At 42.1% G+C, this 72,089-nt stretch overlaps 1 protein-coding gene across 4 annotated transcripts; it reads right to left on the bottom strand.

Annotated features, from left to right (window-relative positions):
• Nucleotides 1–13,852: 13,852 nt before the first annotated feature.
• Ehf (ETS homologous factor) lies at nt 13,853–55,494 on the bottom strand. 4 transcript variants are annotated; one of them, XM_048359807.1, is made up of 9 exons: nt 55,346–55,494; nt 32,228–32,327; nt 27,645–27,890; nt 24,937–24,999; nt 21,999–22,067; nt 21,818–21,886; nt 16,961–17,023; nt 15,113–15,308; nt 13,853–15,022 (listed from the first exon to the last, which is right to left on the bottom strand). In XM_048359807.1, the coding sequence occupies exons 2-9, from the start codon at nt 32,322–32,324 to the stop codon at nt 14,923–14,925; spliced, it is 903 nt and encodes a 300-aa protein (XP_048215764.1). In that variant the 5' UTR covers nt 32,325–32,327; nt 55,346–55,494; the 3' UTR covers nt 13,853–14,922. The 4 variants fall into 4 exon arrangements, with proteins under 4 accessions (XP_048215764.1, XP_048215767.1, XP_048215765.1 ...); XM_048359810.1 differs by having other exon boundaries at nt 16,961–17,020; XM_048359808.1 differs by lacking the exon at nt 55,346–55,494 and adding an exon at nt 55,191–55,239.
• Between the last annotated feature and the right edge of the window lie 16,595 nt (nt 55,495–72,089).

Here is a 72,089-nt window from a genome sequence, read left to right as displayed (position 1 = left end):
CCTTCTGCTATCTCTTCTTGTTGTCATTGGTTTTTGTTTATTTTGTTTTTGAGAGAGAAATTCCTTAGGTAGCCCAGGGTGGACCTCAGTTTATGATCCCCTCCCTCAGTCTCCTGAGAAAGGGGATTACAGGATTACAGGCACATCCTACCATACCCAGCACCATTGTTTCCTAGGAGCAGTTATTGTTTTCCTAATTTTTAAATATATTTTATGACTAGCTTTAAGTAGTTGTACAAGCCATTCAACAAAGCAGTTTATTAGTACGTCTTGTTCAATGTCACCTTTTGGGTTTTCTCAGCCATCCCTCCCAACACATCACTTTTATCACTTCCTTTCGTTGGATATACATTGAGGTTTTGTGGGGGAAGTTTTTGTTTGTTTGTTTGTTTTACTGCATTCCCCTTGCTTTCTTCACTTTTGCTTTTCTTCTATGCCTCTTTTAAAGATTTTTTCTTTTTCTGTTTATTTTATAATGAAGACCAACACATGATTTTCCTCCAATTCTTTCTAGTGTGTTTATAAGATTTTTATTTTTTATTGTCAAATAAAAAAGATAGGTTACAGTTACATATGTAAAGCAGTGAGTACATTTCTTATCAAACTTGTTACCTCCTCCTTCATTTTTCTCCCACCTTCTTCCCTCCTCTGTTTCCTCCCCACCCTCCCCCGAGTTGTACAGTGGCTTACAGCATATAGTTTTGTAAGTATTGCTGTTGCGTTGGTTTACCTTTTACTCTTTCTCCATTTTGGTGTTCCCTTTCCCTAGCTCCCTTAAAGGTACATACAATACCCAGTGTACCAAAGTCATTTACTGTGACATCAGGGGTAAAACCATGGAAAAGAAAGACAAAAGAAAAAAGCATAATTTCATATGGTACATGGGAAATAATAACAAAGATAAACCATTTATTTCCAAATCTTGTAGTTCATTTTGCTTAGCATCATCTTATGTGATCGTATGTACATTGCTATAGAGCTATTATGCTCCTCTGCTAGGACTATCCTAGACAAGTACTAATTGTTTCCAATGAATGAAACCATAGAGTTTATGTTTCTTTGGGTCTGGTTCACTTCACTTACTATGATTTTTTCCAAGTCTTTCCATTTCCTCATCAATGGCGCCAACTCATTCCTTCTAATAGATAGAATTGTTTATAGGAATTCCCAATAGCTATACCCTTATGAACACATAAGATGATGCTAAGTGAAATGAACTCCATTATTAAACCTGTGAGATTTCACCATTTTGGAAAATTTTTACTTGTTTTATATTCAAGTATTACTCTTAACTTTCTTCTCATTCTTAGCCACTAATTAGAGTTTGTAGATCTATTTGTTGTATTCATAGGCCCATTATATCTTTTAACAATTCTTTTAAATCTTCAAATCCGTTGCTTTATAGGAATGGTTTCTATGTAGTCTAACTTTTAAATAAATTCTTCCATATCTTCTGTTTGTGAAATCCATCTACTGAGTTTTTACTTTCTGTTATTGAATTTTTACTTAATTTTTTAACCTGATGGTTGGTTTTAGAATCTAACTTCCTGATCAAATTTTCTCTTGTCATCTCCTTCTTTCATTTCCATGCCTTTTTCCCCCAATATGCTATTTCTTACCATTGTCAAGTCTTTCTATGAACCTTGCATAGATATTTTTCTATTTCCAATTTGTCTTTAGGCTTTAGTCATTTGTTCCTCGTAACTTTTGACTAAATATTGTGTGAAAACGTGTCCATACTCTGAATAATGTTATTTTCTCCCTGAATGATTCTTCCTTTCTTGTGCCAAGCAGATAGGTCAGCAAAAGAAAAAAGACTACAGTATCACCTTTCACCAAAAAAGGACTTTGAAGATTTGAAATCAATTTTCAGTCATGGAAAGTGCAGTTCTGGCTTATCTGTGCTTCCTGTAATTCCCAATAAGAACTCAAGTGTTCATTGAAATTTTTCTACAAGTGTTTCCTAGATATTAACTCTTGCCCTTCCAAATGTTTCATCCTGTTTTTCTGAGTCTACATTTGCTAGTCTCCTGATCGAAATAGCTTAAGCATTTGGATGTGGTATTAGGCTCTGTTACCCAATCCACTCTTCTCATTGCTAATCTGACTTTTCACATTTTTTAAATCTCTTGACCACAAAAAGCTACTAGAATCTCTATGGGCTTCTCTGCCTCTTAGTATCTGCCCTTTCCTGGTCCTTTTGCTCCAAATCTGAAGCTGAAAAATACAAGGTGATCAGGCACCATTTCAAATATCAGATTCTCTTTTCTCTTGAGACTCTTCCCTATTACCTGAACAGCTCTCAATACCTTTGAACTTTGCTAGTTCTGGAAGGAGACACAGTATCATAATTTGGAAGTTGGATTCTACCATGTTATTCAAAATCTGAAGTGTTTTGATTTCATGAAACTCAAAGGTTTATTTTAGTTGTAATTAAGAATGAGAAATGTAGCTGGAATTTGACATAAATAATGGAAAAATTTAAAGACTGTATAGCCCAGAAATAGCATTATCAGAACTATCTACTGTGTGGGGTTATGTTGTTGAGGTAGAAAATAGAGGGCAGATACAATTTTCTATGTTTCCTTGCTTTGGAAATGACCCTGCTTTTTACATTTTTATACCATGTTCTAGAAAAATCAGAAAAGGGTTTTCACCTTTCTACAGAAGAGGGGCAAAATGAAACAAAAACAAAAAAATGAAAAAATGAAATGTACTTACTCAAAAATTATAATTACTTCCATGTTGAGATTTATTTTCAGAAGCTTAAAGGAATCTTTTCAAAGCTGTCATACCTTATATTAAAGAAGTATTTATTACTTCTTTAGTATTTATTACTCTCTAGCATTTATTATCCAGTGAGCCTTCTTAGCTATTATTCAAGTTAAGTTCAATCAAATTGAATTTTAAAAATTTAAATATTTAAAATGTTACTATTTTATTTAAATATCTAAAGTTGTAAATATCATGTAAGATCAGAAATGTTTATAAAATTATTTCTGTCTATATATACCTATATATTGTTTTTATTTGTGTGTGTGTGTGTGTGTGTGTGTGTGTGTGTGCATGCGTGCACAAGCTTGCACATGCTCGCCAGCCCTGGGGCTTGAACTCAGGGCCAGGGTGCTATCTCTGAGCTGTTTTGCTCAAGGCTAGTGCTCTATCACTTGAGCCACAGCTCCACTTCTAACTTTTTGGTGGCTAATCACAGATGAGCATCTCATGAGCTTATCTTGCCCAGGCTGGCTTTGAACTATAATCTTCAGATCTCAGCCTCCTGAGTACCTAGAATTACAGGTATCCATCAAATATGTACACTGGTTATTTTGAGTGGTGAGACTGAGATTTTTTTAAACTTTCTTTATATTTTTGTATTTTATTTATTTATTTATTTATTTTGCCAGTCCTAGGGCTTGAACTCAGGGCCTGAGCACTGTCCCTGGCTTCTTTTTGCTTAAGGCTCTAGCCCTCTACCACTTGAGCCATAGCCCCACTTCTAGCTTTTTCTGTATATGTGATGCTGAGGAATCGAACTCAGGGCTTCATGTGTACTAGGAAAGCACTCTACCATTAGGCCACCTTCCTAGTCCTTTCTGTATTTCTCGATTCTTACATTAAAAATAGAAATACGTCCTTTTATGTTTCAGTCCTGGGGATTAAACTAGCTAGACAAGTACTGTCACTACTTGGGCCATGCCCCCGGTCTTTTTTTAATTTTGTTTTTGACATGAATGTCTTGCTAACTTCGTCCCAGAGGGCCTTGAACTGCAATCTTTCTGCTCTCTGACTCCCAAGTGTCTAGGGTTACAGGTGTGCACCACCATACTTGCTTATTTCCTCTCTTTCATTGGCTATTTAAACCTCCACTGCAAGAGATGCCCTTCCTTTGTCTGACATCCTAAGCCCTGATTCTGAATCTCCACACACACACTGGAGGCCCAGGGCCACTTGGAGGCTGGCCATGCATTCCATTCTGGTCTCATTACCAACATTACCATTTGAGTATGAAAAGGAATTCTGCTAATTGGAAAACAATACATCAGACAGTCTGAATGTCAATCTACTCAGTCCAAGAGAAAGGTGGTCATGGTCACAATACCTATCATAGGGTTAACGAAATCATCCAGGTAAAGCATGATTCTCTGCCTGACTGTAAATATAACATAAACATCAGCCATCATAGCACCTAGAAGCCACAGTCCTGAGACCAGCTGAGTGAAACTCTCGGACCTCAAAGAGCAGCTTCCCATGGAACTGAATCCTCAGAATCCAGGCTTGGTGGCTTTTGCTTCCCTTCCCCTCCTACTAGAATGTTACAATCCCACTAGAGAAGTCAGTATTCTCTTCAGCACCACAATCCTTCCCTTGGAGATGGAAGAAGCCACATCTAAATGGGTTGGCTGAATCATGAACATTTAAATGGAGGTGGGATTTCAGTCGAACGTATTTTCATACCTTCTTGGCCCTTCCTATTTGGGATTACCTCAGAGATGATCCAGTCCAACCTGTCAATTTGCTGCTGAAGAAATGAAGACAAGAGCATTTGAGAAACTTTCAAAGGGCCCATGGCCAGTTAGTGTGGAGATGTGACTGCAATCCAAGACTGATGTCTGGTCTACCTGTAGCTAGCTGCTTGTTGCCAATCACACCGCAATGTCATATCTGTCATTTGGTTATTCCCCTGCTTGGTGTACACTCTACTTTTGAACTTCCTGATTTGGATGCTCAGATACAATAAGGTTGAGTCACTTGCCCAAGCTTATATGTGAAGGCATGCTAGTTGAAACGGGACCATCCCAATTCAAGAGCCTGGACATTTGACTTGACTAGCCTATTTTCTATTCCTGATGATTGAAAGCTTTCTGCTTTCTAAAAGAGCAAAGCTGGAAGTCAAGTGTGCTCTGACACCGACCTAACAGGTGAACTTTGACCAGACAGACACTTGACCCCTAGTCAAGTGACCACAACTTTAGTCTGTTGATGCATTGCGCAGGTACCCCATGCAATGCCTGGCACCTTGGCTGTTATCAGTAACTAGCTGAAGTTATTGAATAAGTAAAATCATATATTTCACATCTTGCCTTCCTAAATAAGAAGACTCGATGGAGAGTCCCACATGGGCCCTGAATTATGTCCTGTGTGACCCCATTCAAGTGAAACATGTCCTCAGGTCAAACCTGAGAGATGGCCTCTGTTTTTCCAGCTTTGCAGGGATCTCATGCTCTCTCTCTCTCTCTCTCTCTCTCTCTCTCTCTCTCTCTCTCTCTCTCTCTCTCTCTCTCTCTCTCTCTCCTCTCCCTCTCTCTCCCTCTGTTTGCCATTAGAAATGTTCATTAGTGCTGAATGACATGGCTAAACAGTAAAGAACATTTGATGTGTTAATAACTCTTAGGTAAATACCATTTGTTATTGTCACCACCTAGGTGGCACCATTCCTGGGCTCAGGCTGTTTCTCACTTGCTGTGTCTGTCTGCAACCTGGAATGGCAGGTTTGGAAGGAGAAGGAATCCGAGAAGGACTGGTGAGAGAAAAGGCAAAGGGATGGAAAAGGAATCTGAAAGAGACACAGAGGGCAAGAGAGAGAAGTGCAGAGACACACTACATACATGCAGGTACATGCATGCAATGAGCAGAGGAGAGGAGTATAAAAGAGCAGATGATTCCTGGGATTTTTGTTTTATTTCTTTTTATTTTTACCAGATTTTGTACTCTTGTCCTTTCTTCCTCAGAAGTCCTGGGACGTTTATATCCATCATTTCTTAGTGGTTCTGACTTCGTTCCCCTGGCTGTATATACTGTGTAGCTGCTCTTTGGCCAGTATCTAAAATGTATAACCCACTATGCCTCACAGGGAAGAGGATGCAGGCTGGATTAGGGGACTCAATGTGAGAAGGTTTCATAACATCAACATGAAAGAAGAGCTTCTCTCTTAATGTCTTCATGTTGGTGATGGATTAGTCCCGTGATGATGGGGTATAGAGGGCCATGGACATGGTCAAGTGGATTCATATTTGACAGGAAGGATTTATGACCAGAGGCTGGCTTCCCTCCTAGCTAATAGCCCAGTTAGACCTCAAATCTGACTCTTACAATATGAGTTTGTGCCAAATGGTTAGTTGTTCAAAGCATTTTTCTGGCTATGGTTTTAAAACAAAACACCGACTTTCCTTTGAATCTTACTTTCTGACTGAGAATGGCCAAGTATGACTTTAATCAAGGATAAAGGACTTGACATCATGTAGGCTAGATAGCATTGCATTTACAAGTTACATGCTCAAATGCCTCTGTGTGGGTCATCCTATGTTCAGAAATAAGTCTCTTACTTTGTTCAGGGAAAAATTACTTTTACACAGCTTTCAGAGACAATCGAGCATCATGACTTCCACTTCTGTAGTCATCAAAGCAGAGATTCAAATCTCTCAGCCTTTCTATCCAACAGCAGGGGGAACTTAGGCAAGATCTTTATCGCTCTGAGCCTCATTTCCTCGTCATTTAAATGAAGGCAGTGTATAATGGCTCACACCTGTAATATTAGCTATGTAGAAGAGTAGAAGGAAGCATAGGTGGGAGGTGGGCAAAAAGCACCCTATCTGAAAAATAATCAAAACAAAAAGTGGTGGGGGTATTGTTCAAATGCTAGAGTTCTTACCTACAAGCATGAGCCCCTGAGTTCAAACCTGAATGCCACTAAAATGAATAATAATAAATTTTTAAAATAGAATTAACAGTAGAACTTGTATTGTTACCATTACAGGGATAGTTACTATAAAATATAAAAGCAAAATGCTTAGCATGTTCCTTTATTATGAACCCTCCATGGCCTATATAATAATCAGATGTCAGAATTTGTTCAGTTGACTCTCAGACCATTTATCTCAAGATAGTGAGTACATGACTCCATTTAATGAAGAAGAAAGTAAAAAACAGAGAGGTTAAGGGACATATCACTATCTCCAGCCATTAGAGTCAAGGCCAGAAGGTTATTTGCTAATAAAAAAAATTGTTCAAAAATATTGACAGGGTCCTGTGCCTGTCTGGAAAGCTCATTGTAGCTCTGGAAATATGAAAGCCAACTCCCTGTTCTTTGAGAATTTATATCCTCGCAGCAAAAACAAATAGTACACAGAGTAAAATAGTAAACTAAAAATATAATACCAGATGCTGTGTGTTCTGAGAACATGGAAAGTGTATAATCCTATAAGAAAAGACTTCTGAGGAGGAGTGAGTGGGAAGTCAAAGCTGGAGTCTTGAGGAATATGGGTTTAAGAAGATGGATGGAAAGAAAGTTCACTTAGGTGGAGGGAAGAGCTGGAACAAAGTCCCTGAGGCAGGAATGACTTTGACCAGCACCTTCAATGGGGCATTGTCAGTGCCTTGATGGGAACAGAGGCCAGCTTGTGAGCACTAATGGAGAATCCACTTATGAGGAAGTGGAAAGCCTAAGGACAAGTAAGCTATAGGAAGGAGGGCCCTTAAGGAGAAGGAAAACAATGGCCTCCTTGCCACTTGAGACACAGCAGACAGAGAAGCCATTCTCATTTCCCTTCCTTGGTCAACCATCTCCCCTCATTGCCAACAACCTAAAAGCCACAGTTGAAGGAGATCCATATTAATAACTTTAGGGAGTTGGTGAGGTTTTGAGATAAGAATAATCAAATCCTCCCACGCCGAGTGCAAACTTGTCTGTACTCAAAGATTCTGTCATCGTTCCAGCTCAGGCAAGGACATTTGCTTCAGATCTTTATTATTTATGTTGTTATTGCTGTTCTCTACAATTCACAGTCACCTTTCATTTCTAATGTTCATTTGATCTTGTTTCTCTGTTGGTTAGTCTTGCTCACAACCTCATCCACCTTTACCCTTCCATCCCAGGTCAGAATGAGAGCAATGTAGTCCAAGGGAATTGCTCTAGGGATAGAAATGTTGAACATCTTCACTGTCCAACGTAGATACCAGATACATGAGCTCCCCAACATCTGAGAAGTGGGAAGTCTGGTGAAGAAACTAAATAGTTTATTGACACCATTTTCCCTCAATTTAAATTTAATAGCCACATGTGGCTAGAATAGATAGTTCCAGGGACTTAAAATGCAGGAGGGTTTATTGTTTCTAAACAGTCCCTTTGCAAATGCAGTGTGATTACTGAGATATTAATCAAATGCTTCCATGCAAATAAACAATGACCCACACGGTTAGTGAGGACATTTCTTCTCAAGGAGAAATAAAGATGAAATATACTTAATGTTGGCCAAGTTTGAGATGCAAGTATATTATGGCAAGAGGTGACTTAGAAGTTATTTTTTCTGGGCCCTATACATTAACTAAGAAGTACCCCAACTTAGTATCTGTGCTTTATGATCTGAGCTATTCTCTGTTGCGATCACTGTATAACCACCTTGGGCTCTAGGAAAGTCCAGATTTGCTGATAAGTATCTTGTGTGTAAGACCAACTGCCCCTCAAACAGGAAAGGCCTTCTTCTTATCATCTTAAAGAAACTCAAAAACCCAGGAGTCACTGCTAAGCAGACTGTGCTAATGGTCACCAGGTCATGCCTGTGACTTGAAACTGCTTTAACTATGCATATCTTTCTCATGCTCTATCCACAATTCTCCTTATTTAACTTGAAGCCAATGTCTGTATCCATGAAGACGGCTGCAGATGTACTGAAGTGCTATCTTCCCATGGCTGCCATGTAATGAGTCTCCTTTCCCTAATCCTTTATGAAGTCTCTTTATTTAGCATGTGGGGACAAGTGGCTATAGGTAACTTGGGACTTCTGCACTTTGAGCCTGGGGTCTAAAATCCCAATTTCAATATAAGCACCAGCACACTTATTTGGCCCAAGAGTGAAAATACTCCCCCTTGCATGCCTGAGATGTCATCACTAATAATGGCAACCTCTCTGTGTCCTGAGGTAAGTCCATTTCATGAGATCTTCTTTGATGAAAAGGAGTCATCAACAGACAAGCTGTGGAAATTGGACACCTTTTCCTGTCCCTGTAGATTCACAATGTATATCATCCTATGTAACTCAGGAAAGCAAGTTCAACTTAGGATTTCTTTAACATATTTAACCATGGAAGTGTGTGTGTGTGTGTGTGTGTATGTGTATCTGTATGTGTGTGTGTGTGTATCTGTAGGTGTGTATGTGTATATCTGCCTGTGGCATTGCATTCTGAGGAATTAGAGTTAATAGTGCTAGCCCTAGTATGGTCTTGCATAAGGATTAAGTAAAACAGTGCGTACAACAAACCTATCACACACTTTTTAAAATCAAATGAATCTTTCTTGAATGGTTAGCTGCTATTGTTATTATTATTATTTTAAGGAAGTGAAGTATCTAGGTGACTGACTTTCTGGGCCCAGGTAAAAATATGGCATGAACTGTATCAGAATCCAGGGTGATTTCAGCCCATTACTTACTAGAAATGTTCACCCAGCATTGAATCCTTTCTGTAATCGATTTTCAATACTAAGCCAGGGGATCATTTTAAACCAGAAGTTGGACAATGGCATTCCTTGCAGGGATAGGCCAGCAGGCTACATAAGGTCCATAATAATTTAGTACATGACTGGACCAACATAATCTTTGCCTCTCACCAGCTGTTGACAGCCCATCTACAGTATTAGTAATTTTGTAAGGCATATGTTACAAATATCCAAGTGGCCCTTGGAAGAAAAAAGTAAGATTCTTCACCCTTACAAGGCTCTCAGTCTTCATGCAAAGGTGAAGGTAGGCCTTTACAAGCTCTGCTTCTCTTTTACCCATTCCATTATCGGTTGGTTGTCTACCAACCAACCTGTGGTTAACAGACTTCCATCCTTCCTTTGAACAGGACAGCATCACATCTACCTCCAGACCTTGAACTTGCTGGTCCCTCTGAGAAAGAAGGCTGCTCCAGTTATTCACATGACTCCTCCCCTTATAGCCTTGAGCCCTTTACAGAAATGTCTAACCTGTCTAAACTTGCTGCATACCCCTACATGCTCCAGCCCACCTTAGTCCTCTTCCTTGCATCACCTTTGTGTGTGTATATGTGCTGAAACTAGGGCCTGGGTGCTGTCCCTGACCTCTTTTTGTTCAATGTTAGCACTCTACCTGAGACACAGATCCACTTCCAGATTTTTGGTAGTTAATTGGAGATAAAAGTCTCATAGACTTTCTTGCGCAGGCTGGCTCTGCACTGTGATCCTCAACCTTCTGAGTCTGATATGCTGGGTTACATTTGTTTGTTCATGGTTTTGTTTGGCTTTGTTTTTCTTATCTGTTTCTACCCAAAAGAAGTTAATCTGTACTTGAGTCCCTAGACAGTGTCAGGCATGTGGGAATTGCTGGGTAAATGCTCACCAGTAATCAGATGTAGAAATTGCATCTCTTCTGCTAGACTATGGAGGGCAACTACATTTCTTGTTTGGAATGAAACCAGAAAGCCCCTTTGTTGAAGAATAAAACACATATTTACAAGCTTGTCTCTGTGGTTTTATTAGTGTTTTCTGGGTCCCATCAAACAAACAAACATCCCTATATTTTGAACTATCTAATCCTTTCATGAAACAGAAAATATCCAGTTTGAATTTAACATAGAATAAAGAGGAAGATGGCTGATTTGAAAAAAAAAAAAAGCAACAGCAATAACAACAACAATGGCAGTGTAGTTGTTACCTATAACTTGTCAACCCAGAAGCCAGACAGCAGGAAAAGAGAGAATTGTCTAAGATAGCTAGAGAAAGAGGAATCCAGATCAAGTGAAACTTGTGGAAGCCTGCCCATTTCAGAGGTTTATAAGTCATAGTTCCAACAGGCTGGGTTGTGTTTGTTTTTTTTTCAAGGTGTTCCATCTCTTATTCCTGACACTTAAGACTGAGAACCCAATGTGAAAGTAACTCAGCTCTGGCATGTGCTATGCTGTGAGGACCTGGTGTCTGTATACTAAGTACCCATTCATCCCAAGGACAGCTCACACAAACTACTCATGAAGCTGTTTCCCTGCTATGTGTGCAGTAGGCCCTCAACAAATGTTATTTTTATATTGTTTTATTATTTTTGTATGCTGGTACTGGGGCTTAAACTCAAGAGCCAGGGTACTCTCCCTTAGCTTTTCACTCAAGGCTGGTGCTCTCTACCTCTTGAGCCACATCTCCACTTCTGGCATTCTGCTGGTTAACTGGAGATTAGGGACCTTTCTGCCCAGGGCTGGCTTTGAACCATAATCCGCACATTTCACCCTCCAGTGTAGCCAGGATTACAGGCATCAGCCAACAGCACCTGGTTAACAAATGTTATTTGAAACTGCAGAAGAATAATTCTTTTCCTCTTATAGTTTTACCTTTTCTTACATTTTATATATCTGAAAAATAACAAACTAAAATCAAACATGAATGACTAACCTTATTTTTAAAAATCCCTCCATATTTTTCAAAACGAAAAATTAAAAACACATATATTTGGGGGTTCCAAAGACTAAAACTTAGAACTTAGTTTGTGCTTAAATAGCATCATATAACTGACATCATATAAACACATCCACACTCATTGGTTAAAATAAGTCAAGAATTCTTTACTGGCATTTTGTACCAGGTAAGTCTCACAGTTGCAAGTAAGGTGACAAGTTCTCATCCAACGTACACCAAGTTGTGGAACCAAACAGCCTATCTGCCTTTCCTTTCAGCACAGGTAGGAAAGCAAAATAGTCTCACAGTAAAATGTTCATATGACCTTAAAGGTTTAAATGTTAAATCATTCCAGTAAAGAAAGGATTCATGTCTTTGTTATTTATGAACAGGGCCTCCCATTTTCCAGAAGATACTCAGTCACTAACTCAACAAATATTTGTTGTGTATTTGTGGCATGCCAGGCACTCAATAAAGGTATGATATGGTTCTTATCTTCAAAGAGCTTATATTCTAGCAAGACAAGAAGGTGGAGAAAGGATCCGTGGACTCAAAGGAAAATGCACCAGCCCTCCTTGGTAGCCTGATGAAGACTCTGTGACACATGTTCCTGGGATGCAAGGCCTGGCTCAAGTTTTATCCAGACAATTAGGAGCCTCAAATGGTCTGAGTCTTGAGAGGCCTTAGCAGATCATTTCCTGACTTAGGTTCCTATTGAACATCCACTAAGGGTGTGAGCCTGAGTATTTAGAAAGGTTCAAGCTAGCTGGCCAGGTAGACTGCTCAGAGCTTCTCAAATGAGAAGCTGTGCCCTTATGTATAGGGGAGGGGACACTTTTCTGTATGTCTCTGCTTCAACACAGTGTTCTGCGCACATCTTGCATTGGCATGGCCCAGCTACCCCAAGTTCTCTAAGTCATGAACACCACATAGAAAACACAGCCAAGTGAAGCCAAGATAATACAGAGACATGCTAGGAACGGGGGCCAAGAAACCATTGCCTTCAACTGCTTATCTGCTGAGCTGTTCTAGACTCACCTACTCCCTAGCAAGGATTGCTCTTCCCTGAGAAGAAAGGGCACAGGAAGAGCCAAAGACCAACTGCAAGAGTGTGGGAAACTTAGAAGTTTGAGGGATAGTGACCTCAGAGAAAGATCTAGATATTTTGAACAATGAACAGGTCAAGCTGGGAAAGGAAAGTCCTAGAAAGAACTGGCAGATGACTGTCAATGCTTCACAGAATTCACACACACACACACACACACACACACACACACACACACACACTATGCCACTTCAAATACTGGATGTCTCATTCTTTCTGTAGTGCAGTTGGTGCTGAGGCAGCCATGTGGTCCTGTAGCTTTAGAAAGCAAGGTATGTGTTTGATACAGGAATCTGAGTTGCGTAATAAAGATCTTCGCTGTTCATTACTCTTTTTTCTCAGCTTTCTCAGCAAATGGTACTTGACAACCCCAAGCCAAATCTTTGTGGATGTGACCAAGCCAGCTAGAAATGCAATGATCTTAGTTATAATTTCAGAAGTATGGACACATTCACAATGGCGATCATTAAAATTAGGATAGGTTCAGAATTTTTATTTTGAGCCCTCTAACAACATTGCAAGCACTTAGCAGGTGTGGGGTAGGAATTGCTCATCTGTGTGGGTAACTACTCTACTAGGGACTCTCTCTATTGGATGAACACCCTTGTTCCTTCCTACGGGATACAAGCTATCCCATTTTATTGCTCATGATAGTGAAGTAGGAGAGAGGATAGTAAAGAACCTGAGAGAATAAAAAAAAAGTTGCAAAAGGGATCTAGATGTTCAGACTCCATTTTACAAGTGTCTTCAGACTCACAATCCTCCCAGCTCACATGGACCAGTGGTAAGTTTTCAGGTTTTCAAGAACAACCCCACTATGAAGAAGATACATGCTTCCAATGCTTGGCTCCTGAGCTCTTCCTGATTCAGTTTCCCCTTTGCTATCCTTGCTTTGTTTACCCTTCTTTTCATAAGAACATGCCTCTGAAAGGGAATGTAGGAAATGAACCATTCACTTTAAGTCCAGATGAAGCAGGAAGGAAGAACTAACTCCTGTGAACAGTTTTCCCTGGAGAACTCTCTCTTTCTCTGTCTCTGTCTCTCTGTCTCTGACTGTCTCTGTCTCTCTGTCTCTCTCTGTCTCTGTCTCTCTCTCTCTCTGTCACACACATACACACACATACACACACAGTCTTCTCCAGCATTTCTCTCTGCAAAATATTTGTCATGCTTTGGGGTTCTAGCTCAAATGTCTTGTAATTCTTGTTGCATTGCAGTGCTTAATTTATCTGACTCCATTTCTCATCTGGGGTTCTGAAAAAAATTCCTCTAAAGGGTTCAACCCACTATCCTTAGTGGGTTGACTTTAAGGTCTTACTTTTGCTTTACTCTAGAGGCTAAAAGACCTGACAACCTTTCTTTTGCTCTGAAACCACATCACCATTTATTTTCATCTGGACTGTATAAAACAGCAGTTCTCTATCAAGGGTAGTTTTGTCCCTTAGGAGATACTGGGAGATGTCTAGGAAAGTATTTGATTGCTGTAGTGGAGAAGTGCTGTGGATATGTAGCTAATGGAGGTCAAGGATCCGGCTGTACATCTTATAGTACACAGAATAATCCTCAGCACAAAGATTGACAGCCCAACATGTCAGTTGTGCCAGTTGAGATATCTTGAACTACAGAGATGTGAAAGCAAATTTGTTAGCCATTCACCAACTCCTTCCCACTTACTTTTAAACAGTTGAAATAAAAATAATCAAGGTTGGATTCTCTCTTAAATAACTAGAAATGATACGATGTGGCAATTGAAGATTTTTAGCAACCATCAAAGAGGAATGCAAAACAGGCAAATCAATCCTGATTGAGCATAAGTCCCCTACCCTCCATACACCATTATTTTCCTCACTGATTAAAATATTTCAGCCCACTCTGGATTTTGGAAGTTCCCATTCTCTACTCACTGGCTCCAAAAGTCACATGAAAGTTCACAGCACTCGTTCTGTGGATCTCATCCATCTTGACCCTCACCATAGCAACCATATCCAACTCTTGCTAGACAAGGTCATTACGGATGCTACGTACAGAAGACCATCAACCTTTTCTAACTCATTGTGCATAGGAAAACATTTTAATGCCCTCTGATTTCCTTTTTCTTTCTCTTAGCAAGAAGCACAGGACTACCAGTCCTGTTATTCTTGAACTTCATAAGAGGCAAATACAAATCATGACCACATACAGCGTCATATCTCACAGAAAACTGTGTACGTGTGATCCCCGTACAGGACATACTTAAAGTAACAAAATAATTCCTTTTATCAACTGTAGTGTTCCTTCTTCCCGTTAGAAGTAGATTTTCCCCCCTCATGGTACATAAATATCAGAGAAAAGTAGTCTTTGAAATATTTATGTCCAGGAGTTCTTCCTTGGTAGGTATATTCATTTGGTGTGTGCTTTTGGTCTGTGTTCCAAGGGTTAGGTAGACTCAATTTTCATTTTCTCTCCATCCACGGGCATTCTTCCCAAACTTATATACCAGCCGACGTCCATCCACACGTTCCAGGATTTCTCGTTTGTAGTAATATCTGCAACAAAGGAAATGTCCACAGTGTTGTCATTCAGATACACAGGTGACATGAGAGCTGCCATGTAGAGAGATCTAAAGCCCTGCTCACCTCATGGCCCGGCTGAGTTTCTCGTAGGTCATGCTACTGTTGTTTTTCTTCTTCCCCCACAATTGAGCCACTGCCTCTGACTTCAAGAACCTGAAGACGCCCTCGGAGCGATCTTCCCATTTGATGAGCCCTGGATTTTTGTCGGGGTTCAGGAGAATGTCACGGATGAACTCCCATAAATGCGTCCCTCTTGGGTCTGAAGTGAAAAAAAAATGGGCTGATTAATGGCCTAAGTCTCTACAAAGAAAAGACAAAGGGAATACCATGTTACTACTTCTAAGCTACCAAATTTTCCCTATTCCCCAGATAGAGGGATGGCAGAATCTCCAAATACCAGGTGATTTTTTTAAAAAGCAGTTGATAATGAATAATTCACACTATTTTTTAAAGTTTTACAAATTATGACATTGAGGTATGGAGAACTTAAGTAACTTCACCAGCTTCACAGAGTCAACTACTGGCAAAGCTGAGACTTAAGAAATATGTCTCAGGCTGGGAATATGGTTTAGTGATAAAGTGCTTGTCTTGCATACATGAAGCCCTGGGTTCGATTCCTCAGCACCACATATATAGAAAAAGCCAGAAGTGGCACTGAGGCTCAAGTGGTAGAGTGCTAGCCTTGAGCAAAAAGAAGCCAAGGACAGTGTTCAAGCCCTGAGTTCAAGCCCCAGCACTGGCAAAAAAAAAAAAAAAAAAGACAGAGATATGTCTCAGTCTCTAAATCAGGAAGAATTTCTTCTAATCATCATTTAGTGTTGTCAATGTGTTACTTCTGCTGGAAGCAGCTTCCAACCTCTTCTATCTAGTCCTTCAACCAATGACACAGCTCCACCTAGCAACTCTGCTGTGGCCAAATGCACATCAATATGGCTGCAGAATCTTCTAGAGTACATGGAAGGTTGGGGTAAATGCAGATAGCACAAAGATCAAGGGACACTCATTTGATGATTAAGCAACTGGTGAAATGGGATCAGCAACCAAGTTTCATTTGACTCCTTAGGGATCCATATCACACAAATCCATTTCAAGGGGCTGCATTTGTTCCCTTTCATAGAATGACCTGGAACAGCATTAGGACAAAGGCATCAAATTCTTAGTCTCTTCTACATTATCATCACTATCTCTTCTACATTCTCAATTTCTGCTTATGACCTCCTCAGTTCTATATTTCTTCTAGATTTAAAAAGGTTTATGGGGCTGGGGATATGGCCTAGTGGCAAGAGTGCCTGCCTCGGATACACGAGGCCCTAGGTTCGATTCCCCAGCACCACATATACAGAAACCGGCCAGAAGTGGCGCTGTGGCTCAAGTGGCAGAGTGCTAGCCTTGAGCGGGAAGAAGCCAGGGACAGTGCTCAGGCCCTGAGTCCAAGGCCCAGGACTGGCCAAAAAAAAAAAAAAAGGTTTATGGTGAGGAACTCCAACTCCCAAAGCATTGTGTTGAATCATCAGCAAAAGCAATTATTTCTTGGAACAAGAACTGGCAAAGGTTGATAATCAGCCATAGAAAGAACCATGCAGCTCAGCTGTTTCTTGCCATTTGCCCCTCTATTTCTTCTTTTCTCTGAGGGCAGAGGGATATAGCCTGCAAGTTCTCACTCACCCTTGGACAAATATGACAAATGAGGAGGGGCTAAATGGCAAACTGGGTGTCTGTGTCCCACTTTGAGAAACCACTGCACAGGGAGTCATTTGGCCAGAAAAAAAAAATGAGGCCTCAATTTTCTCCCTCAACCCAATCAGAGGTGAAAAAAAATGGTGACAGAAGGCAGAGGCAATTTTTGCCTAAGTTCTCTAGTTCTTCCCAACATGAAGAGAGAAGCAAGAGGTACATGGAAGTGGATCTTACTGTGCTTTTTGGTGTGGGACTTTGCAGGGTGATCTTGCTCCTTTTTCATATCCGGTGACTCTGATTAGGAGGAGAAAGAAATGAGAGTGATTTAATTTATCCCTTTCCTAAGAACATTTATTGAATACCTACTGCACGCCTGGCACTGTTTGGCTATGTGGTAGTGAATCAAACAAAACACCATAAATATTATGGAGGAAAATAACTCAGGGTAAAATAAATAGCAATAGAAATATAGAGGTGGGGATACTTGCCAATTTAACATAAGGTGGTCACAGAAGAGCTCTCTGACAAGAGACCTAGACCACAGACCATGCAGAAAGCTTATGAAAGAGACTCCTATAGGTGAGAATAGTTAAATGCAAGAGGTTTGAGGTCAGTATGTGATCAAGAGGCAAAGTGGTAGAAGCTTCCATCATTAAAAATGTTCTAAGACTTTTTAAGGACTTTGTGCTGAGAGAAATAGGGAACTGCTGAAAGCTTGAACTTACTAGAATTTTTTTTATATAATATGAGAATGTAAACATTCATAATAAAGAAAGATGGGTTTGGAGCCAGAGGAGTACCATTATTTTTGGCATGCAAAGTTACATTTTAATCACACCGACAAAGAGGCCATTGAATGGCCAGCGCTGGGCATAGAGGGCCACAGTAGACTATGGAAACACAGATTAGTTTAACAAATGACTCATTATGGCCACCTTTTCACTATCCCTAAAGAGGAGGTGACAGAGGCAGACCCAGGAGATGAAAAGCCTTCTTCAACAAAGCAAAAGGCTGGTACTGCCTGTCCTCAGTCAGAGCCGAAAACCAAAAAAATCCACTCTCACTGGAGCAGAGGAAGAATGGCGATTCCTACAGACTAAGCAGGGAGGCTGAAAGATGGGCAGCAAAATGCATTTCCACAGGGATAGTAACTTCGGGTGTTCTGTAGCACAGCAGGGTGACAATTATTCATGACTTAAGATTTTATAACAAACTAGAAGAGGGAGCTTCCAAGGCTCCCAACACAAAGAAATGATAGGAATGGTAATTGCTGTGACTTGATCATGGCATATGATATAGAAGTATCAAATTATCATACTGTTGCCCACAAATATATCCATTTATTAACCAGGCACAATGGTGCACACATACATATAAGCTCAACACTCCAGAGGCTGAAATAGGAGGATCACAAATATGAAAATAGGCTGGACTATACAGTGAAAACTTGTCTCAGAAAAAAAGAGTTTAATTATTATATCAGTTAAAAAGAAAAAGAAAACCAAATTATCTAGCTGTGTGTGTGTGCACGCATGAGTGTGTCTCACACAGAGGACATTGGGAGTATTTGAGAACCAAGGCAAATCTTACCAGAGGCATTACTCATTATGACCCTTCTATGCCATTTCCAAAGATGAAGGCCTGGACTCTATCACCTTTGGCACTTAACTTATTTGACCGAAATAAATGGAAATGAATGATTCTGTATTTCTCAAGACGTGTGGACCCATTGATCCATCTGATCTGATCACTCAGCAACCCCTAGCATTTTCTCCAAAAGCTGTGGTACAATGGAGAAGAGGGATTGAGAAACACCTAAACAGAGGAAAATGCTCTTGTTCTGGCTGAGAATTTTTCTTGGCATTGTCACCAGGATGGCCTGCACTCTACTTTGGTTACCCTGAAGTTTGGAAGGTCAAATTCACAGGAAATGCAAGGAGACGTCATTCTCCCTCCCTGTAGGTTGCAGGGAGAGGTTGCGACACCCCATCAGGATGTGACAATATTGCAACAGCTTCTGGCACCCACCCAGGTTTCCAAGTGATACATCACTTTGACAGGGCCACGTTGTCCTGAAGACAAAGGGTGGCATTTACCCAGCAGGCCACAAGCAAAGCTCATTTTCAAATGGTATCCAGGAGGGGACAGAGCCATTATTTCAGAGCCAGGATTGAATTCAGAAAAACGCAGGTGTCTCTCAGCATCTTGGCTCTGGTCATTGTTTGTAAGCTCCAGTCTGATGCAGAACCAATTGCCTTGAAGTTATCTTTCATGAATAGGGTGAGAACCTTGGAAACTGTCTCCTAGAAAATGCATGTGCGTGTGCAATCATGATATTGTGTCAATCATTTCAGAGGTCCACAGCCCATTGAAGTATTTGTGGGCTGTAAATAAATCATGGGGCAATTTTGTTTTCATTGAGATGTCATTTACCCAAGCTAGACCTCTGTCCAGCTTAGGGGAGGTTTTCTTTAAGAAACAACAACAATAAAATCCTCCAATTAAAATGCTTCTATCATCACATGGCAAAAAAGAAAATTCTTCGTTCCTCCTCATCTCCTAATGTGCAGGGACAAGCCACAGAATCCCTAACCTGCCTTGGCATTGAAATCTTTTGATCTACATTCTCACTTAAAAGCAACTGGCCACTCTCTCCTCCCTACTGACGAAAAATAAAGCCAGGCCTTTTAAGTGAGCCATGTGGTTGATGATTCATTGTTATAAAATAATGGCTTACTCTGGGGAGGTTGTCCATTTTGGCTTTCGCTTACTTGCCTCCCAGGAGCTCCAGGCCAAGGTCCATGGGGTCCAGGCAGGAAAAATAAGAAGCCGCGAATTCACCAGGCAAGTGTAAAGGCATGACTTGAGCTAAGCTGCTTCTCCAGAAGCAAAGATTAGAAGCATTTGCATATGATTCACCTATGAGCCATTTCTTTACGGGATATACAAATTTTGGTGTTCTCACAGACTGTGCCACCCTAGCTTGCGGCTCAACAAGTCAGTAGATAAACACATCAAGCCTGAGTTCACGTTACTGACTACAGGACTGGGGAGCAGATGAGAATCCTGGCAGGAGCCATTTTATGAACTGGTCGATGACAGAGAAATCAAAACAAAACCTGCTTCCCACCTGTGCTATCTCAGAGGCCATCGGTTTACAGGGAGCCTCGCCTTAGCTTGAACTTGAACTTGCACTAAAACATAGGGAGAAACTTAACTACATTATTTTATGAGAGGCTGTGATGGAAAGACTCTGGCACATGGCAAAGGTCTTTTGGGGAATTCTGGTCCCATGTAGGAGAGACTAAACAATTCTGGAAGGAATTGGCCCATACTGGCTGGTAATTAATATCTTACCAAAGAGCTGTTATGTCAAAAAATTTATCAACTGCTGACACTGAAGGGATACTTTAGGGCACAATTCTGATGGTTGATCTCATACCCTAACAGGAGAACAAGGGTATAGGAAGAGCTGGGTGAGAATATTCACACAGCTCGTTCAATCTGAAAATTCAATAAGTACTGAATAGACACTGGGTTCCCTGTTACTATAAACTTGTGAATTGAAACTCTGAGATTGACTCTGAGATTCTAGGTCTCAGTGAAGTCACAGACCAGGTAAAGACGACCTGGCTGAGGCAACTAAGCTCACATCACAGTTCAGGTTTCCCAAGAGTCTCCAGACCTAGTAACCCCTGAGGCTTAGGAAGTGCTTGGGACAACTTTATTCTTAGTTGGAATCTTCTGCACCAAGTCAAAGACCCAACTAGAAAGGTGTGAGAAGTGACACCTGAGGAAGTTCCACAGGAAATCAGAAGGGGATCCAGTGGTTAACCTAAGCTCTGAAGTCCTTACTCTGACTAGGTGGCAATGACTGTCAGAAAAAAATGTTATCCCAATGGACTATTCTTCCAGTAGCAAAGATAACAGCAGAGACGTCGCAGAGTTCTCCCTGCTTCCTGATCTTAGCAGATACCTTCCAGGGATACAGGGCTGCTGGAGGGAGGGGGGACGCCGAGAAAAGAACTAACTGGCTTTGGGTCTGAACCTTAGCTTCAGAAGCATATGCACTGGCATCCAGCCCTTTCTCTTTCAAGGGGCTTGACCTCAACAAACCTCAAACCAAAAAGCTGTGGTTATTCCAGTTCTTCAGAACACATGTTCCATTCACACACACACACACACACACACGCGCGCGCGCGCGCACGTGCGCGCGCGCGTGCATAAAGGATCGTTGTTTAATTCCATGCTTTCTTTCACAAAGATATAATTAAATACCAGTTCTGAAGTTGTCCAAATTCAAGTCCTAGAGAAGAGTAATTTCCTCGGTGCGAAGTTGCTAATGTAAGGTTCATTTCATAGAACTAAGGAGACCCTTAGGTGAAAGGACAACACAAAACCTTGTATTTAACTAGTCCTTATACTGTGCACACAAACGTATCTATTGCCTGAAATTCCATTTCCCCGATCCCCAATGGATCAACCCTACCATTTGCTGTAATAGTGAGACTGAGCATCTTAGATCAAGCTTTAACCAAATACAGATAATATGCACATAGTTCATACAGCACTGTTTCATCAGGATTAGACTTAAAAACTGTGGGGAGGAGAAGAGAGAATAATGATTCAGGAATTTCTGAAAGTTCCAGAAACAATCACTACAGGCTCTCTGGCCTCTGGATCCATTGTCATATATTTTTTTCTAAAGCCAAATGTAATTTGAAATTGATACTTGAATGCTGATGAAAATCAAGCATAGGCAATTGCCCCATACATATAAATAATTTTATTGGATCGAGCTTAAGAGCCATTTTTTCTGCCATTAAAAGGGGGTGGAAAACACAAACAACTTTTGTTGTCAAAAGGGTCACTGCTTCACATGAGACAAACATTTGTCCTAAAGGAATTCCAAAGGTTGTCATTATTTAAACTCATGTATACATATTGGCTTCAAAGTACACATATTCAGAGAAATTAGAACTCACTTTCTTCCCTAGCCTCTTCATGAGAAGAAATGTAGTGTGTTGATAGTTCTCACTATTTCTCAGGAAACATTAGACCTATCTAGTCTCAGATGTCAGAACAACTTACCCATAGGAAGATGACCGCTGGTTGCCATGGAGATCTGGGCCCGGCAGAAAGATTTGCTGTCCAACAAATCTGTAGCAATGAAGAGATAGGGGGTATGAAGTTATACTCCTTGTAACACAACACCTTAGCAGTGAAAGAAAATAACAGCACGCAGGGTCTTCAGGGTTGGGGAGTTAGTTACCTACTGTGCTACCATAGCTGGTGTCGTATAAATAGTTTTCTTCTTTCCAAGCATTCATGATGGAAGGGTCTATGAGGAATAGAAAATGGGGAACGTCAACCTTCATTGTCCTCAGAGTGAAGAACTTCCCTTTTCTAAGTCTCTGCTCATGACAAAGGTGTCATAAAGAAATGTAGCCAGGCACCAGTGGCTCATGCCTGTAATCCTAGCTACTCAGGAGGCTGAGATCTGAGGATCATGGTTCAAAGCCAGCCTGGGCAGGAAAGTCCATGAGACTCTGGTCTCTAATTAATCACAGAAAGAGCAAGAAGTAGCATTGTGGCTCAAGTGATAGAGCACTAGCCTTGAGCTAAAGGTACTCAGGGATAGCCCCCAGGCCCTGAGTTCAAGCCCCAGGATCAGTTAAAAAAAAAAAAAAAAGGAAGCGTACTTAATAAGGTACATCACCTTTACAATTGAAAAAAATGGTATCAAAATACTTTATAAGAATGTAATCTTATATCCCCCCCTTCACCACCACCCCCCCGGACCACCCTGCAACTTGGGGAAAATGGCTAAGGTCCAGTCCTGTCCTGTGTTTGTGATCCATGCCTATCACATTTTTCAGGGAAATGAGAGTTGTTTTTTTTAATACTATCTTACAACAATACTTTGCTGTCCTAGGAATTTTTCTAGCCTGTCTCAGCCTTTTCTTACATCCTACCATAAAATCTCCAAAATATGTTTGCCCTTGATTAAAGAGTATGCCTTGTTAGGGACAAATAAACACATAATAAATGGTTAGTGGACATATTTTTATGACCACCTTCCTGGAATATTTGATAAGGTTATTCTCAGAAAAGGCTTTATCAGTCCTATCTATTTTCTCCTTTGCTGGAATCTTCAGTTGGGTGATAGGTTCCCTTGCTTTAGGATCTCTCCAATTAGCTTAAAGGGTGGTATAAAATTCTCAAAGCAAAGCCAACAAGAAGGAAGAGAGTATTACAAAGTCAAACAAACAGCTTTGATGAGTGGGGCCCATTGCCTCATCTCTGGGATAAAGAAATACTGGCACCTTCGCTCACTGTTCGTTCTCCTGCTTGCTGTGTAAGCATACCTCACTCCAAATGACTCTTCACATTTCAGATCTGAAGGGAACTCCCCTCCGCCTACTTTAAATGAAGTCCAAACTCCCACATAACCCCCAGGTCAGGCTGGACTCCAACATAAGCACTTTTTTTCATGAATGGTCAAGAGCTCTAAGATTTCTTAGCTTGTCTACCCTCCTCGACAACTCCCTGCTTTCCCTTTACTCCCGATCCACACTGCCCTCCTGCCCAGGTTCTGAGTTTGAGAGGTAGAAGGGCAAGCCACTGGCCGAGTTTCATTTTGTTTTTATAGCATAAATGGTATAAAACCTGACTCACTGGCTAAGTCTTCTTGTTTACGACATAGGGATTTAGCTGGTATTTTACCTAATAGATAGATACATGTTTGGACACCCCAAGCCCAATCTCCTGGGGTTACACCCTCTCTCCTCATTGGGTCATCTTGTCTACCTGTTGTTGTCTCTGAAAACAAACCAAACCAAAGAAGTTTGGGGGTGTTGGCCCCTCCATGAGCCTCTTCCCCTGTCCTTCCAGGGTGGGTCCTCTTTCTCCACCCTGCAGCTTAGCTTTTCTGAACTGGCAACACAAGAATGTCTAGATGGTCAAGGGGGATTATTGAGTTCTGCAGAACTTCTCCAATATCGCCCTGGCTCCTCAAGGGAGGCTATCTACAAGGTGAAGGCCATTCCCTCAGGCAAGCCCTGGGCCTATCTCCAAGCTAGGGCAGACCTACAAAACACAGACGATTGAGGCCCATACCCCAGACTGTAGGAGCAGGGCTAGGAAGAACTAATTATAAATGCTTCCAAGCTACTGTGTTTTTTTTTTCTTTAATAATGGTAGACCAGCCCCCTTATAAAAGGATAAATAACTGCATGGGCTAATTTTGGTGCCAAGTGACTCGCAAATCATCCTCGGGTCAATTTCTCTTCTGGGTAACTGGCATGCAACCTTCATGGAGGCTGGTGGCAAAGTTGGTGAGCCCACATGGCTCAAAAATCTCCTCAATGTGGACATAGGGAGTGACCCAGGGAGCAGTTGCTCTTACAAGTAAGGATTAGGGGACAGCTTCCACAAGTTAGGATGGAAGAAGGGGAACAAAAATAAAAGTAGATTCTGTGAGTGTGTAGGCTTGCTGACAACCCAGTAGAGTACCTGTCAGTCATATCTAAAGGCAAGAACTGGGTTCTAAGGTAACTTGAGGAAATGGGTAGGGTTGAGGGAAGGGAGAGAAAAGTGGAAGGGGTAATACAAACTGACATGTTGAGTTGAAATCCCTTGGTACAACTACTTAAAGATAAAAAGAATTGAGTTCCATAGCTGCTCTGAGACATCCCCATGAAAACTCCCTAAAGCCCCGGAAACCATGCAAAGCATGGCACCAATTCAGTAACTCCCTTCTTGTAAGCACATTCCTTCCTATCCAGGGAGGAAGGAGAGAAAAGACATATTCTCTCTCTCTCTCTCTCTCTCTCTCTCTCTCTCTCTCTCTCTCCTTTTCCCTTGCTCTTCTGAACTGAACCACACTCAGTCGGCTTCTTTTGCTAGTGAGGAGGTCAACCTTAAATTCTACACCTGCTTAGACCTCAAATGTTGCCCTGAACAGTTGGCAGGAGTAGAGAAGCATGGGAAGAAAGGAGGCTTGCCACTGGTCTACACCTCATGAACGTCTCTGGTTCCAGGGCAAGAGAAGAGGCTCATGGTAGGGTGGCCCATTGGAGACAGGAAAGTAAAAGACTTTCTTGGGTTTCCTGCCAAAACCTACTCCCACACTATCCCTTAGACTCTCCTGATTGTTCTCCTCAGGGCTTTACCTGACTAAGTTGGCTCCCTTCATCTCTCATACTCACCTGTTTGTTCAGCCTTGACAATGACATTGTGTGTAGACTGAAACAGGTCACTGCTGCACTGGCCTGTAAGGGATAGATTGGGAAAGTCAGGGAGGGCCCAGATGGAGCCAAACCTTGGTGCTTCGGGAAGGTCAAAGCGTTTTTTTTTTTTTAAGCTTCTGCCTTTTCACAGCCTGGATAACCATGTTTGCTTTATAGGAGGGGGCTTCCTTCTCCACTTCTCACACTCAAGCCTAGATATTGTCCCTGATGCCAGAGAATCACTAGTCTAGAGCACTCCCATCAAATGGAACTATTTGGCATTGTGGATGGAAGACATCCAGTATGGTGGGCATAGAACACTCAATGAAAATGACCCATTTTTTCCACTGTTATCTAAGAGGCATTAGCCAGTTGGGTCTCCATTGCCTCATCTATACATTTAGGGGATTATGTTAGACAGTCACTAGATAGCCTCCATGGTACTTTCCCATACTAAGACATGATGTGAAGTGGAAGCAAAAATAAAGGGGAAACTATTTAAATTTAGCTAGCTTGATTCCTCGTCAACCAGTTTTGATTGGATTCCCCTATGAGATGCATCTAGATAGTAAGCAGCAAGCTTTTTCTTATTTATGTCAGACATCCTTGGTTTTCTGAAAGCCCCTCTGTGTTACATGGCATACAACATATATACACATGAATGACTCTGGAATAGTTTCCTAGTCCCAGACAGATGATCAACATTTCAGGTGTGGAACTCATGTATCTAATCTTTTGACCTCTTATGTTTTCCATAAAATGGACACAGTACTTATTTCATTACAAGGTCATTAAATTAATTAGTTCACTGGGAACTAATAGAAGTAAACACTCAATAACTTTGTAAGCTAATCTACAAAGAAGCAAACAAGGAAATGAAGGTGAGAAATCCAGCCATTTAGGCACTCAGAGGTAACAGCAGCATGTGGTCGGACCACACAAGTTATGGAAGATCAAAGATGGCTGACACATCTCCAGGCCTCTCAGCTTCAGGTTGTCAGGGAAAAACTTTAAAGAAGTGTACTTAATTGGAGGTGAGGTGGTAAATGTTTTGAATTCTTCAAGTATAATTCTGTTCTTTCTGAAGATTTGGAGAATGGGCATGAGGGCTGTTAATAGAACTTTGTTTGGTTTGGTTCTAGTAAGAGAGAAATGAGCAACCATTGTGGTAAGGTGGTGGGAAGAAGGGAGTGCCAAGGTGTTGAATGACATCATCCAAAATGGCCACCACAGCTGCCATTCCACGGCGGGCTTGCCAGGTCATCAGTGTTGATGGCAGTGGCCAGGGTCTGGCTCTGGCTCATAGCCCTGGTGCTCCAACTGACTCAACCCTAGTTACTTGCCCAAAGCTTGTGCTAGGATATAAAGGCCTTTTCCAACATGGAAAGACAGCTCAGACACTTTAAATGTGCCTGCTTTCCTGGATTCAAGGAGTCTCGTGCCAGTGTCAACAGCATTGTGCAAGATAAGTTATCTGCCCTGCTGGGTCCTCCAAGTGGGTCTGGAATGTGCATGGACACTACTGATGTGTGATAAACAGTTTGCAAGGTTGCCTGTCTGGGAGACCTTGAGAGACATTTGAGGTATAAGGGCAGCTTCACTTACAGAAGTCACTACACAAACATTGCGTGTGTCCAAACTGTCTGCTCAAAACCTGCTCTCTCTCTCTCTCTCTTGCTCTCTCTCTCTATCTACCTTTTGCTCTCTCTCTCTCTCCTTTCTTTCTTCCTTTCTGTCTCCCTCCTTCCTTCCTTTCTCTTTCTTTCTTTCTTTTTTCTCTTTCTTTGTTACATACCATTTAAAAATCTTCTGGGGCTGGGAATGTGGCTTAGTGGTAGAGTACTTGCCTAGCATGCATGAAGCCCTGGGTTTGATTCTTCAGTACCACATAAACAGAGAAGCCAGAAGTGGTGCTGTGGCTCAAGTGGTAAAGAGCTAGCCTTGAGCAAAAAGCAGCTTAGGGACAGAAATTAGGCCTTGAGTTCAAGCCCCAGGTCTGACCAAAAAAAAATCTTCCCACTGGGGTTGGACATTTAACTCAGTAGAACAGAACTTGCCTGGCAAGTGTAAGATCCTGAGTTCAATCTTCAGCTCTGAAAAAAAAAATCTTCAAAAAAAAAAGTGACAATTCTCCCTTCTTAACCCCAGAAATCTAATTTCACATATCTTTGTACTACTGTTAAACACCTTGACCAAGTGTGGTGGCATATAATTGTAATTCTATCATTTGGGAGTTTGATGTATGAGCATGGTGAGTTTGAAGTCAGCCTGAGCTATATAGTTAGACCTTGTCTTTAAAAAAAAAAAAGGAAATAAAAAAGCAAACAAATCCTAGGTTTAGATTACTTTCTTAGTTAGCCATAATAATCTTTAACAAGTAAATAACTGAAAATTTTTACATTTAGCAAATGTAAAAGAAATGTCTATGTCAGAATAGCAAATTTTCTATAAATAACAGCCAGGCCTTGTCCCTCTAGAAATGAATACTGCCATAAGGAGAGATCTAAATGATACTATGATGGTGAGGGATTAGACACACTTCCTACCCTAGCCCTTGATCCATCTTCTCATTTCCCTTCTACTCCCTGTCTTGGAAAAAGGTCATTTGTTAGTGAGGCCATCCTTTGTCCTCCCTGATAAGGACCCCTCCCACTGCAGAGCCTCTGCACTTCCAGGCCACCTCTCACCATTCCACTTGAGATGTTGAAGGTTGCTGTAGAGCAGCTGCCCAGCTGTGCCTGCTGCCCGTGTGAACTCCTGAAGGCTCATTGCGCACAGGTGTTCACCGTTGACGTCAAACTCCTGGAAGGGGATGCAGCTGGCATCCAGCTGGTTGGTGTCCAAGAGATGTTGGAGCCACTCCCATACCTGGTACTTGGTCCAGTACTGAGGGTGGATTTCATGCCACTGGCCTCCAAAAAATCCACTGGAAACTGCAAAAGAGGAGGTGGCCCCATGAGTAGCTGCTCCTGGGCACAATCTTACACGTGGAGAGATACTGCTGGGTATCAGCTGTCATGGGGAACTCAATCTGTGCATGTGTCACTGTGGGGGATAGAACATGAGGAAGCTCTGGAAAATAGGTTCTTTCCCCCAGTTGTAGTGGGATGATCATTTACCTCTGCATCTTCATGTCCTCTTGAGCATGATATTTATCCTTGGGCATGAGATAAGGACTAGAGGTGCTCTGAGCTCACAACCCTCTCCCAAACTATAGTATAAAAAGTAAGCCACTGATACTGTTTCAGTAACTTGTGATCTTATCTACACCCAAATACAGTTGTCCCTCAATGAGCATGGTGGATTACTTTCAGGAATCCTTATAAACCAATATCTGGGGCCATTCAATGCCCCTGTCAAAACAGTGTAGTTTTTTATAGTACATGTACAGATCCTCTCATAGACTTCAAATCATCTCTAAATGACTTGCCATCCTAACATAATGCCAATACCAGGGAAATGTCTGTTATTTTAGAAGGGAAGATGAAAGAAAAAGTCTGTACGTGTGAAGTGCAGGCAACCATTATTGTCTTGCTACATTTTTTGAGCTTGTGGCTAATTGAATCTATAGATACACTATCCTGGGATACAGAGGACCTGTAGCTCTTCTTTTCTGGCTCTGTGTGTGTGTCTCTTTCACAGATACACACAAACAAACACAAATACTCTCATATGTTTCACATTGTGTCTACCGCAAACTCAGACCATTTGCAATCTGATATGAGGTCTGAAATGAATGTCCTAACGAGGTCCAAATTATTCCTGAGCTAACCATGGTGCTATCCCCACTGCCCCACTGATTACTATAGCAACTGGACACCACTTCCCTACTCAATTACCTTCAGTATTTTCCCCAGTATCCATCAAATAAGATACAGAACTGCAGAGCCAAGTTTGAAGACTCTTGGCTAACTTCTTGAAGTGATTTGACTTTTGTCTTTTATCTGTGCTGCTCGTTAAGCCCTGTTTGTATTCTACTTCCTAGTCCAGTTGAATTCCTACCTATCTTCCAAAGATGGACAAGTCATCAAGCCATCACCACTTCTCCTAACTTACTTGGATGAATCCAAGAAAGCATGCTTGGGGCTTCTCCCAATGGCTTCTATCATGTTCTGCGTGCCTTTAAAGATCCCTAAGTCCTGCTAACTCATCCTCATATCGCCATTACAAAAACTTCCTCAAAAGCCTTCTATTATACTCACTATGTATTTATTCAAAGGGATGTTTTGTCCAAGAAGAAATAATACAGGATTATGGCAGCACCTCGAGATGTATTCATGAGATTACCAATTCAGATGCCAGTGAAGAATTAAAGTTCATTTAAGTCAATAAACACTGCTGGGCCTGTAGTGTGGTAATTATCTATATGTATTTCTATGTATCTCTTACACTCACTAAAAATATTACTGTCATCCCAAAGTCATGGATGTAGGGACAGGAGGAAAGAGCCAGCCCTGGGGCTAAGTTATAGAACTGAGAGTTCTTACAGTCCCTTCCAAACACAATTCAAGAGAAGGGTTCTTTTTCAAGAAAGGCGAGGAATAGGTCAAGGACAAGGTACATTGTATCCCCTACCAAGCTGAAGCAGGGGAACTGCCACTGGACATGGCACAGACTCAAGATGTGGACCAGAGAAGGAAAGTTACCTGTAAAGAAACTGCCCCTAACTTCCTACAGAGTTATACTGATCAGTACTTTCTCAAACTTCAATGTTACCACAAATCACCAATGAGTGAAGCTCAGATGCACATCAGGACTCAGCAGGCCAAGGGGAAGTCCAAAGTTTCTGCCTTCTTAACAAGCTTCATTGGGATCCTTCTGCTGCTGGGCTGTGAAGTGGCAGGTTGACACAAACTCCCAAAGGCTGAATTCCCATAGCACTTTTGGCCATGCCCTCCATGTCCAAGAACTACCCAATCCCATTTTCTAGTCCAATCCCACTTGTACTCTTCCCTCAAAATCTACCATCTGCTTTCAGAAGCAGCAATGCGGGAGATAAAAAGCATTTGGGGTACACAGGGGACCTGCCATTGGTCCCAGCTGCCATTCCTAACACCTCATAACCAACCAAACATGGCCCTGGACTTTCAGCTTCAGTCCTAAAGAGTATGTCAGCAGTGGGGATAAGAGACATGGATTGGAAACATTTATGACACGTCATTATATAGAACTATTCCAAACTGAACAAAAGCACTGAGCTTAGACTGGAGGTTTTTATCCCCTCTAATTTATTTCATTCCTCCCAAACACAGCTGCTAAAGCATGGGATACACTTTTGTGGCTCCTTTAATCAATGATTCTTTTTTTAACTTAAAATAATTTTGTTGCTCCAACAGTGCAGTTCTGGATTTGCCGAGAAGAAGCAATAAATTTCAATAACCCAGTATTAGGCCTGGCATATAATCTTTTCTGCTCACTTAATATGATCTCCAGTAAAGGCAGTTTCCAAACAGGCACATGATGGCATGTACTTGTCCTCTTTGCTACTTGGGAGATACACATAGGAAAATTAAGGTTTGCGGCCAGCACTGGACAAAACAACAACAACAACAACAAAAAAACAACCCTACAATACTCTATCTGAAAAATAAACAAGCAAATAATAAATTTTAAAAAAGGACTTGGGAGTATAATTCACAGGATGCAGCATCTGCCCAGCTAGTATAAAGTCCTAAAATCAAACCTCAGTACTGCTCATCTCTTATTCATTTAACAAAAAGGCAAGTGTCTGAAGTTGCATCCTGTTCAATGTGTTGGCTGGAGAAAGGTATCTCCCCTAGCAGAGAATTCATCAGATTCCCATGTTTCAGGAGAAACAGAAACTCCAACAAGTTCTGATCTCCATTATTGTGCTTCCTTTCTCCTGCAGTATTGCCAAAACTCAAAGGGTCTTCTAGGCTTCCAGAGCTTAAGAAATAAAATACAAATACAATAAGAGATTGCTGTCTTCAAGGGTCCCCAAATCTGGATCCACAGGATCTCTTTCTCTGTTTGGAAGATTCCTGCTATGTGCCAACAGGGAACCTAAGGCCGGCAACAAAATACATAACTGCCAAGAAAGGCAGCAATTTTGTGGGACAAGTGATGGGAGAAGGCTTCCTGCTCACATTTCCTGTTGTATTTGGCTGGGATTCCAAACTAAGAGAGGTGGGGCCCCACATGGATCAGCCTTTTGTGGGAGAATATAACTCACTTGTTGCCCTCTCACTCCTACTTCTTCGAATCTGCTCACTCACTAAAAAAATGAGCAGCAGTCTCTGGCCAGGGAGATTAGTGGCAGGTGTGGGGCATAATAAATCCCAGAGCTTTCTAGATCCAGTGCTACTGGTCACTCGGCAGTCTGCCTACACAGACCGCCTTCACAGCTGGGTGTGGGGCCCTGGTTTAGCAACTTCATTTCCTTCAGTTTCTGCAGTTAGCCAAGGATTGATCACCTCTCTAAGAATTACCATTAAGTCCTCCCCCCTTTCCATAGTATGTTCCAGACTACAGCACTAAAGGACAACACCTGGTTCCCTTTCATTTTCTCTCCCACTACACATGGAGGTCACTGCAAGACGAACTAGAAAGTTGAAGCTATTACCTTTTGTCCATTTAACTTGCATGTTCACACATGCTTACGTGTTGTGGGGCACACTCATACATACATGCTGTGCCATGAACATAGGCTTCCCCTATCATCTCTCTCTCTCTCTTTCACTGGTGGCATTTGGGATTGAATCCTTATATATGCTTAGCAAATACCCTATCAACAAGCTACCCAGCCACCCCAAAGTATCGGCCCCTTAACTTTAAAGGGCTACACTGGGTTGAATCCAAGGCCTCTCACCTGCCAGACAAGCACCCTACTACTAAGCTATATCCCTAGCCCTCCCCAGCCTGCACCACTGAAAACTTCAACAGGAGGTCTTCCCTTTAGAAATTTCTTCTATCACCCCTAGGACCAAGAGGCCAACCTAGAATCTTGTATTAAAGTAGGAGACAGGAGAACACTGTACAGCCACAGACAGCACCAGAATTATATGTCTTCAGCATGAGGGTAGAGCTCAGTGTTAGCATATGCAAAGCCTTGGATTCAGTCCCCAGAACTTCAAACAAAAATATGGGGGAGTTCCTCCATTCTCTCTGGTCCCTGTGTCCTCACCTAAATAGCATCTGTGGTTTCTGAATGTTCATTTGGGAGGGGCATTAAAGCAAGGAAGGATGCACATGGGCAGTGACACCTAAATCTGCACATGGGCATTGACGCCCACATCTGTGTGGCTCTTACCATTGCACGTGGGGTAGCCGTCTGTCCAGGCTGGCTGCTGGTGAAGGAGGTTGTTGCCTGGGTTGAGATTCATTACACCACTTCCTTCCAGAATCATGATCTGTAAAGGGTCAAACAGCTGGTTCAGGTTCAGTCTGTGCAGTATGGACAAACACCACTGAAGAGTTCCGATTTAAATAGTTAATTTAGAGGAAAACAGAGAGAGAGAGAGAGAGAGAGTCCTTCTCCACATTGCCATAGCCTTTTCAGTAAAAGCAATACTCATGGCAATTAAAAATTTCCAAGTTCCATTTTCATATGCATAAGGCAATTATTTACAGCCACCCATTCATAAATGAATAATCTCTGATCAGGAATGAAGCAGGAGGAAAATACAATACCTGCTCCTAGGGTAAGTCTGGCCAACATCCAAGTTTCTTACAAAAGTGAAAATGCCAAAGAGATTTAAAGTGAAATTTCAATCAATGAAATTTCAGACCCAGCATCCATGTGGGAACTCAGACCAAAATCAGACATTTGGGTTTTTATATATTCAGTGGGTCCCACACCTAGGGCTCCACTAACATTTCCTCAGTTTTGGAGACGGGATAGGCTGGGTATCTAGAGCCTGTGCCATTGTTTAGTAAAGTTCCTTTGATATTTTTGGCTTTATGATCAGATTCGGAATTATTTGGTCTCTCCAACAGACACTTCCTCTTTCTGGCAAAATTAAATGTTGTCTTTATTTTCTAATCTCTAACTTTTCTCCTTTCTATTATGATAAACATTTATCCTTCAATCAATAGACCTGGAGAGACCTGGTGAATTGAGTGGGCTTTGAATCTGTCCTCAAGTTGACTTCTTTGATCTATAGGCTCAGTTTCTCTGTTAAAGGATTCAGAAGAGCTTTCCTCATGCATATGTTTGGAATGTTCCAACAAGGTGGAATTTTTTTATATACTTTAGAAATGTTCCCTTCATTGATCTAACAGGTATGATTTGCCTGCCCCCAAACTGGGCACCCTCCACATTTCTGATCTGGGCCTCAGGGTTATCTACACCCATTCAAAGGAAAGGTAAGCTTTCTCTAGAAGCTTAGTGAGAATTTCCCTGAGGCTGTAAAAGTCATTCGCTCTTTATAAAATGCTGAGGTGGGGACAGAAGTCAATAGCTACAGATCATGGAAATTTTTCTGCCTGTTTGCGGAAATTTTTACATGTTCAGGTGTCACCAATGATCACCAATTGGAATTGTCCCCCTAAGCTTATTCCATATCAACCCTACTCCACCCTACCACCCCTAATCCCACCAGCTCAGCTTCTACCCCTCTGATTCTGTGTTGGACTGGAGGGGGAGAAGATGAACCCTATACTGACTTATTCAACAAATATCCATCAGCCCAATGAAGGGCTGGGCACTGTTTAGGCATAGAGCAGTGATTAAGGGTTGAACCAGGCTAGACACGAACCTTCATGATGAATAGTATGGTCATCATTGTTGTTTGGTAAATAATTAGGCTTAAATCCAGCCTAAGTGGAAGGTGGAGAAGGAAAGATCAGGTAGGAATGGGGGCCCTTGTAACCAGGAATGGCTCCCTGGGTGGGGAAATGGAAGAGTAGGGTTTGGGGTCCTGGTATATCTATTAGGAGAAATTTGAAACTAGAAGAGTCCAGGTCTACTCCAAGCTCTCCTACTTACTAGCCAAAGTTGCTACTAAGCCACCAAGGTTACTTGAACTCATTTCCTTCTATGCCAAGTGCTGATGATCACCTGGAGCCTGGTCATCATGGATTGGAGACCAAATGAATTTGGTACAGAGTAGGTCATAATTAAGTAGGACAGGTGTGACATGAAGAAAGTCACTACCTGACTGGATAGCCTGACCAGAAACAACACTCAACTCCCAGCCTTCCCTCCTGAAAAATGATTCTTGAGTTCCTTTTTGGAAATTTCTGTGATTCTCACCCTCAGAGAAGAAAAAAAAAATCCATCTCAGGTGAAAATTCCCTTTTAAAAAAATATAATAAGTAGGCATGTTCCCTATCAGCTTTCTAGATGAATGCCCTGGAGCTAAGAAATCAGCCTGGGGACTTCAAGGCCAAAGGAAAGCTTGGAGTCTCCAGAAGGGGAGGGTGAAGGAGGGAGAGAAGGCCCAGTCCCTTGTTTGCCCAAGGCTGGGTTCCTTCCTGGCTAGTATTTGCTCCACCACAAGCAGTGGAAAGGTTACTGTTTAACCCTGAAAGAGCTGAAACTCAGAGCCCAGCCTGTTAATAGGAAGGGACTGGCCAATCCTCCAGGCTCCAGGAGGACAGGTGGGGAAAGGCATCTCTAAAAAAAAATTTTTTACAAGGATTTGTCTTCTGGACTGTTGCAACGTGGCTTTTTCAGTGGGAGCAAAAACTGTCCTTGCCCAAACTGGAGCCACTTCCTCACAGAAGGCAGGCACTCATTCCCTGCATGTCAGAATTGGTTCCTATCCCTCCTCCCCTGCTTCACGGAGATGGCGTTGGATTCCAAATCTGCCCAGCCAAAACCTTTCAGGTCCCCACTTCCCCCACCAAGGAAAAAAAATGGGAACACCACTGGACTCAAAGCATTTGCAGGCCCGCAGGAGATTGTGTATGTGGAGAACATAACAGGCAATAATAATACTCTTAAAAAGAGATCTCTAAGTGTCTCAGGCCAAAGCGCAGTATTCACAAGCCCCTTTCCTCAGGAGAGGCAGCCTTTCTTCCCATAACAGTCTAGAAGCATCCAGAACTATTCCCCCACTCACAGAGCAGACTTCAGGAATTCAGGGTTGTCCCCTTCTCCAACCCTCTCCCCAGCATTGCTTCTTGACAGCACCCCCCTTTTCCAGGGGAAAGCTGCCTGTGTGGTGAGGGGCCCTTTTTACAAGGCCAATTAAATGGTTACCACTCATAAAAGAGTTTATGTGGCTTAATCCTCAGTGAGTAAGAGTTCATGAGCTCCCCTAGGCTTGTGAACACAGAAGGTGGAGGCTGGGACTCATAGGGACCCACGGGGACCCACAGGGACCCACAGGGCTTCATCGGGATATGTCCTAGGATGGGCTAGGAGAGCCAAATTCTTTGGCCAAGTCCCACTCCCTCTGGGGCCTCAGTTCAGATACAAATTGGGGAACAGGGGAGACATTTATCCTCCAACAGCCTCTCAGGACAGTTGAGGAGAGTAAATGAGATAATGGATCATAAATCTACCCTGAGAACTGTAAAACAACCTTCTTCTGACCAACACACCCACAACCCCCTTACACTAATAGAGACTTTCCATGGTATGGTGATTGCTTTATGGGATATATAAAAAAGCAACCCTTTTAATTAAAAAGAAGGATTATTTAATGCTCTGTTTTCAGCTCCCTACTTTACCTTCAGTGTAGCTTTTCCGAAGAAGGGAAAAAAAAAAAAGTTGTCCACTACATGAAGTCGATTTTGGAATCTGACAGGCATTGTTGAGATGGTGGGCAAGGAGGAGGCTGATTTCCTCTCAGCCCAAGGGCTGCTTTGAAGGATAAATAATACATTAGGTTTTAAAAGTATCTATCAGGGCTGGGGATATAGCCTAGTGGCAAGAGTGCCTGCCTCGGATACACGAGGCCCTAGGTTCGATTCCCCAGCACCACATATACAGAAAACGGCCAGAAGCGGCGCTGTGGCTCAAGTGGCGGAGTGCTAGCCTTGAGCGGGAAGAAGCCAGGGACAGTGCTCAGGCCCGGAGTCCAAGGCCCAGGACTGGCCAAAAAAAAAAAAAAAAAAGTATCTATCAGCACCTGGCACACATACCCTCAATAAAGGAAGTCACTTTCCTTTCCTTGATGTAAGTAGTCATTCTCTAGATGTTTTACTAACACCTTTTTGTTTCTTTCAGGCCTTGTTCTTCAAAGCCTGAGTAAGGAACACACTTTGCATGTATCAAATATACTGGGGAAAGGATTCTCTTCTTCTATCCTCAGTTCCTCAGCTCTGAGCAAAATCTGAGAGCTGGGGAAATGCCAGGTAGGTAAAAGCAGTTTCTCACCTGGACTTGGTGCTCAATCCTGTAATCCTAACTACTCAAGAGTTGGAGAGGGGGTATGGTATTGTGGTTCAAGGCCATCCTGAGTATAAAAGTTTGAAAGACTACCTCACTCAATGGCTGGCACAGTGGTATGTGTCTATAATCCCAGCTATGTGGAAAGCACAATGGCTGGGCTCAGTGGCCTGCCTGTTACCACCATTGCAGCCCATATCTGCCAGGGCATAAAGTGAGACCATCTATAAACAATAACCAAAGCAAAAATAGAGGCTGGAAGTATAACTTAAGTGGTATAGCGCCTACAGAGCAAGTGCAAGAATTTAACATTAACTCCCAATTTCTATCAATAAAAAGATTTCGTTTTTATTTTATTTATTTTTTATTTATTTTTTTATTTTTGGCCAGTCCTGGGCCTTGAACTCAGGGCCTGAGCACTGTCCCTGGCTTCTTTTTGCTCAAGGCTAGCACTCTGCCACTTGAGTCACAGCACCACTTCTGGCCGTTTTCTGTATATGTGGTGCTGGGGAATCGAACCCAGGGCCTCATGTATACGAGGCAAGCACTCTTGCCACTAGGCCATATCCCCAGCCCCAAGATTTCATTTTTAAAGAAAAGAGAAAGCCAGGCCCCAATGACTCACACATATATGCCTGTATACCTAGCTACTCAGAAAGCTGAAATCTGAGGATCACAGTTCAAACCAGCCTGGCAGGAATGTCCTGCTGAGTCTTATCTCCAATTAACTACCAAAAGCCAGAAGTAGAGCTGTGAGTTAAGTGGTAGAACGCCAGCCTTGAGCAAAAGAGCTCAGAGACAGCTCCCAGACCCTGAGTCCAAGTCCTACAGCTGCAATAATAATAATTAATAATAATAATGATGATGAAAAAGGAATAAGAGTAAGAACAAAAAAGCAGTTTCTCAATGTCCCCACTACTGATTTGGGATTCATTTTTTAAAATTTTTTAAAATTAACACGATATTTATACATATATATGAAGTACAATAGGAGAATTTATACATGTATACAATGTGCAAGAATCAAGCCAGGATAATAACTATTTCCACCTAAAGAGTGTATCATTTCTACAAATTGGGAAATTTTGCACTCTTCTCTCTTAGTTATATTTAGATATATAATAAATTAGCATAGACTGTGTTTACTCTGCTATACTTTAGAACACCAGAACTGATTTCCTCTATCTAACTATATACTAATACCTGTCATTTACCATCTCCCTACCTTTCTCAGCTATAGTGACTACTATTCTACTCTTCATATGTCCTGTGTATGTGTGTGTGCATGTGTGTGTATGTGTGTGCCACATTACTTTATCCACACTTTGGTTGTTTCTACATCTGTGAATCATGCTCCAATAAACATCAGCGTACAGGTGGGACTGTAAAATTCTTTGGAGTAAGGGCTGTGCTATGCATTGTAGGGTATTTAGCAGCATCAATCAACTTTTTCCCATTGGATGGCAGGAGTTCTCCTCCCACCCCAAATGTCTCATACAGCAAACTCAGCCTGGCTGATTGCAGTGGTTAGTAGCAAAGCCTGTGGAGGCAGGCAGCCCAGGCTCTTGATGGTGTGGCAACCTTGGGCTGTCCCTTGGCCTTTCTAAGCTGCTATTTCCTCTCCTGAGAAACAGAATGCATGAGTTCCTACCACACAGGCTTGCTGAGGATTAAACATGTTGGGCTAAGCTGGCCACACAGTGGCTCACATACACCAAAAGCTGTTGCCTAGTCAATGAAGAGGGAGGCCAGTATGATGCAGATCGGAGCTGTCTCCATCTATGCTCAGATAGCTTGTACTCAGGAAATACAGGATAGACGATTACTTGGACTTTTAAAAAACAAAAACACAGGCATACGAGAAAACCTAACTTTATTTCAGACCCAAAGAGGGAAACAAAATATGAATTATACTGAGATTTCAATGAGAAACAATCAGGAGTTAGATGGCTCTATGCCTCCAACCCATACTCCCTCATAATGCCATCCCCTTGAGAGGAGGTGCACCAGAATGACTGTTTAGGGGACAGAAGTTTGCATTATTTAAAGAGCAAGGCACAAGCATGTGACCCAAAAGAAAAAAGCACAGTCCAGAACCTGAAGCACTTCTGGTCCCAACCTATTCTACCATATATAGACAGTAGTCCCTGCAAATGATAAACCATTAGCTCCCTTAGAGAAAATAGGCTACATGAGACTGGCCTGTCTGGAACTTGTTTGAGCAGGAAGAGCTGTCAAGTAGCCATTACCTGTGTCTTGGTGGGTGCCATAGCACCCTCTGTCCCTCACTGCTTCAATGGGTAGTTTTAGATAAACAGGAAGCCTACCACCATGCCCTAAGTGGCTAAGGGCTTTGGTGACTTCTGCATCAGCCATCAAGTGGGCTCCCTTGTGGATCCTTCTTCCAGGCCTTCAAGCTAAGGCTTGTTTCCTTCCCTGCTGGTGACCAGCCATGTCACTAGCACACGAAAGCTGGACTAGAGCAAAGGAAATGAGGCTGGAAAGTTAGGTCTGACTTAAATCTAAAAGAACTCATTGCATCCGCTGGTTGACAACAGCTGTACATAGAGTGAGGTGAAGCCCCAACATACAGCCACTGAACACCACCAAATTGGAGCCTTAAAGACATATCTGATGTGGAAGGAGATTGGGGCTTGGCCTTGTTTTGCTGTCTCCAGACCTTTTCTTTTTCTGTCCCAGTACGGGAGCTTGAACCCAAGATCTGGGGCACTGTCCCTTAACTTTTCCACTCCAGGCTGGTACTCTACTATATGAGCCACAGCTCTGCTTCTTTGAATCTCCATCCTCAGATCTCAGCCTCCTGAGTAGCTAGGAATACACATGAGCCACTAGTGCCTGGCTCCAGAGCTATGTTTTTTATTTTTAATTAGATTTTATTTTTATTTATTTATTTATTTATTTTTGGCCAGTCCTGGGGCTTGGACTCAGGGCCTGAGCACTGTCCCTGGCTTCTCTTTGCTCAAGGCTAACACTCTACCACTTGAGCTACAGCACCACTTCTGGCCGTTTTCCATATATGTGGTGCTGGGGAATTGAACCCAGGGCTTCATGAATATGAGGCAAGCACTCTTGCCACTAGGCCATATCCCCAGCCCAGATTTTATTATTTTTAAGTGGTTGTACAAAGGAGTTACCATTCAACAAATCAGTTTATAAGTGCAATACATATTGATTGATGTCAACCCTTCCATAATTCTCCCCCAATCCTCTCAATCCATTCCCACCCCAATTTTCTTAGTTTCATGGGACATGCGTTGAATATTATGACTGTATTACTCCCCCTCTTCATTCCTCTATCCCCCCTCTCCTTGACCTCCTCCTCACAGCTTTCAAACACCAGTTTCCTGGTATTCATTTGGTTGAGCTGTAAGTTATTTTTTAAGAAACTACACTGCCAATACTACATTTTGGTTAATACATTTCTGTATTTACATACAACCCCATGTGTTTACTTGTACATTTATGAATTGGTTATAGCTTTCACCTCTGAGAGAAAACCTGCATCCTTTGTTTCTCTGGGACTAACTTACTCCTGAGCTATGCTTAAAAGTAGAAAGGGTTGTAACATTGTTGGTGTTGGTAAGTGCTGGAATTTTAGTGCCGTGGCTAAGTTGGTGGACAAGTTGACTGCAGGAAGTTTCTATTCTTTCTACAGACTTGTGTCCCCATGGGACAATCGAGTGAGAAATAATGAGATGATGAGAAATAACGACATGAGGATGACTGGAGTGATGGCAGGATGGATGGGCTGCCTTTGGTATACTCTTGAGGTGCAGCCAGCCTGCATATGGCAGGGAACATGTAATGGTCAAGGAGCCCTGAGCTTTGAAGTCACATGGGTGCCTTGAAAATCCTGGCTTTACCAATCTACTAATGAAGCAAGTCTGGACCTGTCATTTAACATCTCTGGAACCCTGTCTCTCACTTGTAAAATCAATGTGATATGAAAACATTTTTGTATTAGAATGTAATGATGGCTGTTAATTGCTTGGAAAAAGTTTCTGACATCTGATAAGTCCTTGATAAATGCTAGCTAGTTTTTCTTTTGAACATCCAAGGATGAAATTAAAGGCCAAGTTAATTCAGGTCTAACCTCTATCACCTGTGCAATGGTCACTAGTTCCCGCTGCCTAAAGCCAGCTCCAGGTCCCCATGCCCCATCCTGGACGCCTCGGTTACAGATTCACCATTATGGCTGAACTATGAACTGAGGTCTCAGCCCTGTTCACAGAAGCCATGCTCTTCCTCTCTGAATGCAGTGCTTGCCCAAGGAGCTACAAGCCACCTCTCCTGCTCGACATGGCCCAAGACTCCTGAGCACAGCCAAAGGCCACACATCCAAACACTGGAGATAGAAGGCTTCACATTCGTAGGCTCCCCAGCTGCCAGGCCAACAGGGAACACAGCAAGTCTCATGAGAACCTGGCAGAGTGGCCCAGGGGTTCCCCACAAGGTCCACCTGCACAGGAAGTGCTGTTAAGCTTAGGACTGGGGGTTGGCGAATAGATACAGAAGAGTGAGAGGAAAGAGATGCCCCTTGGACTCCAGCAGAGTGCTGGCATGATGCAGCTCAAACCCCAGCAGGCTCTGCCCAGTCTCTAGACTCCTAATAAGCCAAGCAATTGCTCAACTGATTTCTCCTGAAAAAGAAGAGCTCCTCCTCCTCCTCCTCCTTCCCCTCCTCCTCCTTCTCCTCCCCCTCCTCCTCTTGTTCCTCTTAGTTTTCCAGAGAACCTTTTGGGAGAGAGGAATGAACACACTCCCACCTGCTCAGATGGCAGGTCTTTCTTTTGTTTAGCTGTAAAACTAATGATTATGCTTCTCCAAGGAAGGCCTATTGAACACTTCAAATGTCCCAGCTCAGTGCTATGCATTCTCAAGTGCATTATCTCAGTCAGTATAATGACAGATGGCCTGTCTGAGGCTCACTGAGGCTAGGTAATTTGGTCAAGGTCACACAGCTTAGCCAGAACTGGTGCTAGACAATGAACTATACAACTTGTGCGTGGGGATGGAAGGGAAAACCTAAGAGAGAATGTGGGAATGGGGTGACATTGTCTAAAAAGAAATATACTCTTTACATGACATATAACTGTAACCTCTCTGTACATCACCTTTATTCTAACAATTAAATAATTTTTAAAAGTTGGAGCTAGAAAAGAATTCAAACTCAGAACGTCTACCAATAAACCTCAGCTACTCTCTGTACCAAGAAAAGGGTGTTTTTGCAGAGAAGAAAGTCCCCTCAGCGTCAATGTCCCCTTATTCCATCTCCCATGCCCGGTCACAGCATCACACTATGTCATTTGCTGCCTTATCAAGCTTGTATACAAACATACACACATCTTAGATACCTATATAAGGTGAACGCTTGCCTATGACTCAAGTTATTTTCACTTTAAACTTGGGAACACACTGGCCCATCATTATTTGTGCTTTTCCCAAATCAGATCTTTGGCCAAAGAGTATAGTTTGCTCTTGTCACAAGACTGATGGTTCACTGGAAAGTTCAGCAAGGCTGGCATCTTTATTCCCTGTCCCCAGCCCTGGGGGAATAAGAGTCAAGGTCATGGTGTGCTTTTCTCCCTGCTCCCTTGTTTGGTCTGCCACATCATCCCCAAACTGCCACAGAACTAGCTGCCACAGGACATTTTCACCCCTTAAGCCAGAAGAGCAATTAGATCTTTCAAATGATTACTTTTGTGATGACATCCAGACCCATGTCAGTCTTTAAGCAAAGTTACCAGCAGGTGAATCCACGGATTCAGGGTGTTTGCCCTAAGGATGTCACAACAACTCACTGACTTCCTGCTCCAGGATGACTGTCATGTCAAAGGACTACCCCCCCCCATCCAGGAAAAAAGAAGAAATAAAGAAAATCCACATATGTGTGAAATGTAGTTTTATAGAATATAGACAATAATTTGTGTATTTACCCATGAATCAAAATGTGAATCAAGCGTGGGGAATGTATTTGATCCTCTTAGGATTACATCATAGGGAATTTCATACCTTCACACTGTGCTTGAAACAGGCATTTCATGTTCCTGGGGGCCACATCTGAAGTCTTATTCCTAGGGTTTCAAGTGTTTTCATGGCTCATAATGCTATAATGAAAGAACAAGTCTGGTCCCATTATAAGTATATTTTATTGACTGTAAGTCATTAGGAAATATACATATCATGCTGATCTTTATCATCCTTGGTGCCAGACTGAGACAAGATGGCACATACTGACAGTGGCAGGCACCAAAGTTGATGGAAAGATGAGATTGCCTTAAGTAACCTGCTCGGCCTTTGTCAATCTCAACATTGATCCAATCAAGTCTAGGATAAGCTTTGAATCATTAAAGGTCATGGTTTCTTCAAACCTTAGTAGAAATGATGGCACTTTCTGTGTACCAAAACTACACATCCACTTTGTGTTCTGCTTATATTCTGTGGGCCTCAAGATAATCCATGGAACCCAAAGATCTATTGAGATTATGGATCATCAGGAAATTCACTGGCACTTATGTTTAGATTAGAATTTAAAGAAAATTTGTGTGGTGGGGTTAGGGTTAGGGCACAACAGTTTATTCTTTTCTAGGAAAGAAGGTCTGAGAAAACATTCTTGTTCTCTTGACTGGCTTAGACGTCTCCTTTTGCTCTTACACTGAAAACAGGAAGGGCATTACTATTCCTATCTAGTGTCCGCTGAAATAGGAATTGTCCTGGATAGAACTTTTTCTTTCCAAGAACTGCCACTCTCCATACCTTTCTCTATTCTAAAACCAAGTAACTATATGATATAGTGAAGAACGCATGGAGGCTGAGAGCTCTGGCTCACACTTGTAACCCCAGATACTCAGGAAGCAGAGAATGGGAGGGTGGCTGGCCCAGCAAAACGTTGGAGAGATCCCACCTCAACTGATAGCTGGACATAATGGTGCACATTTGTCATCCTAGCTATATGGGAAATGTAAAAGGGAGGAGCTAGGTCCAGTCTGGGTTAAATAAAAATGAGAAACCCTATCCCCAAACAACTAAAGCAAAAAATACTGGAGACATGCCTCAACTAGTAGAGCACCAATCTAGCAAGTGTGAGGCTCTAACTTCAACCACCAGTACTACCACCACCACCCCCAAATATATATTCTTTTATTTCTCATTACCTCTAGGGGTTTTTGTAAGCTTCATTAAGTCCCAGAGACGGGAACCACAATATCCAGGATGCCTTCTTGACTTTTGAGACCATGCACTTCTCAGGGTTTTGTCTATGGACCACTATGGGTACCAACCACATTCAGCATAAGAATCATCACTAGGCACCTCCTTTTGATTCTATATCCTTCCACAGTTGAGGCTGGTTTGTTTATTTACCTGTTTCCTTCAATTTCCTAACTAACTAACACCAAGAGATGTCAGCCCTGAAGAAAAAATGTCCATAAACACAAGAAAGAACAATGTGGTAGAGTCAGACATGAAAGATTCAAGTAGAAAAGGTCAAGTTCCAATCTGCCTGTGGAGAACCCATTATTGTCAGTGGGAAATAAAACAGTTCTGGATCCTCAATATCCCCAAGTTGTCACATTCTACAGCATTCAGTTGCTGACAAGTAGGCATTTCTGAAAGCTGAACAATTTGCCTATCCCATCTACAGAGGGTCTCTATGATGGTTATTCCATTGAGAGAACTACCAATTCCATCCTACCCCAACATTAACCTTTCAGAAGCTTATTTAACCACCTACTGTTAGCCATTCTTGCCCAACAAAATTAATGCTTCAGCCTTCTGCAGACAGAAAATATTGCCAAGAATCACTTTTCCAAATAATACAAACATTGATTCGTCCTTACAAATTTTCATGTATAATACAAATATAATATATTGTATAATATATAGTATATACACATATACATATATAATGTTTATTAGATGTTCAGCACCATACTAGGTGCTAGAGACACAGTTCTGTAAAAAACACAGACACTGCGCTGCCCTGTTGGACTCTTAGCTAGGATACACTACCAAAACAATAGCAGCTCTTTCCAAAGTCTGATGAGCTCATTCTCCACCTCCTTGGCAGTGAAATGGAGCAAGAGCAGAGAGAGCCAGGCAATTGTCCTGGCATTTGGGGGTAGCCATCTGTGAAAAGAATTTCCACTAGATTCAGCAGTAGAACCCAGTCATGGACTTGTGGGCCACACTTTAATCCTATCTACTCAGAAGGCTGAGATCTGAGGACTACAGCTCAAAGTGAGCCTGGGCAGAAAAGTCCACGAGACTCTCATCTCCAATTAATGATGAAAAAGCCAGAAGTGGAGCTGTGGCTCAAGTGGTAGAGCTGACCAGTTTTGAGCTAAAAAGCCAAGCCAGAGAGCAAGAGGCTCTGAGTTCAAGCCTCAGCGCCATCACACATGCACATGCACACACATGCATGTACGCGCGCGCGCACACACACACCCTACCCAACACCCAACACACACATAGAATCCATCCTCTTGTCTGCAACAAGCCCCTACCCTTGTGTTCACAGAAAACCCCCTCCAGGACATGCACTTGGCAGACAGGATAATGCCTTTGAATTTGTAGAGCATTCTCAGCCAAAACCAATCTCTACTCAGAGCAGAATAAAGCAGTTGGTTGTCTGGATGGCTGAAAGTCTAGTCCCAAGACAATGGTGTGTTTATGTGTTAGAGGGTTAGGAGCAGGTTGTTAACATAAAACCCACCGTAAACAGATCTGTTAATTCAGTTGTTGGCAGGGGCTTCTGTTATCTCCTGAATGCCTCCCAGAGGGGATAAACCCTTCCTTTTCATTTGAGTTGGCAGCAGAGTTATTTTCTTGCACCTGTTGCTCTGCTCCGATAACAACGCAGTTAAGCATTGATTTGTTGGAAAATAAACAGAAAAAAAAAAAAGAAAGAAAGGCATGTGCCCAAGCAGCCTGAGCTGGTTTGACTGAGCATTCATGCCAATTTGTTTTTCCTATAAAAACCAAAGAAAAACCTGCATTTTCAGTTCAGATATTATCCTCCCACACTCTCTGAAAAGAAGAAGGTATGGAATAGGCCAGTGAGAGCCGGTCGGCCAAAAAGCCAGAAGACCTTGTACTTTTCCATTGGCTGCCTCTACAAGGGCACTGAGGGGTAGCCAAGGTCTGGACAGAGATATGGCCAGCCTCCAGCCTGCCCAGGTTCAGATCAGGAATCAGATTAAGAAGAGATGGGGCCAACGGGAGGTGGCTGAAACTCAAACCACACTCTTCCCAAGAGGTGACTTCAGAAATCTAGTGTTTCGGCAAGTAGGTGTGGTCTATGGGCTACCTCCTAAAGCAGAGGCTCAACACCCCCCAGAGTTGCAGACTAGCCTGTCGTATGGACATCCTAACATCCAGCTCTGGGCAAAGAGCTATACTTGAAGAAAACTTCCTCTAGTCCTTGGACCATGACACTCCCATTTTGTAAATGAAGCCCACCAAACCTACCTCAAAGGTGAGCTACAGAGAGTCACTTGGGTTCCGTCTGCCAAGGGAACTGAGGTGTTGGGTTTTTTGTAGAGAAGGTCTGAGAAGCTGGACGCATGAGTCCTACCCTAATCCAAGCACCATGTTGCTTCCATTATTAGTGTGTTAATATCACATGATGCACTGCAACCAAAAAGGGCCATAGACTGCTAAACAAATCACCCAGGTGGAGATCATGAACAACACCGATTAGTCAGTGGCATCATTCCGAGGAAGCTTTTTAATATCTTTTGGGGCTGAAGAAAAATGAATAGAGACAACAGGCCATGTTTCCCTCCCTCCCCTCCCTTCCCCTCCAAAGCCTCGGGTGTGCCCCTGGTCTTTCAGCCGTGGGTCCCATTACCACCAGGCCACTGATTTAATGGTGGGGCAGGACAGTGGGGAAGGGCTGGGGAACTTGGCTTCACCAAGAGCATTAAGAACAGGGTGATCTGACAGGGGAGGGACATGGCTGGCTGAGCACTCCCAAGCATTCTTGTCATGAGCAGGGCAGGGAGTGGATTGCCTCGAACCAAATCAGGCAGCAGAAAAAGAAAAGATTTAACAACACCCTTAGTGGACTGAAAAATAAATAAGATCAACCGCGCAGGAATGCAAGAAGGGTGGAGGGAGGAAAGGGGTGGGGACTGGAGCCGGGGAGCAGTGGAGATGGACAAGGACAATGGTTTGACCATTTTGAGAGTCAAGTTTCCTACCAGGAAAACACCAAGATTCTCTAGCCACGGAGAGATCTACAGCCATCAGTTTGGTATTTCACTGACTGAATAATTACAAACAAAAACGATGACGGCGAGGATAGTTCATATTTACGTGTTTACTGTGTGCTGTGAATGGAGCTAGGCTTCACACAAATTATGTCATTAAATCTCACAAGAACCCCAAGCCTCAGAAATAATATCACACACACACACACACACACACACACACACACACACACACACACACACACCATTTTACAGATGAGGAGGCACAGAGAAATTAAACAACTTATCTGGAGACAGGAACCTAGTAACTAAAGTTGGAAAAATTATTAATAAATGTGTTATAGAGAAGGAATGAAAGGGAAGAGGGAAGGGGGGAATGAGGGAGGAGATAACAAACAGTACAAGGAATGTATCCAATGCCTAACGTATGAAACTGTAACCTCTCTGTACATCACTTTGACAATAAATAAGAAAAAAATTAAAAACATAATCTTAACTTTAAAAAAATAAAATAAAATAAGAAAAAGAATGAAAGATAATGCAATTCTTGGTACTTCCAAAATAGATTCTTGTATTTCTAAAGAGGAGAGGGATGTCAGAATTCTTTAAGAACAGCTCCCTTACCTTCTCTTTTTAACAGGAGTAGGGTGTATATCGACACACACACACACACACACACACACACACACACACACACACACCTTGTACCTTAATCTGAAAGATCTTCATTGTACCAATTCACGACCTGATCCAATCCAAACCTTGAATTCAGGGAAGCTGGGAATGTGGCTGGGTGGTAAAAGCTGTGCTTACCAGGCATGAGGCCCTGAATCCATGCCCAGCGCCAAAACAAAGCAAAACAAAGCAAACCCAACAACAGAAGAAAAAAAGAAGAAACAAAAAAATAAAATAAAACCCTTCAATCTGGCTTCCTGCTAGAAGCTCTGGATTGACTCAGGGGCTAAAGTGGCTACCTGAAGCAGTCTCACACTTAATAACTCTGATAAAAGAGCAGTAATAACAACAAGAACTATGGCTAGAAAATTAAAGGGAAATTATGGCTTCCTTGGAGGAATACCTGGTATCTGAGCCATCATGCAGGTCCTGAGGGCAGACCTGTTTGTGCTGGGAGCACTATGGTGAGGAGGAAGGGCCAAGATGCTTTATTCAGGGGTCCTGAAGTTCAAAGAAATCCAGTGAAGTACACACACACACACACACACACACACACACACGCACACACACACGCACACACAGAGAGAGACACTGTCATTACTGTGTCTACCACCCTGCTGGAAATCTTGCAAATGACTGTACAAACTTAGTCCTAAAATATGGGTGAACCTCATGAGATTTATTTCATTTTCATCCTTCCACCTTGAAAAGCGAAAAACATCTGGATTTCCTCACATGTAAGAGAACCTCCACCTTTAAAAAAAAAAAAAAAGAGTTTTCTTTGTTTAGAAAATCATTAAATGACAACAGTAAAAATTTGGGGCTCTTGTTGTTTCAGTATCTTCCTAAGAACATACATTCTCCTACGCCAGGTTTTCTTTTCCCTTCTTGAACAGATTTTGTTCTGCTTCTCCTAACTCACAGGTTTCTGTGGCTAACTCTCTGGAAAATAGAACAAGAAAACCCATCTGAAAGGCGAGCAACTCCCTAGTTTCCAAGGAATTAAAATTCCTTCACTGATGGTTTGACCAGTCCCTCAATTATTTCAGAGGAAACCTTGAAAGTTCAAACAAAACTAAACACTTCACAAGCTCAAAAACTATATCCTCCATTCTTAAGAGACCTCAGCCTTCTTCTCAGGGTTGATTAGAGAGGCAAGGCAAGAGTATGCAAGGGGGTCTCTTCTGTCTGCAGTAGCTTTCCAGCCTCCTCAACACCACGGAATTGTTTGTACATACAAACCATGTCACCACATCCAACAACAGAACAGGTTTTGTAATTTGAGGCTCATGTAAAAAGAAAATGCAGTGCCCCTGGCTTGAAACTTACTAAGAATTTCAAGGCAGCAACAGCAGCGCAGAGCACCAAATAAGAGTCTTTCTAAACACAGGACCTATGTAACTACACAGGATGCAAACCCAGGATATTGGTTAGTCTATTCTAGGGGGCTTGATTCACAACTGCCTTTACCCCAACCAAAACTGTATCATACCCCATTGGGAATGGGAGGTCTTTCCTGTCTCTGAATGGCCTATTGTCTACCTTCTCAGGTGATTCAGAGGATAAAACAAAATACAACATAGATTATGTCTATAACCAGCTTGCCTATAGCAGGCACACAACAAAGGTTAGCTCTTATTCACATTAATGTTATTACTATTATCATCTTCATAATGCCAAGATCCCTACACAACCCCAAGAGTGCCCAGAGGCAGAGAAAACATATTCTTTTCTTTTGGCAGAGATTATCTATCCACAAATGGTGCTCAGACATCAGTTCATTCATGATGTGCAAGAAAATGTGGTAAATTAGAACATCTTAATCTTTTATTTGTACCATATACTCTTTGCAACCTGTTGAGGCCTGCAGGCCCCTTCTTAGCTATCTTAATTGTTGAAATACTTTGTAAGACAAATGTGTAGTATCATAATAATATACGTGCTTCTTCATTAACACATCAAATAAGAATATCTAGTACATAACTCCTGTGAAGTCAAATAATGATATCCTGAGAAATAAGAAGCAAATGTAAGACACTAAAATGACTAAAATTCCTCTTCACAATAGTCATAGTTGTGGCTAATTGTAATGTAGGAGATTTATATTGAGGGAATATCTGTTCATAGCAAGAGAAGATTCCCAACTTTATTTAGAGGTTATTGAATTCACATCCAAGCTCATAGATTCTTTGAGTCCTCCCCATAGGCATCAAGAGATTTTTGGATACTAGATTAGAATCTCTGGCTATTTTATTATCAGTAAGGATAGGCCTGTCCAACTCAGCCACTAGAAACTACTTCCACATGGCTAGAATATTTAAACAATTCAGCAAAAGGAAGATCCTATTGTGTCCAGGCAAAATTAGTAAATAGATTTTTTCCCCCCTCTGAGACTGCATGTCCAACATCAGTGCTTCAGCAGTGGTGGTCACTAGACATCTGGAGAGCCTCTCAAGAATTTTAAAAGTGAGCACTCATGTACAAAGGCATTGTAAGTCCTGTGAACTACCTGAAGGGAGCCTTTATTTTCTGGAAGTTCCTACATGCCAAGCATCAGGCATAGGGATAGGAGTATGCTACCTGAACTCTCTGGGGCCTTCCCACAGCCTCCATTGATTGTGGTCTACAGAAAGCTAAAAAAGAGGCCAAGCAGGGGTACAGAAATGAAGGGACCAAGGGTGAACAAATGCAGCAGTGGCACTCACTAGATACTACATTGAATATGAACTATACAACTCGTGGGTAGAGACAGGAGGGAAAAGCTGGGAGAGAGCAAGGGAAGAGGTGACATTGTCCAAAAAAAAATGTACTCCTTACCTGCCTTATGTAACTGTAACATCTGTAATGACTGTAATACATCACCATTATAAGAACTTGTTTTCAAATGGCTCAATGTGGAGGTTCTCCATTAACTTGGATGGTCTCATTTCCCTGCTGTTCACTATCCTTACCAGCACATTTCTTTCTCCAAGTTACAATGCAGAACCAGAGTGAATCATTATTTTTTTTAAAGATTTGTTTTCAGAAATTAGTACTTATCCATTCCAGCCCAAGAGAGATTCATTGCAAACCATCAAACTGAGTATTTCTCTTTGACCTCTGCAAATTACTAATTACTAATTACTAATAATTGACACACAAGCATTTTCTGAATGTTTTCATAGTCTTTGCTCACATTAATCCTTACAATATCCCTGTGCCATATAGGTTATTAACCTCATTTTCCAGATGAAGAACTCAGATGGTACCACTTACATAATTCACCCAAAGTCACTGGACTACCCTAGTGGCCTTGTCCAATTTGAACCCAGGTAGTCTGACTAAATGCAATGTTCTTTATATCACATTCTAGCTGCTCACAGGCCATAAAGACTCCTTGCTGCCTGCCTCTTCAGATACACAGCAGTGAACAATTGCTCATCGTCAGTGTTCCTCCACACATAGCTTCTGATCCGTGGAGATACAGGAGCTGTGATTTAGTGCTGTCTAGTTTTCTAAGTGGACAAAGTCTAAGCACATACCAGATTTAGGGCCAAATCCCCAGGCCACTACAAAGACAAAAGAAGTCTTGTGCTGGAAGCTGATGGCTCTTGCCTGTAATCCTAGCTACTCAGGAGGCTGGGATCTGAGGATCACAATTCAAAGCCAGCCTGAGCAGGAAAGTCCATGAGACTCGTATCTCCACTTAACCACCAAAAAATAGAAAATGGAGCTGTGGTTCAAAGTAGCAGGGTGCTAGCCTTGAGCAAAAGAGCTCAAGGATAGTGCCTGAGCCCTGAGTGCAAGCCCCACGACCAACAAGAAAAAGTTGTGTCACTATATAAAACAGAACCGAAAAGAGCTCTTCCTCAGACTCCATTCACTTCATCCTCTAAAATACTCCATCAACTCTGAGGAAATTTGTCAAAAGACTTCTAGGAGTGACTCTAGAATAACCTTTACAAGACAGCCATATTCACCAAGCTGGTCATACACAAGAAGTAGAAGAACTTTTTCCTGTTCCAGGGAAAGCCCATCCGAGCTTTGTAGGTTATTTGCAATGGGCTGAGGAGGAGGGCTAATGGAAGAATTGAAATTTCTCCAATCTCTAACTTGGCCGGTAAGATCCTGGCCCTCAATATTGTTGTTGATTGTATGTCTATGACATGGAGAGAGGAAGAAGTGGTAGGTATAATATTTCAGGTTCACCACAATTACAACACACATCAAAGAAAGTCTGCATACAAACAAGGTCATGCAAAAGTAGAAATAAATTGTTCTGCTGATAGCAGCATTAATAAGGTAGCTCATTAGTTCAATTATCAGACTATTATCAGTTTGGCACTTTGGCTCCTTTTAAACATAGGCTTTGTTTCACCAGAAAGCATGCTTTAAATGCAGCTACACTGTTGGTATTTGAAATAAATAGTCATGTACCCTGAGTAATAATTAGGATGCTTCTGAGAAAATACATGAGACAGGCTCTGAGGTCCCAAGAGTGAAGAAAGATAAGAGGAGAACATGAATCCAATGAGCCAGAGCAAAGGGGCCCAGCCCCGTCAAACAAACTGAGTAGAATGTGGTTAGGTGCTAGTGAAATTGTTTTCAAAGGAATATTTTACAGGGTGTCCCTTTTAAAACAAGGTCAATTAGTACCCTAGGAACATCTTTAAATGGGACACCCTGCTTGACCCTGTTGTAAGCCCTAGTTACTCCAGATATAGGGCTGAGGCCCTCAGGGAGCATTCTATGACTTCCCACTGGGGCTTTGTCAAGGAGAAGGGCCCTGATCCTTCCCATCTGCCTGGTTTTCCTGGACCTGCCAGGGTAGCAAACTCGCAAGGGCCCATATGGACTGAGTGGATGCCAGGGTGCCAAATGCCACCACTGAGGAGGTGTTTTATGGACAGCACAACTAGAGTATCTGCTCATGTGCATTGCTGCTTCCTGTGCCCACAGCTTTATCCACTTCCACACTCACGCTGGCTTTAAACATGGGACAAAAATTGATAAAGATGGGGTATGGATGGGAATAGATCCTTACACTCCCACAAAACTCCAGGGGTTGGGTCTTCTGGAAGAGGAAACTAAAGTCCAGAGAGATGGAGTGTGGGCCGCACACCTTTGCCAGGTCTTCTGACTGTCAATCCTGAACTCCAACCCACGTACTGCCTTCCCTATGGTGTGCCCATCACTCTAATGGAAAGATTCTTTATTCCCCAGAATTATTTTGTCAACAAACCCTGAAAGATCCATGGAAATTTTTCTTCTAGTATATCGCTGCTTCCTGATCTTATTGCCCCTTGTGGCTAGAAAACAGGTATCTCCTGGGCTGAGCTGTTTGGGGGATCATTTGTCCCTCAGCATTGCTAATTTCTTGTGCAGCCTTTAAATTATCCAAGTTAAAGACACAAAATAATTTTTAATGGGAGTACAATTGCTCCTTAGAACCAATGATAGCATTTTATAAAGCTCAGATATGAAAATGTCAGAAAAAAGTATAATATCCCATTCTCCCCATTCAGTCATTCAGAGACAGGTTTAAGAGGGCAGAACATAGTACAGAAGTCACCTACCTGCCTCTGTGTTCAAAAAACAACAACCCCACCACACATTCGGCTCACCCAAGCTGAGAGCCACTAGGATCTACTCTTACCCATGGAAAATGTGTGTGGTCTCTAAACAACATACAGTATCTAAATAAGGACCCCACCCTCAACAGAAAAGATACCACTTTGACATTAACAGAGGGTAAATCTCACAAGAGAAATGGGCTGAAATAGCCATAAAATGGTGTCACCAAAATTCACGTTCCCTCTGGAGAGTGTTAAAAAGTTCCTAGTGTCCAGCCCGTTCTGTCTCCCAGAGGTATTTGAAAGCAATATCTGTTTGAAAGCACACCTGGAGGAAGGTGAGCCTTTCTAATGTCCAAACCATTGACTGCGTGACGCTGTAACACAAAACACGGCTCTTACAGCAGACTTCCAGAAAAGCAACAGAGTTCAATAAATATGACCCAGTGATCAGGACCCAAACTCGAGGAGGAGTGACAGAAGATTAGAAGGAAATAAAACTTCCATGGATTCCAGAAAGTTAAATTCTACTTCCTCAGAAAGAGACCTTGGCACAAAGAACTCACATGCTGGCCTGAGATCTGAGTTCCTTCTAGTTTTCTACTAACTACTGAATGTTACTGAGTCCACATCTTAACGTCTCAGTTTTCATTTTGTCTCAGACCACTGAGACGTCAAAAAGGCTCCTGGTAGAGCCGGTCAGTGAATGGGAGTACTTCCAGAAACTTCCAGGCTAGGAATCATGGGCATGGTTTGTTAGAGGGCTACACTGGTTCAAGGCTCTTCCACAAGAAATTTCAATTGATTAATATATTAAGATTTTTTTTAATTCTAGAATGTGACAAGTGATAAAAGTACAACCAGAAAGCTATGTGTTAAATGATATTTTAATAAACTGTATTCACACAAAATAATCTAAAGGTCTGTGTGGATCTAACAAATCAGTAATTTTTAGCACAACAGAATAAATGCAATTGAATTTGAGAACAGGTGTACCAATCAGACCTATACCAGCACCTTCCTCTACCCATAGCTAGCTTTGAAAGATCCTGAGAATCATCTTGAATGGTGAGATAAGAGGACTTTAATCTCAGCTGTTCTCTCAGTTTTGCTCTTACTTCCATGAAACAATTGGAAAACACAAAAGATTATCTTATGATATTGTTTTTTAATTGTAGTCATGGTGCAAATGACTCTCATTTTGTTTTCCTCCCATATTTAAACACCATTACCTATTGAGGTAGAAATGGCATGGACCCACATGGCTCTGTACTATGAGAAGATGGGCTTGATGAGTTATTTCAAAGTCCTAGAATTTTAAGTGACAAAAGAGGACAAATGGAGCCTTCTACAAACTTCAAAAGTAGCAATGACATTCTTTAAACCCCTTGAAAAGCCTTCTCTAGTAGTATTTCCTAACCATGAAATTTTTCCTAACACCTTCAGCAAAGCTGTTGGAAATCACCTGTTCCCTTGATCTCAGTGGAAGTAGCATGCAGCTATGTGTGACCCTCAACTTCCCTTTTCTACAATAAAAGACACTATTCAAACTCATTCCTACACCTATGTCCACAGAACTAGGGCCTGAGACACAGCTTCAGTCAGAATGTTCTCAGAATCCACTCACTTTCCCCCTATTACAGGGGGTCAGTGACAACAACCATCAACATTATTTGCAAACTTAGGCTCACAAAATCTTACATTTCACCTAAAAACAAAAACACATAATCCCTAAATGGTACTTGGCATACACATTAGCAAATATGTTGGAAGTGTTATTTTGTTATTTCAGTGCTATTATCAACCAACATGAAGATTAATTCTCCTCTATTCCTAGTTCTGTCTATATGGTGACCAATATTTCTTCGCTGTACACAAACAAAATCAAAAGAGTCCCTATAGAGAAATATTTGCTGCTAGTGAGTCACATCTACTTGTCTGGCCATAGATCCTGTTGCAGAGAAACAAAGGGTTAGTTTGTCACCTCCAAAATATGGTAAAATACTTTACTTAAATTGATTTTGATTTTGTACACAGGATCATTTTAAGGATTCAGCTTTTCCCAGTGTTTCTGCTACCTACTTTGGCTCAGCTGGCCCCTCTTTCCAGAGCGGGGATAAATTATTTTGCCTATTTCTAACCAGTTTCTAATGGTTGGAACACACAGAAGATTAATTGGCCTTTCTCTACAACTTATAAGTCAAAAACTTACTAACAACAACAACAAAAAGCCTGTAGAAAGGAAGAAGTTGTACTCAAAGCCACAGCTCCTTAGCCAACCTGCCCTGTACTGAGCGATGGCCGAGTTACCTATCTGCTTTTTGTTTCACAAGAATCCAACCCAAGGGACATGGCTTTGCCCCAAGAACTGAGGGCTTTTATGTTCACCATGTTTAGAAGCCTAGACAATGCAGGAATTCACAGATAACATCCTAAACAGCCCAGCTGCCCCTCAAAATACGATTCAAACAATACCCAGTGAGGTGAGCCCAGGTAAAGCAAGCTTCACTTCCTGCCAGCTGCCTCCGGGAGTGTGTTTTATTTCATCTGTCTGATTCAAGACAGGCTTCTCTTTCCACTCCGGTGTTTGAATTCCAGACTCAAAAGAAGGTTTAAAAATCAGGACTTACCTCATTTACCTAAAGATTCTGGGTGGGAAATCCAATAGCTCTGGCTAATGGAGAGGAGGCAGTAGGTAGCACGCCAGCTCCTACAGGGTTGGGGAGCTACAGGGATATCACGTCTGAGCCCTCATCAGAGTGAAGATAAATGCATATGACAATAATTTAAAATCATTTTGTAGAATGTTAAGCAATAAGCCACCAACCGGGAATTCCCTAAGTCACTTCCCCCTCTTCTGATTGGCTGCCCAGCCCTTTAAAAAAATAAAATAAAGGATTACAAACATTGGCTCATTTGCATTTGGCCAACTCACACATTAGTGTTCAAACAAAACAGGTCTAACCAGGTTATGCCTGTGTGTCTCGAGAACAGAGACAACCTGTTAATGGATGAGGAATTGATTTGGTGGTGACTGTTCTTTTTGGCTTAGTGGCAGTTTCAGGTGAAAAATCCCTTTGCTCCCCAGACACCATCAGAAACAGAGAAGGTAAAAATGCAAAATGAGTAGAAGTCCAAATCTGTCAGAGGGGATAGTAGAGAGTATGGGGGCCCATTTGATCATCTATCCTGTTTTCTAGTGTGCCTTTATTCCACTTTGCTTTGGCATTTAGAGCTCAGCTTAGCTTGGGCTGTTCTGTTTCAGGTTTGAAAGGAGCTTCCAGCCAGTTCTTTCCCTAGACATCCTCTTGGTTGCCTATTTTGACAGTGATCTTGGGTAATTTCAGGGGATTTTGAAAAGGCAAATCCTCCAGCCCTGATAAGAACCTTAAGAGAAGATGTGGAAATGAAGAAAAAGAGAGTAGGAGAGAGGAAGGAAGAGAGAGAGAGACAGAGAACATAAGAAATGAGGAAAGGAGGAAGGGCCCACAAGGAGATGTTAAAGTTCAACAATCAACTCTCCACAATGCCAGGGCTAATTGGCTGGTGTTATCTAGGTTCTTTACATCCTCCCAACACTGACATAATCCTTTTACTTTGTTTTACAATTTATTGACACTCTCTGTAGGAGCTACAGAAAAGAGAGCCATGTTGCTACAATTGGAAAGAAAAGCAACATAGTTTGGGCAAGAAAGTGAAACACTGGGTAGAATCTCTACAGGTTTCCAACAGCCAAGCTCCCTCTTCTCCCCTGGGACAAGGGCATACCAGGAGTTGGTTTCCTGTTCCTGCTTCACTGGTTCCCAAATGTTCCTCTACCTGGTGAGGTGAGCCACTACCCTGGCAAGGAAAAATGCCATCCCCTAATCTCTCTTCCACCCTCTCTCTCTCCCTCTCTCTCCTCTCTCTCTGTCTTCTTGCTGGACACCAGTCAGGCATAAGCTGAGCAGGTTTCTTGAACTCACAGAGCCTCCCCTTCATGGGAGAGGAAAAGGAAATCAAATTTTGGGAAAGTGATAAGTTTGATCAAGACATTCCTTGTGTCAAAAGTAGGTGGCCGCTGCCTGGTTAAGGATGGGGATAAAGGAATTGCAGAACCCTTGGTCTTTCCCACTCAGTTTCTTGATTTAAGTAACACATATGCCAAGAGGTCTAAAAGTGTAGGGGGCCTTGGCATATGGGGCTTTAGAATTGCAGCAGCTCTTAAAAGAGATCTTGAAGATATAGGTAGTGACGGGACAACTCTGTAAACCCCTCTGTCTCTCTAACTTCCACCACACATTGCTACCCTCACCTCAGATTCCACTTCCTGTACTAGCCAAGGGCCCTATTAAGAAGCAAATGTGTATGCCCTGAGCCTGATAAAAACAGTAAATGTCATTATTGCCCATTATCACATTAGCCCCAATTAGCTTATCAGCTCCAGATCTGAGAGCATGGCCCTGGGGAAACAGCCTGCTGGTGTTTTGCTTGGAAGATGAATCAGGAGCAACCCAAGGTGCTCAGGCTCCGCCCAGGACTGGGTACAGGCAGTGTGAGGGGTGGGGATCAGTGCCAGGAGGACACCAACAGGCAATGCACTTTTGCCTGAAATTAACCTGACACAGCAGAGTACAGATCCAGATAAATGACATGTGGTCCTGGGGTAGTGAACGTCAAATGTAATGCCTACTATGATGCAGCTCCTTGGCCCTGGCCAAGGGCCCAACTACCTTTAATTAGAAGCCCTTTAATTTGTAGATGAAGAATCCTGGTTCTCTCTCCATTCCTCTTTCCACTCACTCTTATCAGCCAATGGCAGGACGGCTTCATGAAGGCACTCCTAAGAGGAGTCCTTTAGGGGCACTGGTGGGGTGGGAAGGAACGAAAGGATGTCATCTCATTCCCAGAAGCTATTTTATTTGTGGAGTTTTATGTATATGAAGTAATTATCAGTGGGAGATACTTTGTGGCTACTTATTGTTGGCTCTTCTCATCTATCTTAGTTGAACGACCTAGAAGAAAAACATAAACAAGAGTAATTTCTCTTTCCATGGGAAAAGAAAAGCCAAATAGGCTTGCATCTGCAGGGAAATTCCTTTGGAATATTGTCTTTTATTCTATAGTCAGTTTCAATAAGATAGTGCTAAGATGTGAGAGAGGAGAGAGAGGAGAAGGAAAGAGAAAGATGAAAGAGAGAGAGAGAGAGAGAGAGAGAGATCCTGATACTTTCATCAGAGAGTACTACAACTAGGATTTGATGAGGTCTTTTCTGCAAGAATCTCATACGTATCAAGTAAGTCGTTCGTGGTGAGAAATTCAAATGCCTTACTCTATATGGACACATCATAAACTCCTGAGGGAGAACCTAACAAGAGTCTCATTCTCACTGCAGGCCTTCCTTTGTTCTGTGCCACCAAAATTCTATGGGAGAATGAGAAATGATGTGGAGAATGAAATAAAGATACAAGGTCAATACTAAGATAAAGTCAGGAACTTGAACCAATTCGAGATATCCAGCTACTCTATGTAGAAACTTTACTCTTTTTCTCTACAGGTCTTAGATCTCTGCAAAGGCTATTAAACAACTCACAGAGAAAAGGGGAATAAAACAAATTTGACTAGGCTATTTGCAGGGGGAACCCTTGAGTACATTGGTTTTTCTCTTAGATCTACATTGTGAACACATAGAACCCTTGGGACCTAATACCAAATCAAGATTAAGACAAAGAGCTTCTCCAAGCTCTAAGGTCTGAGTCTTAGCACTAACACTCTGTGGTTACAAGGTCACTGGTATTTGTGGGCTTGCTTTGTAGGAAGGATGGATGGCTTTTATGGAGAGGTCTGTATTTATTTTTGAAAGCATGTAAGTGTTTGCGTGGCTTTCTACTGGTCTTTTGTTTACTCTTTGCCCCACTGTTTCTGTGTCCTCCCTTACCCTTCCTAAAACAGATAAATGTATATACAAGACAAAAGTTACAGAACACAAAAACAGTGACAAGGGAGAAAACAAAACAAAACACAAACAAAATAACAAAAAAAAACCTCTTGTTTCCATTTCCATTTAAATAAACATCATTTTCTAGGATCATATGCACATAGCTATTGAGCCATTGCCACCTTCTCCTAAGAATATCCTCCTTTGGTCTCACTATGTGAATGCCTAGAGTTCTGCATAATTTATCATGTCCAAGTGTATTGTTTGTTTATTACCATCCAGTTGTATATACATGTAGATTTACCTACTATCTTCTGGTGACAAGGAACTACCTCTAAAGCAAGGAAGGTGTGATGGACATACGATATCTGTAGTGAGAGCAGGCCTGAAAGGAGCAAGAACTTCTTTGATCCTGTGAAACAGGGAAGAGAGAGTCAAATAGAGAATATCAGCACCTATTACCCTGGCTATAGTCAAATAAGTAACCAGGGTTCATAAGTATCTTCTTGCCTCCGAATGGATGAGGTCAGGACTTAGGGGATGTCCTGTGCAATAAGGAGAAGCTTCACGGTCTCTGAAGGTGACAACTGAGTTCTCTTTGTGCAGTGACATGTTGACAGCTGTCTTAATAGATCTAGACGGAGAACTTTTAGATTTTGCCATCACTTTTATGCATCTATGTCCTGAGCAATCCCACTTCCAATGGCACACACACACACACACACACACACACACACACACACACACACACTTTAGCTTATGAATACAACTGTAGCCTTTTGTGAACTTGCCCTTTATATTTTAGTGATTCCCAAGATGACTCTATTCCTGCCCCTCCTTTGTTTCTTCTGCCTCACAGGTTTATGGTTTCTGGCTTTGCCATTCTTCCCAGATAGCTTTTTACCCTGTCTTGACTCAATGCCAACTTCCCTGCTGGGATTTTGGTTCTTGAGCTATGCTGTGAGCTTTGCCACAGAACTTTTATTTGTATCCTCTAGAAAGTTTAGACATGTTGGTTACTTGCTGACAGACTTTCTGTGGCTAGTATTTTCTTCTTTTTCTATGAGTGTTTGTCATAAATATAGCAGTTAGCTTTTACACACACACACACACACACACAGACACCTTTAGCATTACCCTTTTTTAATTGACAAATTATGCTTGTATATATTTGTGGTGTACAATGATAGTCTGATATATGGCTAAGTGACATGGCTAAATTGAAGTAATCGACATATGCATTACCTCACATACTTATCATTTTTCTGTAGTGAGAACATTTATAATCTACTCTCGTTGCAGTTTGCAAGTACACAATACATTATTATTATTATCTGTAGTCACCATGTTGTATAATTAGTGGGAGTGAGGTTGTTTGTTTTTGTGGTACTAAGAACTGAATCCAGTACCCTGCACATAGTAGGCAAGCATTCTTCCACTGAGTAATATCCCAAACTCAACTATTTTTATAGGTTATTTTTAAAATTATTTCTTTATCATTTTTATTAGGCTATAGTAGTTATACAAGGGGAAATTTCATTTGCATTTTCATACATACAAAATATCCCAATTAAATTTGCTCTCTTTATCACTCTCCCTTACCCCTTCTCCTTTATTAAAACAATGTGATCTATTTTATTCTATTTTCATATATGAAAATTAGTTATGTAGACTCTATTAATTCTCATTCACTCTTCTCATTAGGCCGCTCCCTCCTATTGATACCTGCCCACCCAATAGAGCCTATTTACTTACTTGTCATTCCTTTTTAGTCCTGTTATTTTTATTTATTCTTCTTTTTTTGCTTAAGAACTGCCCACTATCGTGAGATCCTAAGAGATAAAAACAGATGAAAAGATTATCGCTGTCTCTAGACTGGAGGTAAGACAGTGATAGCTGTGGATGCTCGGCTCCTTTTCCTAGCTCACAGGTCTTCTTTGCTATATAGTCCTACCTCCTGTATCCTTGCTCTAAGCCAATGGACCATCAGAGTCACCCTCACAAATACAGCTCCTCCTCACTTCTGTCAGATCAGCACATACCTGCATGCATGCAATAATAGCAGTGCAAATTGCCCTTTTGTGCTTATCACTGTCTATCCATATTATGTGGACTCCTATATTGTTCCACAGATGATAAACTAGAAAACATGATTTCTACCACCCAAGAGGACTTTATCATGGTTAAAAGTCTCAGTACCAGGTCTTTTTCACTGAGAGACCATGAGAGACAGAGAGAGAGACAGAGAGAGAGAGAGAGAGAGAGAGAGAAATGTGTAAAATCTCTATCCAGGTGTGTGTGTGTGTGTGTGTGTGTGTGTGTGTGTGTGTGTGTGTGTGTGTGTGTGTGTTGGTCCTGGGGCTTGAACACAGGGTTTGGATGCTGTCCCTAAACTCCTTTGCTCAAAGCTACTGCTCTATCACTTGAGCCACAGTTCCATTTCCAGCTGTTTGGTGATTAATGGAAGAGTCTCAAGGATTTTCTTGCTCTGGCTGGCTTTGAACCACAATCTTCAGATCATACATAGCCTTTTGAGTAGCTAGGATTACAAGCATAAGCCCTCAGCACCCAGATCAGATGTCTAATTCTTTAGGACATCCTTTGATGGCTGAAGACCAAAGATGCTCAGAACTATCCACTGGGTCTTTAAAACAAACCAACAACCCCCACAAAAAAATAAAATAAAAGTGTCTCAGAAGGAATAAAATGTAGTGGAAAGAATCTTTGACCAGGCACTGATGGCTCACACCTATAATCTTAGCTACTCAGGAAGCTGAGATCTGAGGATCACAGTTTGAAGCCAACCTGATTAGACAAATCCAAAAGACTCTTATCTTCAATTAATCATCAAAAAGTAGTTCAAGTGGTAGAGTACTAGCTGTGAAGGAAAACGAAAAAAAACAACAACATAGCTTTTGGAACCAAACTTGCCATATTTACTTAAACTTTAGAGCTCAGTTTTCTTATCTGTTTATGGGGATCTTAATGTTTCCAATGAGCTCCAGAGGAGTTGAATTAGAAGCACCAGGAGACTGCCTGGTGTTTGTCAGAATAAGAAAATGATTACTTTCCCTCTCCACTAGGTTGGAGCTTAAACCTTAAAGCTCCCCTTAGCCAGATATGAAACTCCATATTGGTGGCCAGACATCTAACTGCCTATAATTCTAAGAAAAGTAGGAGACACAGATGAAGGGAAGGCACAGATAAAAAAAAATTGTGATGGTCACATTAGTAAGTTTTTATCATGTCCCACTCACTAGACTAAGAAATTACCTCACTTAATCTTCAGAGAAATCCATTGGAGGGTACTACAACCCTTGATAAGGTCACTTCCAAGGTCACAGAAAGAAGCTGGTGCTCAGACCTGTCAGTGTCATTCCAAACAAGATCTCTTACCCACAACCCTCTCCAGAAAAGAGACATCAAGCAGCTTGTTGAGATCTGGATCATAAATAATTTACATAGATATGAAAAAATCAAGATCAGTTCTGCAGTACAAGTGGAATCATAAGTGTTTCTGAAGAAGAGCAAGCTTGGAAAGTTGAAATGAGAAAAGCATGAAAGAATGCAAACCTGCTTAGACCCTTTAGGCCAGTTCTTCAGCTCCTAGCCACTCAATAGCAACTATGTCAAGTGCTAAATGCTCATAATAAAAACCAAGGGGAAACCCATTGGAAAAGTTGTGACTTGATCTTGCCTGGGAACTCATGAGGGTCACTTGACCTAAAGGTCACTCTGCCTCTCACTGGGCTTGGGAATCATGGGAAGGCTACATGTGAGAAGTCCTTAGATATCTGGATTCAGAAACAGAGGAAACAATCTGAGAGCTTCTGTGATGATGAAAGCAGCAAGTATGAACAGTAAAACCTAGATGGGAGGGGGGGGGTCACTACCCAACAAAATCCATTCCCATCCTTCATAAACAACCAAGAGCATCTCAAAGTCCTCAAGCACCATGCTGCCCCCTCAGTGTCTACCAGATAGAAAATAGAAATCTAGCCTTACAGAAACTACATCTAAAAACTGCCTGACAATAATACACCTGAGAGTTGACAGACACATCCCCTTGGACTATGCAAAAATCTCATTTGCATAAATAAGTTATCTATTCAGTCCATTCAAAACATCTGCCACCTGCACACTGGAAGAATGTCAGGAAAGAAAGCCCTTGGAATTATTTCTGAATAATTTGGTATTTGGGGGGGAAACCCAGATAAAATCTCCCCATTTGTAATCATGGCATGTCTATGATTTTTTTCTCCTCTCTCTCCCCACCTCCATTTTTGGTAACCACATCTCATTTTAGGGTTTGAAATTAGTCAGTCTCTGTTTATGGACAAGAAGTGCCTGCCAAATAGTCCTATTTTGAGACTTTGTTTTTTTCATGACCATGTCCCCAGGAAAGTTTAGTAAGAGTCCTAATTTCACACTGGAGGTTAATAGCTCTGAAGTTCTGAAACCAACTACTATTGTGTAGGTGGAAGCCTAGTAAAACTGAAATAAGGAAGTCTTCTGCAAACAGAGCCCCAATCTTCAGCCAGTGCATCTGCAAACCTCTCTTGGGAGGACAGCCCTGCCATGGAAGAGGGCAGCACAGCTGTGCACTTCCTCACTGAGGAGAGCATGAAGGCCTGGTATTCTGGTATGTTGCAAAGAGTAGGCTATGGGGGAACAGTGGGGGACAGGAGCCAACCTAAACATAGTGAATGTCAGAGGCAAGCTTGGCCTGCTGGGAACTTTCTCCATCAACATGTAAGTCTGATACGAATGGGCATGTGCCATTCATACTTAAAAGGTTCATGGTCCCATCTGAGGTTCTTTGGGAGATTCTAGAATCACAAAGCAGAAAACTTCTGAACGTCTAATCTTCATTCTCACTATTGTGTAATGGTAGAGGTTGGGGAGGGGTGCCTTTGGCCAAATACTTGACTTTGGCTTACACATTTTTCTTTCCAGCTTGGCAGGTCCCCTTAACTTGGAGGCCGAAGACACACCTGGGAGCAACATGTTACTGCTAGTGAGAGGATGGATCAGTACTCTGTGAACTTCGTGCCTTGGGGTGACATTCTCTCGAGAAGTAAGTCAGACAAGACTAGAAAGTCACAAACCCATGCCAGCAAGGGATGCATCAGGTACTCAGAGCCTAGTGGAACAGAGTCAAAATTCAGTCCCTCTTTGTCCCTCAAACTATTGATAGCAAGCTTGAGATAGAAAGCAGAGTTTCCATGAAGGTAGGTGAAGTAAAAACATAAGGAAAGAGGCCCAGAAAGCTATGCCTCTGTAGCTTATTATGGTGACTTCACTCCCCACCCCACCACAAAAAAGCACCCAAACTCACCTTGGGAAATATCTTACCACTACAGTCATAATTGTGTCCAAATTATAGGCATAGATACACCATTCTGTACTTCTTCATGTGTATGGTCTTCTTGAAAAGCAACTAGATTATTCCCTTATTTAAACATCATTGCTGGACTGGGCACTGGTGGCTCACATCCATAATTCTCACTACTCTAGAGGCTGAGATCTGGAGGATCACAGTTCAAAGCCAGGCAAGCAGAAAAGTTCACTAGACTTCATCTCCACCACCTCCAAAAAAGACAAAAACAAAACAAACAACAACAACAACACAAAAAAAACACAGAAAAATCTGAGCACTGGTGGCTCACAACTATAATCCTAGCTACTCATGAGGCTGAGATCTGAAGATTGCAGTTCAATGCCAGCCCAGGCAGGAAAGTATGTGATACTCTTATGTCCAATTAAGTCTAAAATTTAATCTCCAATTATCTCTAAAAAGCCAGAAGTAGAGCTGTGGCTTGAGTGGTAGAGCACTAGCCTTAAGCAAAAAAGCTCAGGGACAGTGCTCAGGCTCTGAGTTCAAGCCCCAGGGCTGGCACCAAAAAACAAAACAAAACAAAACGAGATTAGAGGCATGGCTATTGTAGTAGAGTGCTAGCCAAGTGCAAAACAACTTGCAAGTTCCCCACTCTCTGGAGCTGTTCCCATATTCCGAGGAACATTCTTCAATACATTCCTATGTCAGTTGGTATACAAGATGATTTTAAGTGCAAATATTGATTTTTATTTGAACAGTTATGTAGTTTTGACATCAAAACCAATTCAGTAAACTAAAAGAGAGTCGACTTAAGGAAAATTGTTAAGTAAATAATATAGATGAGTACAGAGATGGGTAAAAAAAATACTAACAACAGGGTCAGGGAATGTGACTTAGTGGTAGAGTGCTTGCCTATCATGCACGAAGCCCTGGATTTGATTCCTCAGCACCACATAAACAGAAAAAGCTGGAAGTGGTGCTGTGGCTCAAGGGGTAGAGGGCTAGCCTTGAGCAAAAGGAAACCAGGGACAATGCTCAGGCCCTGAGTTCAAGCCCCAGGACTGGCAAAATAATAATAACAACAACAACAACAACAATAACAAATGATAGTTACTGGATTTAGGGAGAAATATCTTAAAGACATCAGACAGGGCATGGGATTATGGCCTAGTGGTAAAGTGCTCACCTCATAGACATGAAGACCTGGGTTTGATTCCTTAGCACCACATAAAAAATAAAAACCGGAAGTGGTGCTGTGGCTCAAGTGGTAGAATGCTAGCCTTGAGCAAAAGGAAACCAGGGACAGTGCTCAGGCCCTGAGTTCAAGCCCCAGGACTGGCAATAAACAAGACATCAGACATCCAAACTGCCGAAGGAATGACATCCACCATCCTCTACCAGCTGGTCCCTGACTTCATCTTAGATACCAAGTGCCAGGCATGGTGGCATAAGTATCTCATGCTTCCCTGCTGTCCCCCCACATAGATCATGGGAAGATGACACCCCAACCACTTGCCAGTACCACTCCTCCATTCAGCCTGCACCTACTTGCCTACATCTAAATTTAAATTTGGATCCAATCAACATTCAATAGTCAACCAGTGTTTCCAGCATTTCTGTCATGTGGGAAGAGCTGAGCTAGACATTGAGAATTCCATCATGAGAGGAATACAGGTTCCATTTAAGTGAGGTGATAACATGGTTCCTGTTCAGCCTGCTTTGGGGCACTGCTTTTTCCAGCTAACCTGGTTAATCCAGGCAGATAGAGTCTTCTTTGTGGTCCTATTCCAGAAAGACTTTACACAACTCCATGCAAAGTGCCTAGTATCCAAATCTACTTATTGAATTAAATCATAAGGCATGTGCCATATGAGCCAGAGCTGGGCCCCTAGTGCCACAGCGCTGGGCCCCTTGTGCCACAGAGCCTGTCTTTTTTTTTTCTTTGCCACTGTTGAGGCTTGACTCGAGGTCTGGATGTTGTCTCTGAGCTTTTGTGCTCAAGGCTGGCACTCTACCACTTTGAGCCACAGCTCCAATTCCAGTTTGGGGTGGTTTTTGGAGATGAGTCTCATGGACTTTCATATCTGGGCTGTCTTTGAACCATGATCCTCAGATCTCAGCCTCCTGAATAGCTAGGATTACAAGTGTGAGCCGCTGGCACCCAGCAGACTCTGTGTCTTTCCTGTGCTTTCGAAACCATTTCTTCCACATCTCTCGTCAGATCCCACAATGCCTTTGAGATGCATAGTGCAGACAAGGTGGTGGGAATGAAGACTTCATTGGGTTTTGTGACTTCCCAGAGGTTATGTCATTAGCCTATGGCAGACAGAGGTCAACTGTATATTCTTTCCCTATGTTGGTTCTTGAAATGTGAGAGCTCTGCTCAAGCTTCAAGGATAAAACTGCTCCAGGCACACACAACCATAATTCCCACCAGGAATGAAACCCACATAAGGCACTGAGCACTAGTGGCATGAGGCCTGTGGTGGCTGCTGGAAAGAAGGGCACACTCAGAAACACAAGAGAGGGGAAGCCCAGATGTTGTTACAAGTAATAGGACAGAGCTGCTGTGGTCATTCTCTCTCTGCACCTCTTTTCCTTCTCTTACCTCCATCCCTTTCCAGAATAATTACCAAGCCTCTGCAGGAAGGCTACACAAGAGTGTCAACCCACTCTAGACTGTCTCCATTTGAGGACCAAATGCCCCACATCCCAGGAGAAAAAAAAATCGTTGGTCATTCCAGTGTCATAGCACACAGACATGCTCCAATCTAAACTCTGACTGCTGTGTGTCCTTGGGTAGTGACCTACCATCTCTGAGTCCCAATTTTCTCATCTGTATATGGAAGTAATACCACACCCAGAGCTGCTGCTAGGAAAAGACATAATGAGCATTTAAGCAGCTCACCAGCACCATGAGTAGTGGTGATTAATAACTTTGAAACCTAGACTGCCAGCACGAAAAGGAATATTTTAGCTGAATCAAGGAACCTAGGAAGTGGTTAAGGCTAGCTGAGTGGTCATCTCAGAATTAGAGGCTGGCATCCCTCAGAACTATGGGACCACAGCAGGTATCCTCTTACCGGAGTCTCTGAATGGCAGGAACTAGAATCTTGTTTGCAAGTGCTGCAAACCACACACTCAGCCTACCTTACTGCTTTTTATTGAGCACTTATTATATGCTAGATACTAAGTATTTTATTTACATGCAATTTCCCCTCATGCATTTAATGCATTTGCATGTATTTAATACTCACACAGGTCCTCAGAGTGTTATATCCTAATCCAAAACTTAAAGATATGAGTAAGACTCTTATCTCCAATTAATCACCAGAAAATTGGAAGTGGTGCTGTGGCTCAGTGGTAAAACAGCTAGCCCTGAACAAAAAACACTCAGGAACCGTGCCCATACCCTGAGTTCAAGTCCCACAACTGCCAAAAAGAAAAAAGGAAAGAGATGGAAACTGAAACTGAGAGAGATTAGAACTTGCCCAGGGCCTTACTACTGAGGACAGAAGAAAGCCAGGTCTATCTGATCTCAGTATTTGTGCTCCTGACCACCACCTCCATATACAAGTAATGTACTCTTCCCCAGCCTTGGCAGGAGCTGACATTTTTCTTCCCCCCAGATAGAAGAAACCTGGTGTTTGACTGTGCGCTGGGCAATCTGGCCAGTCATGGAAGGAAGAGGAATTAGCAGACAAGCCCTTGCTTGCTGGGAGAGATGGTTTACTCTGAAACTCTGCTGGGTTTCCCAGAACCTTGAGTTAATATTTACATAATCTTATTAAGTTGCTCCAGGTTTAGGCTGGAAAGAAAACCCAGAACCCATCAGAACAAGCATTAACATTGTCATTTAAACACATTAATTTTCAGCTCATGGCAGACTAATAAAGACTAATTCCTGGATTACTGAAGAAAGGGTTTCTGTCTTGGAAACAAACTTGGAGTTTTCACCCCAACTCCACTGTTTGCTTTTTATATCATGTTGGATGACTTGTGACTCTGCTCTCCCACCTGTAAAATGGGTATAAGTTGGTTTGAGAACTATCAGCATCATTGTCACCATCTCCACCACTCACAGAATGCTAGTAGTTTATTCAGGACTGTTCGTGAACCTTTGTATCAAATCCCACTGATGCAGTAACTATTTTTATTTCTACTTTACACACTGTCCATCTAATTGAGTGTAGAATCTTGCTCTTCATCTCTGCATTCTCTCACAGCCCGTGCAGCAAAGCTTTACAATGGGGTGGCATTGTGAATAGATCCCTTCTAGAAGCATCCTCTGCTCTGCAGCTAGTGTTCAGTCATGGTTCTTCACAGGAGCCTGGGAGGAAGAAGAGAGAGGCTATCTCCTTAAGAGCACCCTCCGCCCTGCACTGTCTTCTTTCCTAACCAGCTCTGCCCACCCAAGTGACTCACCAGTCTGGAGGAGCACTTGTGAGCTTGAGAGTGACTCAGGACCACAGAGGGACCAAGGAAGGAGCATCTAACTGCAGAACAAAGCCAGGCAGCCACTTGTGGCAAAGATAATTACAGGCTGGAACAGCGACACAAAGGCCAAGGGCAGTCTAGTTATAAGGTCATAAATCACAACCTCAAAGACTTCCAGGAGGTCTAGAGGCTCCACCAGTGCACTTGGTACCCAAGTAGTATTTTAAAAACAAAAGGCAAAAATCCTTTCCCAGTCCTATACCCCACTGTGTGAGCTCCTTGCCTACCCCCAACACACACCCAAGCTTGAATCTCCACTAGCCCAGCACACTCAATGATGGGAGGAGGTACAAGGTTGGGAGTGTAATGGCTTTTTCAAATATCCAAAAAGAAATAACAAATATTATAGGACATATGTTATAAAATAGAATCCTAGTTTTTCATGTTGTCCCACAACAGTATAAAAATCACTAAGTCTGTGTCTGTGTGTGTGTGTACGCACACACACATGCGCATGCATGCACACCTGTACTTAGGCTTGAACTCAGGACCTGAGCACTGTTTCTTAACTTTTTCACTCAAGACTGATGCTCTACCACTTGAGCCACATCTCCTCTTCTGGGTTTATGGTGATTAATTGGAGATAAGAGTTTCATCAACAGACTTTTCCTGCCCAGTCTGGCTTCAAATCATGATTCTCAGCTCTCAATGGCTTGAGTAGCTAGGGTTTACAGGTGTGAGCCTCTGGCATTCTACAAAAAAGAAGAAAAAAAAAAGAACACACAGTTTTGTTTTTTGTTTTTTGCCAGTCCTGGGCCTTGGACTCAGGGCCTGAGCACTGTCCCTAGCTTCTTCCCGCTCAAGGCTAGCACTCTGCCACTTGAGCCACAGCGCCGCTTCTGGCCGTTTTCTGTATATGTGGTGCTGGGGAATCGAACCTAGGGCCTCGTGTATCCGAGGCAGGCACTCTTGCCGCTAGGCTATATCCCCAGCCCAGAACACACAGTTTTGATCAAGACAGAAAATGAAATCACTCTCAGCCCCTACTTCTGGGTCCCCCTCAGCCGTGCTGAAATTGAAGGCTTTCTGCTTGGAGTCAGGCAGGCCTCTTGTGCTCTGGCTTGTGGTTGTGTGATCTTGACAAAATGACTTGACCTCACTGAGCCTCTGCTTCCTCTTTTGTTTTTAAGTGAGGATCTTCAGTCTGTAGGGTTTTTAAGGGGACCCAATTAAACAATACATGTGAAAGACTGTGTCAGTCATTTTACTAGTTACTCCTGACATTCTGGATTCTGCCTCCTTTTCCTCTAGCATTTGGCCCTTGATCCTACATGTTCCATTGATTGCCACATTCCCATGGTCATCTGGACTTGATCCTCCATTCTTGCTTGAGGGAATTTTTCAAATGGAGCCAGTAGAATTGGGGACCAATATTATCCCATGTTCCTGACTCACCCCACAAGCCACAAGTGGCACCTGTAATGTCGGCTATGGAGATCCAAAACTGTTCAATGGCGCCTTGTTTTCGGTTTAAGACCTCAGAGGCTACCAAGGCTCCCTTCTGGCCCTATCCACTCTGGCTACACGCCCCTTTCTAAACATTCACTCTGTCACCTGCACACAGCCCCAGGTTATGAGCTCTTTCCATGGAAATGCTATTTGGTTGTTTTGCATTTTGTAACACCTGGTCAGGCAGGAGACCAGAACATGAGTCTAGCCACAGCCTGACAATAGTCAGAGACATCCCTTTTCTAAAACACCTTGTCTTCCTCACACTTTCTCTTCTAATTATCAGACTACCAGACACAACCAAAATCTGTATGTCAAGCTGTCAATTATTTCAAACTCAATAATGATTGTTTCTTGGGCCAGGCACCATTCTATTTTCCCAAAGTACATTATGATGGTAGATGTGGATATTACCGAGAATAATTTAGTATTATCTATCAAAATGTAAAGAAAAAAAAAACTCACAGATATGTGTGAGCACAAAAGACCACAAAAATATGTGATGAAAATACCATTAATATTCTTCCATAGGAGAATGCTTAAACAAACTGACTGAGGGGATCAGATAAATGAAGCACTTCATACACACATATGAAAATAGAATAATGAAATCCTTTTAAGTTGTTCAGCAAAGGGAGAGGGAGATAAGAAAGAGTAATAGAGAGGGTAAACTTGATCAAAGTACATTGTGTGCATGTGTGGAAATATAACAATTAAACTCTGCACAATTGTGATCCATCTATGCCATAAAGTAATATTAAGAAAACAGGCAGATACAAAGTTAAGAATGGAGCTCAGTGGTAAAAGTGCTTGCCTAATATGTTTGAGGCCCTGGGTTCAATCCCCAGCACTTGAGAAACAAAAACAAAAACCCTCATAGATCTACAGTCTATAGGCCATTATGGTGAAAGGGTGTCCATATGAATGCTGTCCATACGAATGACTGTAGTTTTGTTTGGTGCTAGGCCTGGGCCCTTAGCTTTTTTACTCAAGGCTGATATTCTACCACTGGAGCCACAGCTCCACTTCTGAATTTTACAGACATGAGCCACTAGTGCCCAGCTTTATGGCTGTATTTTTTAAATATATGTATTGTGTGTACTTCTTCAAGAATGCACAGAAAATAGTTAAGAGTTGCTCCCTGGGGCTGGGGTTAGGGGCCATTCACACCCTTTGATTTAATTTTGTGACAGATGTATATTTATATCAATCTGATGCACAAGCAATCTCTCAGTGCCTCTTCCTGTCACTTCTGTAGTAGAATTCTCCAGCAAAGCAATATGTAATCCAAAATAAACATATTCAAAGCTTTGTAGTTTGCAGAGAAACATCACAAACAAAGCCTCACTTAGATATCACACCATTCCCATGGTACTGTTATTCTAGAAGCAAGGAATCAGAGGCTCAGTGAGGAAAAGGGTTTGGGACCCATGTCAAATGACTGGTGGATGGAAAAGCTAGGAGTGGAAGTCCATGCACTCTTTCCAGCCCTCTATACCTACAATATGGCTCCCATGGCCAAAATTAGATCTTCTTCTTGGGTATAAGTAAAACTCACAATGCCAAGGAATATCTAATAAATCTAAGGGGGAAGGGAAAAGGGCCAAGAGTAAAGGTAAAGGGCATGGTAGAGAAGGGTGGAAAGGCAATAACAGCCTTGGCATCTTGTTCTATAATTAAATGTATAAGCCATCAGCAAAGACACTAACAAATTCCTCCTTCCCTCTGCTGATGGAAGGTGAATTATTGTTCCCATCTTGTTCTAAGCTCTATGAGAGTGAAGCCTAAACCCTAGTGTGATGGTGGGACTACTCTCACTAGTTTACTACATGAATTTCTGCCCAAGAGCCCCTTAAGGAACTGCTCCCAGAGCAACTGGTGGAAGAAAAGAGAGCCCAGGGGGCTATCCATAATATACACCTGCTTGTTTAACATCCATCCATAGTTCCATGCCCTTTGGAATAAAGCTCAGCTTTTATAACAGAGTTCAGAAGGCCCTTTGAGACTTTGCATCTCCTTATTTCTCCAGCCTTCTCTCCATATATGTCTTATCTTCCTTCCTGTCTTAGTATTAAAAAAACATCTCATCTGACTTCACAAGAGAAGATATAAAAATGGCAAAGAAACATATGAGGAAATGCTCAACATCCCTGCTAGTAAAGGAAATGCAAAT

The sequence above is a fragment of the Perognathus longimembris genome, chromosome 13, assembly GCF_023159225.1.
Source record: "Perognathus longimembris pacificus isolate PPM17 chromosome 13, ASM2315922v1, whole genome shotgun sequence".
NCBI classification, from domain to species: Eukaryota; Metazoa; Chordata; class Mammalia; order Rodentia; family Heteromyidae; genus Perognathus; species Perognathus longimembris.
This window is presented reverse-complemented; position numbering and strand designations above follow the sequence as displayed.

Bases quoted from the DNA above. Each gene is read 5' to 3' on its own strand.
- Ehf (XM_048359807.1), bottom strand. From the start codon at position 32,324: ATGATTCTGGAAGGAAGTGGTGTAATGAATCTCAACCCAGGCAACAAC. The intron at 22,068-24,936 runs GTGAGTATGAGA...TATTCCTCATAG, and splicing joins TGTCAAGGCTGAACAAACAG to ACCCTTCCATCATGAATGCT. The intron at 15,309-16,960 runs GTAAGATCCACT...TTTTCACTTCAG, and splicing joins GTCCCACACCAAAAAGCACA to ACCCAAGAGGGACGCATTTA.